Source organism: Bubalus bubalis, chromosome 12 (genome assembly GCF_019923935.1).
Source record: "Bubalus bubalis isolate 160015118507 breed Murrah chromosome 12, NDDB_SH_1, whole genome shotgun sequence".
NCBI classification, from domain to species: Eukaryota; Metazoa; Chordata; class Mammalia; order Artiodactyla; family Bovidae; genus Bubalus; species Bubalus bubalis.
In genome coordinates this window covers 27048863-27120951 of record NC_059168.1, presented here as the reverse complement: position 1 = coordinate 27120951, position 72089 = coordinate 27048863, and the positions used below count along the sequence as shown (strand labels likewise).

Below are 72089 nucleotides of genomic sequence, written 5' to 3'. Positions count from 1 at the left end.
AGTACATGGAGTCTCAAAAGAGTGCAATACAACTTAGCAACTAAACAACAGCAACAATAATGTTAGTTATTGACTAGGACTTTTGTTCCAGGCACTGTCCTGACTGCCTTATGTGCTTCGTCCCATTTGGTTCTCTTCCATATTCAGAGGTAGACATTACTATTATTTCTGAATGCCAAAAAACTAGTGCTTTCAAACTGTTGTGCTGGAGAAGACTCTTTAGAGTCCTTTGGACAGCAAGGAGATCAAATCAGTCAATCCTAAAGGAAATGAACCCTGAAGATTCATTGAAAGTACTGGTGCTGAAGCCGAAGCTTCAGTACTTTGGGCACCTGATGCAAAGAGCGGACTCATTGGAAAAGACCCTGATGCTGGGAAAGATTGAGGGCAAAAGGAAAAAGGGCCGCAGAGGATGAGACGGCTCAAGAGCATCACCAACTCAGTAAATATGAATTTGAGCAAATTCCAGAAGATAGTGGAGGACAGAGAAGCCTGACATGCTGCAGTCCACAGGATTGCAAAGAGTTAGACACAACTTAGCAACTGAACAATAAAAACAACAGTTTATAAAGAAGGAAAATTTAGCCACAACTGGCTCAAGATCATCCATCTGGTTAGTGGCAGAGTCGGGATTTAGGCTCTGGAAGTTTGACATCAACATCCACTCTGTTACGCCCTACACTCTCCTGAGAGCATGAGAGCCTATGTTTTCAATCTGCCTGCTGACAGGGGTCACTCTTCCTGGACATGATTAAAAGGGAATTTGGGAAGGCTCATCTGCTTAAAAATCTTTCCCCATACTGTGCCTGAGGTCTGGAATCCCATGGATCTCACTTCCTGGGTCAGGCTTGGTTGGTCAGGATCCGCCGAGAGGAATTCCAGATTCTCAGTGAACATCTTCTGGGGATTTATAGCCACCAACCGGTTGGGCACAGGGCCTAGGGGAGCAGAATGCCAGGAAAATGTCTGAGGGGATGCAGGCTAGAGAAAAGTTGTATGACACACACAACCCCCTCCCCTAACCCCAACAGTCACAACTTTTGGAATCTGGTGCTTTTGCTTGAGCTCCCATATGAGGAGTTTCTAAGGTTGCTTTGTGCCTCCATGTAAACTTCTTGGTTAGGCTGAGGCCTCTGGAGGCTACAACCAGACAGGAGCATGGTAGCCTGGATCTAGTTGTGCTTGGCTTTCCTGGTGACCTAAATGCAGAATGCCATGTGCCTATTGTTGGTTATTTACAAGGCAAAGGAAACCTGTGGCCCCGACTGGGATAAACTTGTAACCTACCAAGGCCTGGCATCCCATGAAGCTGCCTGCACAAGCTTGTCTGAGGTTCTTCTGCAGATAGTCATCAGCCAGCTGCTCCTGACCCCAGCAGAACTCCCCATGGGGGTATGGGAGCTGCTTGCTCAGGGGTTACCTTTAGCAGAAATCTGGGCCCCTGTCTTGCTCAGCACAGAATAAACCTTGATGAGCTCTGAGCCACCCACCTCCCCTCCCCTAAATCCAACAGGCTGTGCTACTGTGCTCGGAGCAGGGGGGTGTCCTGGGCAGACATAGGCAGAGGTGGTGGCTTCTGTGGAGGGGCAAGGCAGGAGGGCATTGGTTGGCTATAAAACGTGGGGGAAAACACAACAAATGCAGAGAGAGATGTGAGAAAAACCAAACGTGAGTTTTGTGGAACCTGGCCAACACAGGAGGGATTGAGCGGCCTCATACCCTGGTTCATCTCAACTTGTTCCTAGCCTGCTCAGGTTTCTCTCTATCTTCTCTGAGCTTACTGTCAGCATTACCTGGGTTTACATATCAGCTCTACTTACTACTTGTGAGTCCTTGAGGAATTTATTCTCTGAGCCTTGGCATCCTAGCCTATAAATTAGGTGAAATGGCACCTTAGCCTAGCTCACAGGGTTGTTGTAAGGCTGAACGAGGCAATGCATAAGGCACCTACTGCCATAGGGGCATAGTAGGTGCTCAGCAAGTGATGTCTATTCTGCAATAGATATTTTTAAAATTTATTTGTGACATAGAATATTCACCATCTTAAACATTTTAAGCATAAAATTTGATGGCATTAAGTACATTTATAATGTTTTGCAACAATCGTAACTATCAATTTCTAGATCTTTCCATCATCCCAAACAGAAACCCTGTACCAATTAAGCAATAACTCCCCAAACTCCCCTTCCCTTAACCCCTGGTAATCTTTAATCTATTCTCTGTTTCTATGAATTTGTCTAGTCCAGATAATTCAGGTAAACGGGATCACACAATATTTGTCTTTTGGTAACTGGCTTACTTTACTCAGCATGTTTTCAAGGTTCATCCACGTTGTACCACATATCAGAATTTTATTCCTCTTTAACACAGAATAATATCCCATTGTACTAATACACCACATTTTGTTTATCCATTCATCTGTGGATGGACATGTGTGTTGTTTCCGCCTTTTGGCTATTGTGCCTGTGGTATATATTATAGTCATGCATTATGAAGAAGTCATTTAGGGAATCAGAGCATGGACCCTGGAGCCACACTGCCTGAAGGCCATCCTTTTATTATCACCCACGAGTCTTAGCCTCCTTGTGCACGAATTTTCTCTCTGTGAAATGGGGAGACTAAGCCTGTCTCAGGGATCCTGTGAGAAGGAAATGAGTCAGCACATGCAAAGTAGATGCGATTGTTTCCAGCATCTGGTCATCATTCAGGAAGTTTAGCTGTTGGGAGTGGAAACCCCATGTTTGAGACCCATCTAGGTGGATTGATGTGTTCTCACCTCTGGAAACTGGTGGTTGATATTGGAAAACTGCAAAATTCCCAAGTGCTTGAAGTGAGTAGGTGACTTTGGAGATCACCTACTCAAACTTCCTCATTCTACCAATGGGGAAACTAAGGCCCAGAAAAGATGGGGACAAGGCCAGAGTGACAAAGACTCCCAGGAACCTTGGCCTTGACTTCACGCCTAGCTTCACCAGCGTCTGTCCCCATGCTAGGTCCCTGTCTATGGATATCTCCCTTCTCCTAGTTCACACCAAGGGACCAAGAAACTAAGGGACCACCTCCCCTTCTGTCTTAGCTCAGATACAAAGCCGGGGGTTTGCTGCATTCCAAGTACCACCTGCCCTTTCTTTTATCCATTTCTGCTTGGTCAGGAGGTGGAGACAAGGGGAGGGAGAGAGAGCATCAGAAATGTTTTACTTGAGAGGGTCTTTTTCAGTGGGAGATGGAGTGGGCAGGGAGGAACCCAGGCCTGTCTGGCCCAGGGATGATAATACTTTGGTTGTTTTTGGATTAGGTACCTGCACTCAGTCAGCGCATCTTTTCTTCAGCTGTTTGTGTGTTCTTTGTTCATTTTGTTGATTTTCTTAGGGGCTATTTTCAGAGGATTCCAGCCTGCCTGAATCCTGCAAAGGGGGACAGTGGAGGTACAGCCCACACCTGGGTAGAACAAGTCAGACCAGGTGACTTGGTGGCAATGAGAACAAAAGAGCATTGCCAGTGAGGACAAAAACCCAGGAGGGAAAGGGGCCAGCTGCTAACCAGTTCCCTCCGCTGGATGGGCTTCTCTTGGAGCAATTTGATGAAAGAATTCTCTTTGTTTATTCTAAGGTAAAATCCCCCTTCTTTGAGGAATTAATCTAACATAAGGAAGCTGTGCCAACCAGAGTATGGTGGGGAGAGCTCATAGTTTCTGCTTGCAGTCTATTCGGGAAGGAATGACCAGGAAGGAAGGACTCTGACAGCTGATGTCCTAGGGCAGCTTCAGGGGGAGGGGTAAGGGCACAGTAGGAGGGGCCACTTCCCGAGTGAAGATGTAGGAGGGGGTGTGGAGGGGGTATGGCAGATTTTGTAAACCTGGTGTTCATGACTCCAGGGTAATTCTTTGCCTCTTCCCTCTCTACAATTTTTTCCTCCTCCCCTCTTAGTTTTCCTAGTGTGCTAGTCATCACTGCAGAAAAGATTTCTTCAAATGCAGGTGGCATGAACTGGACAATTATTTCCCTGCCTCCTCCTTATCTCCCATAGCCTACTCAAGATAGATTCACTTGAGTTTGGGTCTTGGAGGCACGAGTGAGTTCTGAGGTGATGTGGTTGAGTTTGAGCATTGGGCTGGAAGAAGCCTTGCAGGACAAGAGGTGGCTCAGCTCTGTAACCCAGGCTGCCAGTGAAAACAAATACCCAGTGATGGGGCAAAAGGAGGAAGGGAAGGATCCTGCCCCTGGGGCAGCAGCTGAAAATGAGAAGCTGATAATAGTGAGGAGGCCTGAAATGCACCCCATGGTAATAGAGCCATCTGGCACAAACCTGATGGAAAAGGAGGCCACATCCGGACACATTGTGCAGACATGGGGTGCAGCCTTCCAAATCAATAGTACAGTCCTAGTGGCTCCCTCGGAGAAGGCGATGGCCCCTCACTCCAGTGCTCCTGCCTGGAGAATCCCAGGGACGGGGGAGCCCGGTAGGCTGCAGTCCATGGGGTGGCGAAGAGTCAGACACGACTGAGCGACTTCACTTTCACTTTTCACTTTCATGCATTGGAGAAGGAAATGGCAACCCACTCCAGTGTTCTTGCCTGGAGAATCCCAGGGACGGGGGAGCCTGGTGGGCTGCCGTCTCTGGGGTCGCACAGAGTCGGCCGTGACTGAAGCAACTTAGCAGCAGCAGCAGCAGCAGCAGGGGCTCCCTTGACCTGGAGGCTGGAAGGGCCTCTGATCTGCAGACCAGAGTGAGGAGGAGAACATCCAAGGGCATCTCTTTTTGGCCCTGGTGTGAGAGATGCTCAGCTTTCCCCCAAAGTCCTGGGGAGCTGCACTCTAGACTTTATTAGCTCAGATGGCAGGTTTGAGAGCTTTGTGGGCTCCTGAATGCATGGTAGTACCAGCCAACCTTATAGTACTTATTGCTGGGCACTGTTCTGAGAGATTTTGTCTAAATCACTTCACTGAGTATTCATAACCCCTACAAAATAGGAGTTAGCTCCATTTTACAGATGGGGAAACTGAGGCATAGAAAGTGGGACAGAGCTGGGATTCAAACCCAGCAGTTCTCCAGAGTACCCTTCACTGCTGGGCAGCACTGCTCTGTCGCTCCACAGCTCAAGCCAGAATAGAGATTTGGCTTTGATTGTCCACTGAGAAATCAAATATTTTAGAGATGTGGCATGTGGGTGTTTAGTTGGTGCAGGCGATGACATGCCATCAGAATTGACTGTCATCTAGTATAGAGCAGCGTGATAGTTTTCTGGAGTTATCTGGAGATTTCCTGTGGGGCAGATGACTGTGTTGGCCTGATCACTGGTTCTTGCCATGGTACTGGCATCTAGGGAGCCCCCACCACTTATTAAAGAGGATTGAGGAGAACTGGAGAGCCTTTTCAGTCCCATGCCTCCCCAGACCTCCTCCTCCTTGCCAAGCACTAGTTGGTGTCCCTGGGGGCCCTTTGACCTAGGAATCAGGTTAAGCAATGCTCTCTGTGAGCCTTGCCCAGTGCTCAGCTTGTATTGCATTGGCATCAAGTCCCTGGCCAGGTCCCAGGGAGATATCTTGGGCCTGGGACAAAGTTACCTCTGGATATACAGGAGCTTACACTGGAGGTAATGGCAAAAGCTTTGGATGAAATGTCTAAACTAGCTTACCACCCTTTTGGTATTTCTCTTATTTTATGGATTTACTTCCTTCACCTGTTAAGGATATAGTCTGCCTTAATCCCTGGTCCCTGAGGAGTGAAAAGCCAGATAAGTTTTTTGTTTTGTTTGTTTAAAGTTTGTACTCCTGTCTCCTGTGCTGGGCTTAACTGCTCTTGTCACTGGGTCTCTAGCCAACAGGCCCAGGCAGGCAGAATGGAGCTTCTAGTGATGCTTAGATCAAGATGCAATCACATTCTGATTTCAAAATATATTACAGAGCTACAGTAATCAAAACAGTATGGCACTTGCCTAAAGGTAGATATATGGACCAATGGAAGAGAACAGAAAGCTCAGAAATAAATCCATGCATGTACAGTCAATTGATCTTCAGCAAAGGTGCCAAGAATATGCACTGGGGAAAGTATTATTATTATTATTTTACTTTACAATATTGTATTGGTTTTGCCATACAGCAACATGCATCCACCACGGGTGTACACGTGTTCCCCATCCTGAACCCTCCTCCCTCCTCCCTCCCCATACCATCCCTCTGGGTCATCCCAGTGCACCAGCCCCAAGCTTCCTGTATCCTGCATCAAACCTGGACTGGCAATTCGTTTCACATACGATATTATACATGTTTTAATGCCATTCTCCCAAATCATCCTCCCCTCCCTCTCCCACAGAGTCCAAAAGACTGTTCTACACATCTGTGTCTCTTTTGCTGTCTCGCATACAGGGTTGTCATTACCATATTTCTAAATTCCATATATATAAATTAGTATACTGTATTGGTGTTTTTCTTTCTGGCTTACTTCACGCTGTATAATAGGCTCCAGTTTCATCCATCTCATTAGAACTGATTCAAATGCATTCTTTTTAATGACTGAGTAATACTCCATTGTGTACATGTACCACAGCTTTCTCATCCATTCATCTGCTGATGGACATCTAGGTTGCTTCCATGTCCTGGCTATTATAAACAGTGCTGCGATGAACATTGGGGTACACGTGTCTCTTTCAATTCTGGTTTCCTCAGTGTGTATGCCCAGCAGTGGGATTGCTGGGTCGTATGGCAGTTCTATTTCCAGTTTTTTTAAGGAATCTCCACATTGTTCTCCATAGTGGCTGTACTAGTTTGCATTCCCACCAACAGTGTAAGAGGGTTCCCTTTTCTCCACACCCTCTCCAGCATTTATTACTTGTAGACTTTTGGATCGCAGCCATTCTGACTGGTGTGAAATGGTACCTCACTGCAGGCTTGATTTGCATTTCTCTGATAATGAGTGATGTTGAACATCTTTTCATGTGTTTGTTAGCCATCTGTATGTCTTCTTTGGAGAAATGTCTAGTTCTTTGGCCCACTTTTTGATTGGGTCGTTTATTTTTCTGGAATTGAGCTGCAGGAGTTGCTTGTATATTTTTGAGATTAGTTGTTTATCAGTTGCTTCATTTGCTTTTATTTTCTCCCATTCTGAAGGCTGTCTTTTCACCTTGCTTGTAGTTTCTTTTGTTGTGCAGAAGCTTTTAATTTTAATTAGATCCCATTTGTTTATTTTTGCTTTTATTTCCAATATTCTGGGAGGTGGGTCATAGAGGATCCTGCTGTGATGTATGTCAGAGTGTGTTTTGCCTATGTTCTCCTCTAAGATTTTTATAAAAAATATGGAACGCTTCACGAATTTGCATGTCATCCTTGTGCAGGGGCCATGCTAATCTTCTCTGTATTGTTCCAATTTTAGTATATGTGCTGCCAAAGCGAGCATGAAGGTATTATTATTAATAGCACCTACTAGACATTTGACCAATGAAAGGTACAAGAGAAGAAATGTCATTCAATTCTTGATCAATCAACATCTATTAAACAATTATATAGAAAGAAGTATCCTTGGAGGCTTCCCTGGTGGCTCAGTGGTAAAGAATCCTCTTGCCAATGCAGGAAATGCAGGTTCTACCACTGGTCCAGGAGGATCCCACATGCTGTGGAGCAATTAAGGTTGTATGCCACAACTACTGAGCCTGTGCTCTAGAGCCTGGAAACCACAACTACTGTGCCCTTGTGCCACAGCTACTGAAGCCTGCACGCTCTAGAGCCTGTACTGTGCAACAGGAGAAGCCACCACAATGGAAGCCTGCACACAGCAACTGGAGAGTAGCACCCACCTGCCAGAATGAGAGAAAAGCCTTCACAGCAACAGACACAGCACAGCCAAAAATAAATAAATAATTAAAAAAAAAAATTTAATAAAGAAAGAAGTATCCTCATTTCCTTCCCTGTGGAAGTTAAGGAGCTCTGAAAGGAAGACATACTTACATGGGAAGTTCAACATCAGTAATAGAAATGTAACAGTGCAGTACAAGAAGGCAGTATCAGATGAAGGACCTGGGAACAGTTTGCACATCAAGCAGTTCGTAGCATAGCTGATATAGCAAAATGTATTCCTAACAAAGGGATCACATCAAAATACATTGCCAGCAAGACCGGCACTATGAAGAATCAGGTCAGGAGTTCAGAGAAGAGAACTAGCTTCAGTTGTTGGGAATGGGTTTTGGAAGAGATGTGTCTGTAGTGGATATTTGCAGGGATTTGACTCCCCCTGTGCCCATTCTCCTTTATTTTTGAAACGACTCTGATTTCTTTCTGAGAAGCACTCCTCCCCCTCCATCAGCCCAGGAACTGTAGGTAGGGTTACAGGTGGGAGCATCTAATTTCTTACTCTTTCCCCCAATAATAAGATTGGTCCAGGATGAATCTGTGATGCCAGCCAAGGAACACATGCAGTGTCTGCTGGGGCTATTAAGAGAGAGGAAATTTCTCTTTCTCACTGGACTTGAACCTGGAGTTCACTTTGCAATGCAAACCTCTTGCCACCACAAATGTAGAGTTGGTCTAAGAGTGATGCCAATAAGGAGGCAGCAAAATCAAGAGATGACACCAGGTACTACTGACTTCATACAAGGTCCTAAATCAAGCCATGCTTAAAGACACACCTATCCCCTGGACTTTTCCTCTGTACAGTCAATACATTTTCTTTCTACTTATATGAACTTACAATGAAGACCTTAAACTAGATTTGAGTGAATGGAGATGAATGAAGAGGGCAACACAGACAGTTGTTGCCATATGAACCAGGGTTGATGAGAGTAAGGGAGTAGTATCCGTGGACCTGTGTGGAAACCTATTGGGAAAGAGGGTCTTGGTGGACAGCATACAAAATACCCTGCAAGAGAACATGAGTTTTCACTTCTCTGGGTACATTTATCTACATGGACAAATCCAGTGGGATTACTGGAAAGCATGGTGTGTAATGGAAGGACAGAGATAAAGAGAGAGGAAGCTCTAAAAATAATGGAATAACAACCCACATGTTCACTGAACACTTTACTACATGCTAGGTGCTATGCTAAGCATTTTCCCCCATTTAATCCTTTCAACAGCCAAGAGTATTATTATTATTTCTCCATTATATAGATGAGGAAGCTGAAGCACAAAGAATTTGCCCCAATTGACCCACTCAACAAGTGTCAGAGGTGGAATTTCAACCTGCAAACCCAAGGTGACCAGATCCTCCATACTTTACCTGCCCTCTTCTGCTTCAACAGATGTGGCCTCTGCCTTGGGGCAGGCATGGGACAGCATGGTGTTGAGGGAAGGAAAGGCTGCAGCTATTGCCAAAAGGGGCCATGAGAGAATACAGAATTCAAATCGTTTTTTCCCAGAGCTGCTCCTGATTTGACAGTTTGTTCATAGGCCCTCGGTTTTTAAAACATCTGTGGCTGAACAAATGCTGGAACTCTGGCTCCCCTGCCCTCAATTAGCAGCAGTCCTTGGGACCAGTGGGTGACTCCAGGTGACTGCTCCCGCTCAGGTCTGACAAGATCTTGGACCTGCTGGAGACATGTAGAGGGGAACAATCTCCTGAACAAGCCCCCTCACTGGCCCCATCTCTCCTCCTCCCTGTCTCTTTCCGGCTCTGTATCTCCTTCCCTTCAATTGCCTCAGGAAAAGGAAAGAAGAAATGTTTTCTAAAAAGAAGTTTAATGAAACCAAACGCTTATATTTCCATCTATTGACATTGGATTTCTGCTTCTCTGGCCCAGCCATTTGGGACAAGTCTTTAACCACCTCTCTTCACCCGACGGTCTAATGTAAACAGACCATAGAAAAATAAACTTTCCCCCCAAATATTATCTTAGGCCTCATTTTATCTTGCTTCCTTGAAAAGGAATGTGGGTTTTAGTTTGGGCAGGGCTGGAGAGGGCTCCACACCCCCATTATCCCCAACATGGTCTGTTTCCCAGAGCACTTACTATCCATCCCATTCCCATGAGGCCTCACCAGGTCCATCTCTTCTCCAGTTCTTGTTCACTCACCTGTGATATGGACTCCTAACACCTGTCTATAAGATTGCTGTAAGACAGGGGTCCCCGAACTGCAGGATCTAATGCCTGATGATCTGAGGTGGAGCTGATGTAATGATAATAGAAATAAAGTGCATAATAAATGTAATGCACTTGAATTATCCAAAACCACCCACACCCCCTAGTACCCTGTCCATGGAAAAACTGTCTTCCACAAAACCAGTCTTTGGTGCCAAAACATTTGGGGACCACTGCTTTAAGATAAGAGGTGGCAAACACAAGTACCTTTGGGACTCATAAAACAGGGAAAGTATAAAACAAGGGGGAGGAGATGATGGGTTCTGCTCTAACTAGAAAGAAAGTGCCCCTTACCCAAATGGTCTCATTCAGCTTAAAAAAAAACAAACCATAAATCCTAAAAAGCAAAAACACGCAAGCCAAAACAAAACATGGTCTGGGTTTGGGCTTGGGGCTACCTATTTTCAATTCCTCAAGGACTGTGGCAGAATATTTAAAAGATGTGGCTTAAAATCCATATACCTCTAGGATGGGTGATGGTAATGATTTATCGTCTAAGTGGGAGAAAAGGAGGACCTTTCCTCCTTGCAAGTGGGCTTTGATGGGGTAGAGAGATTGGGAGAAAGACTATGGACATGCAAAGCTGGGGAGAATTCTTAGGGGACCAAAAGCATAGTGAGAGAAAGCTGAGCCGATGGAGGCCATCTTGACCTTTATGATACATTTGTGAGGTTTAGACCTTAGCAAATTATCTGGATGTGACAGAGCTTTGATCTCTGGGGGAAAAAACCAAGCATTTACTGGCTTTCCTGTTTGAAGTATACCAGGAATAACCACACAGTAGGAGAAGGAAATTTCTGGATTAGACTTTCACCATTCTGAAAACCCAGATAAATGAATCAGTTTAGGCTGAATCTTGGAATCGAACATCAGTGGCTGTTCATAATACAAAAAAATATTTTGTAGATGACTACATACATTTTGGTGAACAAATGCACCACCACCAATGAAGTCATCTTGCCAAAAATAATCAAACCCAAATTTGACTGATATATAGATCCAACTAGCAATTAGAAGAACTACAAGGGTCAGAGAAACACATAAGATAGCACCAAGGGGAAACAAGTCGAAAATCTGCATTGTGGGAAAGTAGGCAAATGATCCCTCTTTTTCACTTTCACATTTTACTTTATTTGGAAACAGTACACATTCCTTATTTTAATATTTAAATATTGTGGTACTGTAGTGCATGCTAAGTCACTTCAGTCATGCCCGACTCTGTGACCCTATGGACTGTAGTCTGCCAGGCTCCTGTGTCCATGGGATTCTCCAGGCAAGAATACTGGAGTGGGTTCCCATACCCTCCTCCAGGGGATCTTCCCAACCCATGGATTGAACCCGCATCTCTTAGGTCTCCTGCATTGGCAGGCTGGTTCTTTACCACTGGCACCACCTGGGAAGCCCTGTGGTACTGTAGTAGAGACACATAACTATAACAAACATTTAGAAGTTAAATATAATAAAATCAACAAAGCACTATGTAGAAACTCATATGCACACTTCAAATGAGTCTGAGGTCTGGACATTTGCACTTATCAGATTTATCACCCCCTGAAAACAGGTGAACCTTGTCCAGAGTTCATCCACAGGGGCAATGATAGGACTAGTTCTCATTATAGAATAACCACCATGGTGTGACCCAGATAACCACCATGGTATGATCACTCAACTAGAGTCAGACGCCTTTGGAGTGTGAAGTCAGGTGGGCCTTAGGAAGCATCACTACAAACGAAGATAGTGGAGGTGATGGAATTTCAGTTGAGCTATTTCAAATCCTGAAAGATGATGCTGTGAAAGTGCTGCATTCAATATGCCAGCAAATTTGGAAAACTCAGCAGTGGCCACAGGACTGGAAAATGTCAGTGTTCATTCCAGTCACAAAGAAAGGCAATGACAAAGAATGTTCAAACTACCACACATTTGCACTCATCTCACATGCTAGCAAAATTATGCTCAAAATTCTCCAAGTTAGGATTCAACTGAGAAGTGAACTAGTGAAGTACGTGAACTGAGAACTTCCAAATGTTCAAGCTGGAATTAGAAAAGGCAGAGGAACCAGAGATCAAATTGCCAACATCCTCTGGATCATCAAAAAAGCAAGAGAGTTCCAGAAAAACATCTATTTCTGCTTCATTGAACACTCTAAAGCCTTTGACTGTGGGATCACAACAAACTGTAGAAAATTCTTAAAGAGATGTGAATACCAGACCACCTTACCTGCCTCCTGAGAAATCTGCATGCAGGTCAAGAAGCAACACTTAGAACTGGACATGGAACAAAGGACTGGTTCCAAATAGGAATATGTCAAGGCTATATGTTGTCACCCTGCTTATTTATATGCAGAGCACATCATGCAAAATGCCAGACTAGATAAAGCACAAGCTGGAATCAAGACTGCTAGGAGAAATATCAATAACCTCATATATGCAGATGATACCACTCTTATGGCAGAGAGCAAAGAGGAACCAAAGGACCTCTTGATAAAGGTGAAAGAAGAGAGTGAAAAAGCTGGCTTAAAACTCAAAAAATGAAGATCATCCAGCCCCATAACTTCATGGCAAATAGATGGGGAAACAAAACAGTGACAGACTTTATTTTCTTGGGCTCCAAAATCACTTCAGAGAGTGGCCATGAAATTAAAAGATGCTTGCTCCTTGGAATAAAAGCTATGACAAACCTAGACAGCATATTAAAAGCCAGAGACATTACTATGCCGACAAAGGTCCATCTAGTAAAAATTATGGTTTTTCCAGTAGTCACGTATGGATGTGAGAGTTGGACCATAAAGAAGGTTGAGTGCCAAAGAATTGATGCTTTTGAACTGTGGTGTTGGAGAAGACTCTTGAGAGTCCGTTGGACTGCAAGGAGATCCAACCAGTCCATCCTAAAGGAAATCAGTCCTGAATATTCACTGACTGACGCTGAAGCTGAAACTCCAATACTTTGGCCACCTGATGCGAAGAGTTGACTCATTAGAAAAGACCCTGATGCTGGGAAAGATTGAAGGCAGGAGGAGAAGGGGACGACAGAGGATGAGATGGTTGGATGGTATCACCAACTCAGTGGACATGAGTTTGAGCAGCTCCAGGAGATGGTGAAGGACAGGAAGCCTGGCATGATTCAGTCCTTTGGGTCACAGAGTTGGACCCAACTGAGTGACTGAACAAAAACATAGTTTTCACTATAAGTGATCCATTTAGAAGTCATCAGTCACTGTGCCTTGCCAGCTCCACTGTAAATATTAAGAAGGATTTTTGCATACTCTTTCCCTTCATAGCTCCTAAGATCTCTGCCAAATGGAGTAAAGCTAAATCTGCACGTATCTTCTGGGTTAGGCAGCATAAATTAGTGAGGATTAAATTCCCTCCTGTTGCTAAAGATAGATGCTACATCATGATATCACAGATACTGTAGACAACAAATAAATTCATCATCAGATGAATTCACAGGGGGAAAAGGATGTACAGCAAATTTGTACATTAAGAGATAAAAATTATTTTTAAAATAAGACTTAACCACAGGGTTGAGGGATGCATGTATGGTGATAATGCTATGAAGAATGGAAGGAGGTCATTATCGTAAAAGGCAGTTAATCCGTAATTGATAGGGGACAGGATGGGGTCTGTGGGGGGATGGGGCACCCCAGTCAGGAGCTTCTGGGGTAGCTGATAGACTTCTGTTTCTTGATTTAAGTAGAAGTTGTAAGAGTGTTCATCTTTCAGTAATTTACTAAACATCTATTTTCTGTATTTGTATATTTTTCACCATATAAAGATTTTTGTTTTCAGTACATGCCCCTGATTCTTTTTCTACCCCCAATCCCACATCAATTTGGAGCCTTTTTGACTATTAGATGTCAATTTCTGGGTTCTGAATTCTGCCCAGTTCCCCATCCTCCTTTTCCTAGGTTCTGTCTGAATTTTATACTGTATCAGTCAGAACGGGCTATTATGCTGCAGAAATGAACAACCCTAAGATCTTTATGGCTTGAAACAAAAGTTTACATCTTGCTTATGTTATTGTCTATGACATCTTATCAGGGGCCTCAGGCTAACAGAGCAGCCACCTTCTCAGATCGCCTCAAGGGCTGTGCCAGTACCGACTGGTAATCAAATGCTTTGGCATGAAAGTGATACATGTAATTTCTGCTCACAATTCATTAGCGAGAAATAATCATATGCAGTCACCCAAGCACAGGGTGGGTGAAATTTGTTGCTAGAAATGTGCTCAGAGATAGTTTGTAAACAACATTCATAAAATGATCCTTCCTTTTCATAGTTCTGATACATACACATTTCAGTTATCATGATTTAGCTAAATAATACCAGTCCCCAACAAAATGTTTCAGATTTGCGTCATCACAGTGTAAGACTATAATTGCATAAAATACAAATTACACTGCCCACTCAAAGACACAGCTCACTTTGTAAAAAATAGATGTTCATCGTGATGTGATCACTAGCATCACTTCTTTCAAAGTCTGTCTGTGATTGGTCACATGCATGAAGCAACCCAGCCCGTGTGCCACAACTACTGAGCCAGTGCTCTGGAGCCCACGAGCCACAACTGCTGAAGTCCACATATCCTAGAGTCTATGCTCCGCAACAAGGGAAGCCTCTGCAATGAGAAGCCCACACAGCAATGAAGACCCAGGACAGCCAGAAATAAGTAAATTAATCATGGGAAAAAAAAGAAGAACGTTTTGCTGTCAATAAAGGCTTGTCTCATTATTTTAGAATCAGCATGAGTTGACAGATGTTAAGCAACCGGGAAAGTTGCTAGCTCAGATAAGAGTGCTGCAGTGAAATTTGCATCCAAATTCTAAGAAAATGAATGTGTTCCAGAAGAAGTGACACAAAACTTCACCTTAAAGGAATGCTCAAAGGCATTTCATAGCACTGCAAGAAATACTGCAAGTTGATCCAAATTTAGAAACAAGTGTGAAAATGCACCAAGGCATAGGCAAGATGCTCGCTCCACAGCATCAGTTACACAATGAGAAAGAGAAGGCAAGAACTGTTCAAACTACTTTTGGTAAGTTTTTTATAAAGAAATAAATCACAGTAATTTTCAATGTTTCTAATGTTTTAAATTACAGTGCAGTAAAAATAGCAAGGAGAGATAAGAAAGACTTCCTCAGTGATCAATGCAAAGAAATAGAGGAAAATAATAGAGTGGGAAAGACTATAGATCTCTCCAAGAAAATTAGAGATACCAAGGGAACATTTCATGCAAAGATGGGCTCAATAAAGGACAGAAAATGTATGGACCTAACAGAAGCATAAGATATTAAGAAGAGGTGGTAAGAATACACAGAAGAACTGTACAAAAAAGATCTTCACGACCCAGATAATCACGATGGTGTGATCACTTACCTAGAGTCAGACATCCTGGAATGTGAAGTGAAGTGGGCCTTAGGAAGCATCACTACGAACAAAGCTAGTGGAGGTGATGGAATTCCTGTTGAGCTATTTCAAATCCTGAAAGATGATGTTGTGAAAGTGCTGCACTCAATATGCCAGCAAATTTGGAAAACTCAGCGGTGACCACGGGACTGGAAAAGGTCGGTTTTCATCCCAATCCCAGAGAAAGGCAATGCCAAAGAATGCTCAAACTACCACACAATTGCACTCATCTCACATGCTAGTAAAGTAATGCTTAAAATTCTCCAAGCCAGGCTTCAGCAATAAGTGAACCGTGAACTTCCAGATGTTCAAGCTGGTTTTAGAAAAGGCAGAGGAACCAGAGATCAAATTGCCAACATCTGCTGGATCATCAAAAAACCAACAGAATTCCAGAAAAACATCTATTTCTGCTTGATTGACTATGCCAAAGCCTTTGACTGTGTGGATCACAAGAAACTGTGGAAAATTCTGAAAGAGATGGAAATACCAGACCACCTGACCTGCCTCTTGAGAAACCTATATGCAGGTCAGGAAGCAACAGTTAGAACTGGACATGGAACAACAGTCAGTCAGTCAGTCCAGTTGCTCAGTCGTGTCCAACTCTTTGCGACCCCATGAATCCAAACAACAGACTGGTTCCAAATAGGAAAAGGAGTACATCAAGGCTGTATATTGTCACTCTGCTTATTTAACTTAAATGCAGAGTACATCATGAGAAACGCTGGGATGGATGAAGCATAAGCTGGAATCAAGATTGATGGGAGAAATATCAATAACCTCATATATGCAGATGACACCACCCTTATGGCAGAAAGAGAAGAGGAACTAAAGAGTTTATTGATCAAAGTGAAAGAGGAGAGTGAAAAAGTTGGCTTAAAGCTCAACATTCAGAAAACTAAGATCATGGCATCTGGTCCCATCACTTCATGGCAAATAAAAGTGGAAGCAGTGACTGACTTTATTTTGGGGGGCTCCAAAATCACTGCAGATGGTGACTGCAGCCATGAAATTAAAAGATGCTTACTCCTTGGAAGGAAAGTTATGACCAACCTAGACAGCATATTAAAAAGCAGAGACATTACTTTGTCAACAAAGGTCCATCTAGTCAAGGCTATGGTTTTTCCAGGAGTCATCTATGGATGTGAGAGTTGGACTATAAAGAAAGCTGAGTGCCTAAGAATTGATGCTTTTGAACTGTAGTGTTGGAGAAGACTCTTGAGAGTCCCTTGGACTGCAAGGAGATCCAACCAGTCCATCCTAAAGGAGATCAGTCTTGAGTGTTTATTGGAAGGACTGCTGTTGAAGCTGAAACTCCAATACTTTGGCCACCTGATGTGAAGAGCTGACTCATTTGAAAAGACCCTGATGCTGGGAAAGATTGAAGGCAGGAGGAGAAGGGGATGACAGAGGATGAGATGATTTGATGGCATCACCGACTCAATGGACATGGGTTTGGGTAAACTCCAGAAGTTGGTGATGGATAGGGAGGCCTCAGAGAAGGCAATGGCACCCCACTCCAGTACTCTTGCCTGGAAAATCCCATGGACGGAGGAGCCTGGTGGGCTACAGTCCATGGGGTCGCTAAGAGTCGGACATGACTGAGCGACTTCACTTTCACTTCTCACTTTCATGCATCGGAGAAGGAAATGGCAACCCACTCCAGTGTTCTTGCCTGGAGAATCCCAGGGACGGGGGAGCCTGGTGGGCTACTGTCTATGGGGTCGCACAGAGTCGGACACGACTGAAGCAACTCAGCAGCAGCCGCAGCCGGGAGGCCTGGCGTGCTGCAGTCCATGGGGTCACAAAGAGTCAGACACAACTGAACAACTGAACTGAACTGAAGTAAATATTAGTTTTACTAATTTTTCATTTCCCAATGCATTTGAACCAACAGTAAGAGTTTTTCATGCTTTGACAAAATTTTCTAAAGATCACAGAACAATTGTCATGTTTCCCATTGATTATGGAGATCACTTTGCAGAGTTTCAAGTTACACGATTGTGTTTATCATCCTGCACTATTGTGTAAAGCAAGGACTGCCTGTATACGTACCTGGTTTGTGTGAAATTAGATTATAATTCCTCCACATCAGCTTGTACTCAGTTATCTGGAGTGTAAGGAAACTTCTGGAAAAAGAACTCGAGCCACTAGAGGTAGGTAGGTATAGGTGTTCCAGGTATAGTTTGGAGGTTGTTTTTCGATCCCAACCTGATCCAGCCACCTTGATGGCCTGTGTAGACTCAGAGTGGGAAAGAGCATGCTGGACAATATGAGATGAACTGCACCCACTCAGGGCCCATGCCATCCTGCTGTGGGATCCAGCTAATACAGATATATACCAGACAAAGGGAATGTGTTTCTTATTTCATGGGAAGGTAGATATATGAGATGCAACTGAAACAGAGGCTCAAAACCTGGTCAGGGCTGAGTATCCATGGGGCTTCCTTGGGCTATCTGGGCCTTGTGGCAATGCTGAAACACTCAGAGGCTGTCTGATGCCCAGAAGCAGCAGTATCTGTGGGAATCACTGCTCCAGGGAAGAGTGGAGAGGGCTGTCAGCACTGGGTGTGAAGAGGGTTGAAGGCAGGAGTGAAACAACAGTGAGAGCTGTTGAGAGTGTGTTAGCTCCGGAGAGTGGCTCAGATGTGCTGGGAAGGCAGAGAGGAAGCTCAGTGGAAAGAGCGTCACAAGGGCACTGAGGTTAAAAGTGACATTTAACAGGAGCTCCACACGAGGGGAATTCAGACTATGTTAATAAAAGCTCATTTTCCACACTAGTAGTGAGGCCTGGGGACATTGAGGTTATGTGCAGATAGCATGGCTGCATAATTTATTACTCAAACTGGGAATATATTTTAAGGAAAAGAGACTGCAGTTAACAGTTAAACCTTTTAATAATTAAAGGTACAAACGGATTTCCCAGACAAACCACACTCACCTGTGTTACCAATGGAATCCAGGTCATCGTAAATTACAGATCACATCAGAATTACTGAAAACAAACAAATCTGCCCTAACTGGTTACTTCAGGCTGGGTTCCCTGGAGGTGAACTTTGAGATGGAGATGAGTGGGCAGGGCATTGCTTAGGGAGAGCGCCTAGGATCAACACCTAAGGAAGGGAGGAAGGAAAGTAGAACTGGGCGAAGAAAACTTAGACTATCAAGCGGCTTCATCAATGGCCTCAGCTGACCCCATGGGGAGCTCTTGGGCTGGGATGACCTTCAGAGTTATTGCAAGTTGGAGTGAGGAGAACTGGCCTCTCCAGCAGTCCCCAACCTATTTAGCACCAGGGACCAGTTTTGTGGAAGACAATTTTTCCATGGACCAAGGTGGTCCATGGAAATGAGATGATTCAAGCACATTAGAAATGTTTATGTAAGTCAAGAAGCAACAGTTAGAACGGGCCATGAAACAACAGACTGGTTCCAAATCGGGAAAGGAGTACATCAAGGCTGTATATTGTCACCCTGCTTATTTAACTTAAATGCAAAGTACATCATGAGAAATGCTGGATTGAATAAAGCACAAGCTGGAATCAAGATTGCTGGGAGAAATATCAATAACCTCAGATATGCAGATGACACCACCCTTATGGCAGAAAATGAAGAGGAACTAAAAAGCCTCTTGATCAAAGTGAAAGAGGAGATTGAAAAAGTTGGCTTCAAGCACAACATTCAGAAAACTAAGATCATGGCGTCTGGTCCCATCACTTGATGGCAAATAGATGGGGAAATAATGGAAACAGTGACAGACTTTTTTGGGGGCTCCAAAATTACTGCAGATGATGACTGCAGCCATGAAATTAAAGGACACTTGCTCCTTGGAAGAAAAGTTGTGACCAACCTAGACAGCATATTGAAAAAGAGACATTACTTTGCCAAGAAAGGTCTGTCTAGTCAAAGCTTTGATTTTTCCAGGAGTCATGTATGGATGTGAGAGTTGGACTGTGAAGAAAGCTGAGCTGTGAAGAATTGATGCTTTTGAACTGTGGTGTTGGAGAAGACTCTTGAGAGTCCCTTGGACTGCAAGGAGATCCAACCAGTCCATCCTAAAGGAGATCAATCCTGAATATTCATTGGAAGGACTGATGCTGACGCTGAAACTCCAATACTTGGGCCACCTGATGAGAAGCACTGACTCATTTGAAAAGACCTGATGCTGGGAAAGATTGAAGGCAGGAGGAGAAGGGGACGATAGAGAATAAGATGGTTGGATGGCATCACCAACTCAATGGACATGAGTTTGAGTAAGCTCCAGGAGTTGGTGATGGACAGGGAGGCCTGGTGTGCTGCGATCCACAAGGCTGCAAAGAGTCAGACACGACTGAGTGAATGAACTGAACTGAACCGAGGCACATTATGTTTATTGTGCGCTTTATTTCTATTATTATTACATCAGCTCCATCTCAGATCATCAAGCATTAGATCTCAGAGGCTGGGGACCCCTGTTCCACACCAACCCAGTCCTTGGAGGTGGCTGTCCCTGAAGCTTCTCCTGGGTTAAGGGTAGGTTTCTGGAGAAGGGCTGATAGCTGGCCGCACTCTTGGCGGTACTGAGGAAGGATTAGGCGAAGTATCATAGCATCTGCCTACCGTAGGGAGAAGAGAACTTGAATAAAAATATTATAAAGATATATACTTTAATTATTAGTCACAGCCTGCCAAGGAAAGGTTTTATTGCATCTGCTTTGAAGAAGAGTGGGGAATTAATGTAAGTAGCATACCAAATGCTTATCTGAAAAAAAGAGGAACTATTCTCTCAAAGTAATTTTTTTTATTTATTTATTTTTTCAAATTAATTTTTAAAAGCACTCATTTTCTTGGTACTTCTTAGAAAACTTTTTCTCTACAGTGAATGTCTATGGGTAATATTCGTATTTCAGATAGTTACATAGGACTTACTGATGTTCCAGGCATAGTGTGATGCACTGTTGAAATGTTAACCCATTAAATTCTTTTAATAAATCTATAACATAGGCATTACAGACAAGGAAACAGAGACCTAAGATCCAGCAGATGGTGGTACCAGGATTTGGACCCAAGTATCATATCTCTAGGCTTCCCAGATGATGGTAGTGGTAAAGAACACACTGCCAATGCTGGAGACCTAAGAGACAGGGGTTCAATCCCTGGGTTAGGAAGATGTCCTGGAAGAGGGCATGGCAACCCACTCCAGTATTCTTGCCTGAAGAATCCCTTGGACAGAGGAGACTGGCAGACCAAAGTCCATAGGGTTGCAAAGTCCATAGGGTTGGACAAGATTGAAGCGACTTAGCACACACACATACACATCATATCTCCGGAGGCTGTGCTTGTAGTCATTATGTTATGCTTGCTCTTGAATCCATTTTTAAAAACATTTATTTATCTGTCTGGCTGCTCTGGGTCTTAGTTGCAACTCACAGGATCTTTGATCTTCATTGTGACATGCAAGATCTTTTAGTTGTGGCATTCAAACTCTTAGTTGCGGCATGTGGGATCTAGTTCCCTGACCAGGGATGGAAAACAGTGCCCCTGCATTGGGAGCATAAAGTCTTAGCCACTGGACCACCAGGGAAGTTCCCATTGTTTAATTTAGTAGACACTATATCACTGCAAATTAATTTAACAACTATTTATTGAGCTCCTACTGATTGCCCATGTCCAATCTTTGAAGAAAATAAAAATCTCTTCTTTAGGGTGATACAAAGAAGTAAAACAATAGCAACAGTAATATTTAACATGCACTGAATTTTTACTGTATGCCAAGTACTGTCCTAACAGCTTTCCAAGCATCACATTCTGTAACCATGCTGAATATTTAGTGCCTGCCCAGAAGGAGATTCTGATTAATAAGAAGGTGAGATAGAAAACAGTTACATAACTATATGTAAGACATGAATGATTAGAAACCCTAACATGCAGGACAGGCTGTCACTGGTTAAAGTGGTCAGAGAGGGACCAGCAGGGTTCGGGTCTAGGGGACTTAAATCCTGGAAAGATTATAGGGCGTCCCCCTGAATGAGTGACAGTTGCTCAGTCATGTCTGACTCTTTTCAACCCCCTAAACTGTAGCCCGCCAGGCTTCTCTGTCCATGGACTTCTCCAGGCAAGAATACTGGAGTGGGTTGCCATCTCCTTCTCCAAGGGTGTCTCCCTGAAGGTAATTAAATATAAGTACAACAATAAACAACAAAATAAGAGTAAAGAAATACAAGAAAATTTATGTTTTTCCCATGAAGATTATTTCAGTACTTTTGAAAGAAATTTTCTAGTAACAAAGTCTTTACCAACAATGCTTTTAACTGTCTGTGCTTTGCTGGTGCTAAATTTGGTGTGGTCGGCAGTTTGGGCAATCCAGGTCTAGAGAAAGAAGAGCCTAATGTGGATCTGCAGAGTCAGCAATCTTCAAGGATGGGTGCGACTAAGAAAAGGGAGAAAGAAGGAAAGGCTGTGCCTGGCCGGAGGGGCAGAGAATAGGGAGCCCTGGCCTTTCTGGAGAATGTGTTGTATGCAGGGGAACAACTGGGCTGGGAGGATAGTTCAGGTCCATATGTTAAAGACCTTGAAGTCCTGGTCAAGGGTGTGTAATATATCCCATATGTTACGGGACTCTGTGGGAAACAGATGTAATTTTGTCCCTGTCATTGTTTTTCCTCCCCTAGATCTGAATGGCCGAGGAACTCAAAACCCTCTTGAGCAGAAGTCCCAAGTAGTGGGTGCCTAGGATCCGAGGTGATCCCAGTGGCCCTTGCCTATGCTGTTCTTTGACTTTCTGTAGCCCCTTTTTATCACCTGGGCCTTTCTCATTGCCCAGTTACCCCTCTGAAGGGACCTTCCAGCTCAAGGTTCTGGGCAGCTGCCCCGAGTTGGGGCTGACAGGAAGGGGCCGTAGGCCCCCCTCTGTCATGCTACCCCAGAGTTCCCTGCTCTTGTCAAGAGTGGCCCAGCAGGTAGAAACACTCCAGCCATCTTGGTTTCATCTTTCCCTCCTTCCACCAAATGGTTAAAACACTTTATTCCACAAACACACAGCAAAAAAATCCCATCTTGCAACTGTTTTGACCTGAAGCTTGCCACAAGGCAGAAGAATGGCCAGAAAGCATGGGGATGATTTTCAGTTCAGTTCAGTTCAGTTCATTTCATTCGCTCAGTTGTGTCTGACTCTCTGCAACCCCATGAACTGCAGCACACCAAGCTCTCCGTCCAACACCCATCCTGGTGTTTTACTGTGGTGCAGTTGAAGAAAAGGCCCAGGGCCTGGCTGTAGCATCAGATAGTGGAGGCAGCCCCGAATTTTAAAGACCTAAGACAGTAACGTTATTTCACTGGCTCTCTTTCTCCTAGTGACAATGGTATCATAATTGCAGCTCAGGGAAGGTGTCTCGCACAGGTTTCCACTCTGACAAGCAGCTTCAGCTGCCGTCCTAAATGGTTACTCTATTAAGAATTTTCAAATTATTGGTGGTTTCTTCCTTTTTCTGAAAAAAAATCCAAATATTGTTTTTCCACCTTCATTCTATGCATTGAGGTCAAAGTCACTGGCTTCTCTCTATGGTAGAAGAAAATATCCCAACCTGGCTGAACTCAAGATGGAGTGTTTGTGGAACTTTTGTTTGGTGCTTATAAGAAGAACATGGGACTGGAGAAACTCTGAAAGCCCAGAGGAGCTGGGTTCTGACCACCTGCAGGCCTGGTCCTGTTTTGTATTTGTCCAGATGGCAAATTCTGCCCCCGGCCTTGGCTTACCCTCTCTGGATTCACAGTATGTTCCTGTCTCTCAGGCCTTGGCCCAGCCCTTTCCACAAAGCCTTCCACAAGCCCCGCCAGGCCACAGTGACCTGTCCCTGCTTACACAACAGTTAGATTGGGTACAGCATGATCCAGGATTTGGCTACATGATCTTATTGCTTAGCTGTGAGCCTGCTTTCCTTAAGAGGATGGAAAGCGTGATGAAGGCAAAGTCCATGTTTTCTCAGCAGTGGGCTGAGTAGAAAGTGTAGGTGAACGAAATATAATTGTGTGAATTCAAAGACGGCTCAGTCAAGGCCTTTCCTGAGTGCCAAGCTATTATAAGTAAGACGGAAACTTAAATAGCAGAATTCTTCCAGAGAAAGTGTGAAGGCAAGCAGCACATACTTTGATCTGTCTCATGGAAAGAAGGAAAGTTGCGGCTGGAGGAGACACTCCAAGTCATTCAATCGATTCAGCTTTTTTTCTCCAAGAGATTTATAAGTTTGAACCAGACTCAGGCGGCTTGGAAAGACGGAAGGGAGTCTGGGTTATCTCTCCCCAGTCACCAGAGAAAATTAGCATGGCGTCTAAATACGTGTGTCCAAATGTGTTTGAAGGTCACCATCCTATGAGCCTGCCCTGGCACTCACACCTCGTCATCTTGTCTGGTGGCTGTACTACAAACATAGTCTTAATCCATCTTTTTAAAATGAATGAATGTACAAGATGAATTGAAATGAACTAACTGAGCCTTTCCTCCCAGGAAGAAAATGATTTTGTTGAATTCTCTCTTCCCTGAAAGGGAAACAAGAAGCTATTTCTGGTGTTTGTGTTCTCTATTCTTGATCATCTTGATGGTCCATGGACAGTATGAGTATCACTTAGAAGCTTGTTAGGAATGCAGAATTTTGGGCCCTACCCCAGACCTACTAGATTAGAGTCTGAACTTTACAGAGATTTATATGTGCTGCTCTATAGAACACAGAGGAAATAATCTAATGGCCTAAGCCTGGAGTTTGGAACTACAAATAAATCCTAATGTGAATAATGGTATCTAAAAACCATCTCTCGAGCAACATCTTTATTGAAACCTAGGTTTCCCAAGTGGCGCTAGTGGTAAAGAAACTGCCTGCCAATGCAGGAGACAGAAGAAACATGGGTTTGAGCCCTGGATAGGGAAGTTCCCCTGGAGAAGGAAATGGCAATCCACTCCAGTATTCTTGTCTGAAAAATCCCATGGACAGAGGAGCCTGGTGGGCTACAGTCCATGGGATCATAAAGAGTCAGACACAACTGACTGACTGAGTGCGCACACATACCCGTATGCCTAGTCCCGAGTTGGGCACTGCAGGAAAGAAAGAGGTAGGGCAGGTCCAGTGAGTGAGGGCCCACATGGGGATTTCAGCCCCAAACTCTCCCACCCCTCCCTGTAGAAGCCCTGACTGAGGGGTGGACTCTTGCAAAATAGAACTCTCTGCAGCACAGCCTCTAGGGTGACACCAGTCACATGGATGGCCCTTGTCTTTTAAGCAATGACAAGTCATTAAGACTGAGCTACCAAATCTTCAGGGAGGACAGCCTGGCCCTAACCTCCATCATAACATTTTTTTTCTTTTGCAATGAAGCATTGCCAGGTTTGCTGAAAGCTCATTCAATGTTAAATAAAGCTCAAGCACTCAGGCCTCCCCAGGTTCAGGCTAGAGACTGGGTGGCTCGGGGTGCAGTCCTGGCCTATTAGCCAGAGGTTCAGCTGTGCTATTGAAGTCCATGCTCCCTGTGTTGTATCTTGTGGACAGAGCAATTCAGAATGCTACATGGCAAAATGTAGATTCTGGAATCAGACTACCCTGAGTTCATTTCCAGGCTCTGCCATTTGCTAGCTTTGTGACCTGGTGCAAGTCTCAATTTTCCAGCTATTAATAAAGTGATACTTTATTTCTTGATTAATTTGGATGAAGTCTAATTTCTTTTTTTGTGATTTTTTTGATGTCGTATCTAATAAATCTTTCCCAAGGTCATAAAAATTTTCTTCTGTTTCCTTCTAGATGTTGTAGAATCTAAGGTTTTATATTTAGATCTTTTATCCATTTTTAGTTCTGAATACTCTACAAGGTATGGAGAGTACAGAAAGTTTCTTTCTTCTTTCACCTTTCTTTTTCTTCATGACATATGGATATGTAATTGTAGTATCAAAAAGATCGTCTTTCTCCTTTGAATCGCCTTTGCGCATTTGTGAAAAATCAGACAATATATTTCTGAGTCTATTTTTGAACTCTCTGTTCTAGTCTATTGATCTCTATGTCTGTCCTTTAGCCAATGCCACACTGTCTTGATTTCAGTAGCTTTATGGCAAGCCTTGAAACCAGGTAGTAGACGAAAGACTTTGTTATTCTTTGTAAAAATATCTTGGCAATTCTAGGTCAGTTCTAGTTCCACATAAAATTTTATAATTGGCTTATTAATTACTACAAAAAGGGATGCTGGAATCTTGCATTAACTCTATAGATACATTTGGAAAGAACTGACTTTTTAAAAATTAATTAATTATTTTTAAATTGAAGGATAATTGCTTTATAGAATTTTGTTGTTTTCTGTCAAACCTCAACATGAATCAGCCATAGGTATGCGTATATCCCCTCCATTTTGAACCTCCCTCCCATCTCACTCCCCATCCCAACCCTCTAGGTTGATACAGAGGCCCTGCTTGAGCTTTCTGAGCCATACAGCACATTCCCTTTGGCTATCTATTTTACATATGGTAATGTAAGTTTCCGTGTTACTCTTTTCATGCATCTCATCCTCTCCTCCCCTCTCCCCATGTCCATAAGTCTATTCTCTATGTCTGTTTCTCCATTGCTGCCCTATAAGTAAATTCTTCAGAACCATTTTTCTAGATTCTGTATATATGCATTAGAATATGATATTTATCTTTCTCTTTCTGACTCCCTTCACTCTGTATAACAGGTTCTAAGTTCATCCACCTCATCAGAACTGACTCAAAGATGTTCCTTTTTATAGCTGAGTAATATTCCATCGTGTATATGTACCACAACTTCTTTATCCATTCATCTGTCAATGGGCATCTAGGTTGCGTCTGTGTTCTAGCTATTGTAAATAGTGCTTCAATGAACAATGGCATGCATGTGTCTCTTTCAATCTCAGTTTCCTCACAGTATATGCCTAGGAGTGGGATTGCTGGGTCATATGGTGGTTTTATTTCTAGTTTTTTAAGGAAGCTCCATACTGTCTTCATAGTGGCTGTATCAATTTACATTCCCACCAACAGTGCAAGAGCGTTCCCTTTTCTCTACACCCTTTCCAGCATTTATTGTTTGTAGACTTTTTGATGATGGCCACTCTGACCGGTGTGAGGTGATATCTCATTGTCATTTTGATTTGCATTTCTGTAATAATGAGTAATGTTGAGCATCTTTTTATGTGTTTGTTAGCCAGCTGTATGTCTTCTTTGGAGAAATGTCTCTTCCAGTCTTTTTCCCACTTCTTGATTGGGTTGTTTGTTTTCCTGGTATTGACTTGTATGAGCTGCTGTATATTTTGGAAATTAATCCTTTGTCAGTTGTTTCATTTGCTATTATATTCTCCCATTCCAAGGGTTGTCTTTTCACCTGCTTTATAGTTTCCTTTGCTGTGCAAAAGCTTTTAAGTTTAATCAGGTCCCACATGTTTACTTTTGTTTTTATTTCCATTATTCTAGGAGGTGGGTCATAGAGGATCTTGCTTTGATTTATGTTATCTAGTGTTCTGCCTATGTCCTCTAAGAGATTTATCGTTTCTGGTCTTACATCTAGGTCTTTAATCCATTTTGAGTTTATCTTTGTGTATGGTGCTAGGAACTGTTCTAATTTCATTCTTTTACATGTAATAAAATTCTTTTACATTTCATTCTTTTACATCTAGTTTTCCCAGCACCATTTATTGAAGAGGATGTCTTTGCCCTATTGTATATTCTTGCTTCCTTTGCCAAAAATAAGGTACCCATAGGTGCATGGGTTTATTTCCAGGCTCTCTATCTTGTTCCCAGAAAAGGCAATGGCAACCCACTCCAGTACTCTTGCCTGGGAAATCCCATGGACAGAGGAGCCTGGTAGGCTACAGTCCATGGGGTGGCGAAGAGTCGGACGCAACTGAGCAATTTCACTTTCACTTTTCACTTTCATGCACTGGAGAAGGAAATGGCAACCCACTCCAGTATTCTTGCCTGGAGAATCCCAGGGATGGGAGACCAGTGGGCTGCCATCTATGGGGTCGCACAGAGTCAGACATGACTGACGTGACTTAGCAGCAGCAGCAGTATCTTGTTCCATTGGTCTATATTTCTGTTGTTGTGCCAGTCCCATACTGTCTTGATGACTATAGCTTTGTAGTATAATCTGAAGTCAGGAAGGATGATTCCTCCAGCTCCATTCTTCTTTCTCAAGACTACTTTAGATATTTGGGGTCTTTTGTGTTTCCATATGAATTGTGAAATTTTTTCTTCTAGTTCTGTGAAAAAATGTCATTGGTAATTTGATAGGGATAGAATTGAATCTTTAGATTGTGTTTGGTAGTATAGTCATTTTCACAATATTGATTCTTCCTACCCAGAAACATGGAATATCTCTCCATCTGTTTATGTCATCTTTGATTTCTTTCATTAGTGTCTTATAATTTTCTGTGTATAGTTCTTTTGTCTCCTTAGGTAAGTTTATTCCTAGATATTTAATTCTTTTTGTTGCAATCTGGTGAATGGGATTGATTCCTCACAATGATGAATGGGATTGATTACTTAATTTCTTGTTCTGATTTTTCACTGTTAGTATATAAAAATGCAAATGATTTCTGTATATTGATCTTATATCCTACAACTTTGCTAAATTCACTGATTAGCTCTAGTAATTTTCTGATACTATCTTTAGGGTTTTCTATGTACAGTATCATCTGCAAACAGTGAGAGCTTTACTTCTTTTCTGATCTGGATTCCTTTTATTTCTTTTTCTTTTCTGATTGCTGTAGCGAGGACTTCCAGAACTATGTTAAATAATAGTGGGGAAAGTAGACACCCTTGTCTTGTTCCTGATCTTAGGGTGAATGCTTTCAGTTTCTCACCATTGAGAATAATGTTTGCTGTAGGCTTATCATATATGGCCTTTACTATGCCCATTTTGTGAAGAGTTTTAATCATAAATGGGTGCTGAATTTTGTCAAAGGCTTTTTTTGCATCTATTGAAATTATCATATGATTTTTATCTTTCAGTGTGTTAATATGGTGTATCACATTGATTGATTTGTGTATATTGAAGAATCCTTGCATCCCTGGATTAATCCCAACTTGATCGTGGTGTATAACTTTTTGATGTGTTGCTGAATTCTGTTTGCTAAAATGTTGTTGAGGATTTTTGCATCTATGTTCATCAGTGATATTGGCTTGTAGTTTTCTTTTTTGTGTTGTCTTTGTCTGGTTTTGGTATCAGGGTGATGGTGGCCTCATAGAATGAGATTGGGAGTGTTCCTTCCCCTGCAATTTTTTTTAAAGAGTTTTAGAAGGATAGACATTAGGTCTTCTCTAAATGTTTGATAAAATTCTCCTGTGAAGCCATCTGGTCCTGAGCTTTTGTTTTTTGGGAGATTTTTGATCACAGTTTCAATTTCAGTGCTTGTAATTGAGTTGTTCATAATTTCTATTTCTTCCAGGTTCAGTCTTGGAAGATTGAATAAGAATCTGTCGATTTCTTCCAGGTTATCCATTTTATTGTCATATAGTTGTTCATAATAGTCTCTTATTAGCATTTGTATTTCTGCATTGTCTGTTGTAACCTCTCCTTTTTCATTTCTATTTTTGTTGATTTGATTCTTTGTTTTTTCTTGATGAGTCTGGCTAAAGGTTTGTCAATTTTGTTTATCTTCTCAAAGAACCAGCTTTTAGTTTTATTAATCTTTACTATTATTTCTTTCATTTCTTTTTCATTTATTTCTGCTCAGATCTTTATGATTTCTTTCCTTCTACTAATTTTGGGGGTTTTTTGTTCTTCTTTTCCCCATTGTTTTAGGTGTAAAGCTACGTTGTTTATTTGATGTTTTTCTTGTTTCTTGAGGTAGGATTGTATTGCTATAAACTTACTTCTTAGAACTGCTTTTGCTGCATCTCATAGGTTTTGAGTTGTCATGTTTTCATTGTCATTTGTTTCTAGAAATTTTTTTATTTCCTTTTTTATTTCTACAGTAACCTGTTGGTTATTTAGAAAAGAATTGTTTAATCTCCATGTGTTTGTGTTTCTTACACTCTTTTTCCTTGTAATTGATATCTAGTCTCATAGTGTTGGGGCTACGCTTTGCTGGAGCAGCCGTGAAGAGATACCCTACGTCCAAGGTAAGAGAAACCCAAGTAAGACAGTAGGTGTTGCAAGAGGGCATCAGAGGGCAGACACACTGAAACCATAATCACAGAAAACTAGTCAATCTCATCACACTAGGACCACAGCCTTGTCTAACTCAATGAAACTAAGCCATGCCCTGTGGGGCCACCCAAGACAGGCAGGCATGGTGGAGAGGTCTGACACAATGTGGTCCACTGGAGAAGGGAATGGCAAACCACTTCAGTATTCTTGCCTTGAGAACCCCATGAACAGTATGAAAAGGCAAAATGATAGGATACTGAAAGAGGAACTCCCCAGGTCAGTAGGTGCCCAATATGCTACTGGAGATCAGTGGAGAAATAACTCCAGAAAGAATGAAGGGGTAGAGCCAAAGCAAAAACAATACCCAGTTGTGGATGTGACTGGTGATAGAAGCAAGGTCCGATGCTGTAAAGAGCAATATTGCATAGGAACCTGGAATGTCAGGTCCATGAATCAAGGCAAATTGGAAGTGGTCAAACAGGAGATGGCAAAAGTGAATGTCGACATTCTAGGAATCAGCGAACTAAAATGGACTGGAATGGGTGAATTTAACTCAGATGACCATTATATCTACTACTGCGGGCAGGAATCCCTTAGAAGATATGGAGTAGCCATCATGGTCAACAAAAGAGTCCGAAATGCAGTACTTGGATGCAATCTCCAAGGCAAACCATTCAATATCACAGTAATCCAAGTCTATGCCCCAACCAGTAACACTGAAGAAGCTGAAGTTAAACAGTTCTATGAAGACCTACAAGACCTTTTAGAACTAACACCGAAAAAAGATGTCCTTTTCATTATAGGGGACTCGAATGCAAAAGTAGGAAGTCAAGAAACACCCGGAGTAACAGGCAAATTTGGCCTTGGAATACAGAATGAAGCAGGGCAAAGACTAATAAGAGTTTTGCCAAGAAAATGCACTGGTCATAGCAAACACCCTCCTCCAACAACACAAGAGAAGACTCTACACATGGACATCACCAGATGGTCAACCCCAAAATCAGATTGATTTTATTCTTTGCAGTCAAAGATGGAGAAGCTCTATACAGTCAACAAAAACAAGACCGGGAGCTGACTGTGGTTCAGATCATGAACTCCTTATTGCCAAATTCAGACGGAAATTGAAGAAAGTAGGGAAAACCACTAGACCATTCAGGTATGACCTAAATCAAACCCCTTATGATTATACAGTGGAAGTGAGAAATAGATTTAAAGGACTAGATCTGATAGAGTGCCTGATGAACTATGGAATGAGGTTCGTGACATTGTACAGGAGACAGGGATCAAGACCATCTCCATGGAAAAGAAATGCAAAAAAGCAAAATGGCAGTCTGGGGAGGCCTTACAAATAGCTGTGAAAAGAAGAGAAGCGAAAAGCAAAGGAGAAAAGGAAAGATATAAGCATCTGAATACAGAGTTCCAAAGAATAGCAAGAAGAGATAAGAAAGCCTTCCTCAGCAATCAATGCAAAGAAATAGAGGAAAACAACAGAATGGGAAAGACTAGAGATCTCTTCAAGAAAATTAGAGATACCAAGGGAACATTTCATGCAAAGATGGGCTCAATAAAGGACAGAAATGGTAGGGACCTAACAGAAGCAGAAGATATTAAGAAGAGGTGGCAAGAATACACAGAAGAACTGTACAAAAAAGATCTTCACGACCCAGATAATCACGATGGTGTGATCACTCACCTAGAGCCAGACATCCTGGAATGTGAAGTCAAGTGGGCCTTAGAAAGCATCACTACGAACAAAGCTAGTGGAGGTGATGGAATTCCAGTTGAGCTATTCCAAACCCTGAAAGATGATGCTGTGAAAGTGCTGCACTCAATATGCCAGCAAATTTGGAAAACTCAGCAGTGGCCACAGGACTGGAAAAGGTCAGTTTTCATTCCAATCCCAAAGAAAGGCAATGCCAAAGAATGCTCAAACTACCTCACAAATGCACTCATCTCACACGCTAGTAAAGTAATGCTCAAAATTCTCCAAGCCAGGCTTCAGCGATATGTGAACCGTGAACTTCCAGATGTTCAAGCTGGATTTAGAAAAGGCAGAGGAACCAGAGATCAAATTGCCAACATCCGCTTGATCATGGAAAAAGCAAGAGAGTTCCAGAAAAAACATCTATTTCTGCTTTATTGACTATGCCAAAGCCTTTGACTGTGTGGATCACAACAAACTGTGGAAAATTCTGAAAGAGATGGGAATACCAGACCACCTGACCTGCCTCCTGAGAAATTTGTATGCAGGTCAGGAAGCAACAGTTAGAACTGGACGTGAAACAACAGACTGGTTCCAAATAGGAAAAGGAGTATGTCAAGGCTGTATATCGTCACCCTGATTATTTAACATATATGCAGAGTACATCATGAGAAACACTGGGCTGGAAGAAGCACAAGCTGGAATCAAGATTGCTGGGAGAAATATCCATAACCTCAGATAGGCAGATGACACCACCCTTATGGCAGAAAGTGAAGAGGAACTCAAAAGCCTCTTGATGAAAGTGAAAGAGGAGAGTGAAAAAGTTGGATTAAAGCTCAACATTCAGAAAACTAAGATCATGGCATGCGGTCCCATCACTTCATGGCAAATAGATGGGGAAACAGTGGAAACAGTGTCAGACTTTATTTTTTTGGGCTCCAAAATCACTGCAGATGGTGATTGCAGCCATGAAATTAAAAGACGCTTACTCCTTGGAAGAAAAGTTATGACCAACTTAGATAGCATATTCAAAAGCAGAGACATTACTTTGCCAACAAAGGTTCATCTAGTCAAGGCTATGGTTTTTCTAGTGGTCATGTATGGATGTGAGAGTTGGACTATAAAGAAAGCTGAGCGCCGAAGAATTGGTGCTTTTGAACTGTGGTGTTGGAGAAGACTCTTGAGAGTCCCTTGGACTGCAAGGACATCCAACCAGTCCATTCTGAAGGAGATCAGCCCTGGGATTTCTTTGGAGGGAATGATGCTGAAGCTGAAACTCCAGTACTTTGGCCACCTCATGAGAAGAGTTGACTCATTGGAAAAGACTCTGATGCTGGGAGGGATTGAGGGCAGGAGGAGAAGGGGATGACAGAGGATGAGATGGCTGGATGGCATCATTGACTCGATGGACGTGAGTCTGAGTGAACTCCGGGAATTGGTGATGGACAGGGAGGCCTGGAGTGCTGCAATTCATGGGGTCGCAAAGAGTCGGACACGACTGAGCGACTGAACTGAACTGAACTCATAGTGTTGTGGTCGGAGAAGATGCTTGATACGATTTCAATTTTCTTAAATTTACTGAGGTTTGATTTGTGACCTAAGATGTGGTCTATCCTGGAGAATGTTCCATCTGCACTTGAGAAGGTGTATTCTTCTGCATTTGGATGGAATGTCCTGAAGATATCAATGAGATCCATCTCATCTAATGTATCATTTAAAGACCTGTTTCCTTATCAATTTTGTTTTGATGATCTGTCCATCGGTGTGAATGGGGTGTTAAAGTCTCCTACTATTATTGTGCTACTATCAGTTTCTCCTTTTATGTCTGTCAGTGTTTGTCTTATGTATTGAGGTGCATAGATACTTACAATTGCTATGTCTTCCTCTTGGATTGATCCCTTGATCATTATGTAATGTCCTTCCTTATCTCTTGTAATCTTCTTTATTTTAAGGTCTATTTTGTCTGATATGTGGATTGCTACTCCAGCTTTCTTTTGCTTCCCATTTGCATGGAATATATTTTTCCACCCTCTCACTTTCAGTCTATATGTATCTTTAGGTCTGAAGTGGGTTTCTTGTAGACAGCATATATATGGGTCTTGCTTTTGTATCCATTCAGCCAGTCTGTGTCTTTTGGTTGCGGCATTTAATCCATTTACATTTAAAGTAATTATATATTATATTATATATTATATATATATATTATATATATAATATATTATATATTAGTATATATGTTCCTATTGCCATTTTCTTAATTGTTTGGGGTTGATTTTGTACATCTTTTTTTCTTCTCTTGTATTTCTTGACTGTATAAGTCCCTTTAACATTTATTGTAAAGCTGATTTGGTGGTACTGAATTCTCTTAACTTTTGCTTGTCTGAAAAGCTTTTTATTTCTCCATCAATTTTGAATGAGATCCTTGCCAGGTACAGTAGTCTTGACTGTAGATTTTTCCCTTTCAGTACTTTAAAAATATCATGCCATTCCCTTCTGGCCTGCAGAGTTTCTGCTGAAAGATCAGCTATGTGTATGGGGTTTCCCTTGTATGTTACTTGTTACTTTTCCCTTGCTGCTTTTAATATTCTTTCTTTGTATTTAGTTTTTGTTAGTTTTATTAGTATGTGTCTTGGCATGTTTCTTCTTGGGTATATCCTGTATGGGACTTTTTGCACCTCTTGGACATTATTGACCTTTTCATTTTTCATGTTGGGAAAATTTTCAACTATAATCTCTTACTTTCTAAAAACTTTCTCATACCCTTTCTTTTCCTCTTCTTCTTCTAGGACCCCTATAATTTTAATGTTAGTGTGTTTGATATTGTCCCAGAGGTCTCTGAGACTATCCTCAGTTCTTTTCATTCTTTTTACTTTATTCTGCTCTTCAGAAGTTATTTCCACCATTTTATCTTCCGGCTCACTGATTTGTTCTTCTCCTTCAGATATTCTGCTATTGATTCCTTCCAGAGTATTTTTAATTTCCATAATTGTGTTGTTTGTCTCTGTATGTTTATTCTTTAATTCTTCTAGGTCTTTGTTAATTGATTCTTGCATTTTCTCCATTTTGTTTTCAAGGTTTTTGATCATCTTTACTATCATTATTCTGAATTATTTTTCAGGTAGTGTGCCTATTTTCTCTTCATTTATTTGGACTTATGTGTTTCTAATTTGTTCCTTCACTTCTGTAGTATTTCTCTGCCTTTTCATTATTTTTTTTTAACCTTATTGTGTTTGAGGTCTCCTTTTCCCAGGCTTCAAGGTTGAATTCTTTCTTCCTTTTGGTTTCTGTCCCCCTAAGATTGGTCCAGTGATTTGTGTAAGCTTCATATAGGGTGAGATTTGTGCTGAGCTTTTTGTTTGTTTTTCCTCTGATGAGCAAGGCTGAGTGATGTGGTAATCCTGTCTGGTGATGACTGGGTTTGTGTTTTTATTTTCCTTATTGTTTAGATGAGGCATCCTGCACAGGGTGCTACTGGTGGTTGGGTGATGCCGGGTCTTGTATTCAGGTGGTTTCCTTTGTGTGAGTTCTCACTATTTGATACTCCCTAGGGTTACTGTGAAGAAGGCTGAGCACCAAAGAATTGATGCTTTTGAACTGTGGTGTTGGAGAAGACTCTTGAGAGTCCCTTGGACTGCAAGGAGATCCAACCAGTCCATTCTGAAGGAGATCAGCCCTGGGATTTCTTTGGAAGGAATGATGCTAAAGCTGAAACTCCAGTACTTTGGCCACCTCATGCGAAGAGTTGACTCATTGGAAAAGACTCTGATGCTGGGAGGGATTGGGGGCAAGAGGAGAAGGGGACGACAGAGGATGAGATGGCTGGATGGCATCACTGACTCGAAGGATGTGAGTCTGAGTGAACTCTGGGAGTTGGTGATGGACAGGGAGGCCTGGCGTGCTGCGATTCATGGGGTCGCAAAGAGTCAGACATGACTGAGAGACTGATCTGATCTGAGGGTTAGTTCTCTGGTAGTCTAGGGTCTTGGAGTCAGTGTTCCCACTCCAAAGGCTCAGGGCTTGACCTCTCCCTAGGATGCTCTCCACACTGTGCTGATCTCTGGACCTGTTATGGGGGCAGTCATATTCTAATCTGGTCCTACCTCTGTGTGTTCTTGCCTCCAATGTCCACAGCTATCTGAACTAGTGGTTTTCTTTTGTGGGAGGTCACAATGTCCTTTTATATATTCCATAGACACAGAGTCTGCCTGGATTTAATCTGCAGCTTGTACAGCTGGTGGGAAGGTTTTGGGTCTTCTTCCTAAGCCACACTGCCCCTGGGTTTCAATTGTGGTTTTATTTCCACCTCTGCATGTGGGTCATCCACTGGGGTTGCTCCTGAGTCTGCCCTGGAGGACCTGGGTTGGCCCCTGTGAGGGCCAGGTGTGGAGGTGGTGCAGCTGGTTGGGTTGCAGGGATTCTGGCAGCACCAGGTACTCAGGGGAGTTGGCGGCTAGGGCAGCATGAAATATAGAGCTCTAGAAGGGTAGGGCAACCAGTAATGGCCAATATGCTCCAGTATTCTTGACTGGAGAACCCCCCTGACAGAGAAGCCTGGCAGGCCACAGTCTACAGGGTCACAAAGAGTCAGACATGACCGAAGTGACCCTGTGCACATAGATGCAAGACTTGTTTTTGCCTGTGGCAGCTCTGCCCCAGTAAGAGTTGAGTGTGAAGGTGGTGCAGCTGCTTGGCTTGCAGGGACCCTGGCGGTGCCAAATGTGCAGGGACATGGACTGCCTCCACCATAGAAGTTATGGCTCTGTCAGAGGTTTCCTTGAGCCTCTTGTAGCTGGTGATCAGAAGGCATCTTTGGCAGTCTTTCTCCATAGCTCCGCCCATTCAGGCACTTAGAGGGTTCCCTTGCCTGGGGTCCTTCTCTGTTGTTTGGCACATTGGGCACATAGAGCCCCCCCACCCGCCCACCCGCCGTCTGGGCTCCTACTCTGTAGATCTGCGCATCAGGCACTTAAAGGGGGACCCTGGGTGGATTCCGATTCTGTAGCTCAGTGGCAGGCATTTGATGGCCAGGCTCTCTGTTGTTCAGCTGCTGCTGATGGCATGTGGGGTGAGAGAGGCTATGGTGATGGCTCCACCCCCTTCATGTGACTCAGCGGTATCGCCTTGCTTCCGTGGCTGCCCAGCTTTTCTCCACAGGCGTTTTCCACTACAGTCCCCTCCCTCACATCCTCTCGATCTGACTCTCCTCAATCAATAGCAGCCCTCACTCTGGGATTGCTCCACAATTCCTAAACTCCAGCTCCCAGAAACTGCACCTTCCAGGGAACCTGTGTCCCTATCTGGGGTATGTATGCCTGTGGCAAGGACTAACTGATTCTCATTCCATTTAGGCTGCCACAGATCAGCTGTTTCATTCTCAGCCTTAAATGTTTCTCCTCTGACTCAGACAATTGCCCTGATGTGGGGATCAGACCCCTGTTTCAGTTCCCCTACCCACTGAGGACAGGTCCAAGCCTACTAACACTCCTGTTTTTTCCCCCTAGTTCCTTTGTCCTACCAAGTTTTGTGTGGTTCTATATATTCTTTTCCACTGGTCAGGTACTCCTGTCCTCTCTCAGCTGGTGTTCTGCATGCACTTCTGTGTCTGAAGGTGTATTCCTAACGTATCCGTGGAGAAAGATGTACTCCACGTCCACTTACTCCTCTGCCATCTTGTTCTAGAACTGACTTTTTTATAACAAGGAATGGATTCTTCTAATTCATGAACAAAATATGTTTCTCCATATATTTATGTTTTAATTTTCTCAGAAATATTCTATAGTTTTCAGTGTATAGGCCTTGCATATCTTTTGTTAAATTTATTTCTAAGCATTTTGGTCACTCTTGTAAATTAATTTTTTTCTATTTCATTTTCTAATTACTGTAAGTATATAAAAATAAAATTAATTTTTTCATATTAACTTTATAACATGCAACATTGTTATATTCATTTATAGTTCTATTAATAGTTTTGTAGATTCTTTATAACTTCCTACCTAAGAAATCACATCATCTACAAATAGAAGCAGCTTTTTCTTGCTTTCTGATCTTTAAACATTTTACTTCTTTTTCTTGGCTTCTTGCAATGGCTAATACTACTAGTATGATGTTGAACAGAAGTCATGAAAGTGGACATCCTTGCCTTGTTCTCAGACTTACTGGGAAAGTGTTCAGTATTTCATCTTTATACCCTTGATCATACTGAAGAACTTCCTTTCCTCTCCTAGATTGATGAGAATTTTTATAATAAATGCATGCTAAATTTTGTCAACTGCTTTCTGTGCATGTATCAAAGAGGTCATATGATTTTTCTCATCTGTTAATGTGGTAAATTATACTGATTAATTTTTGAATATTAAATCAACTTTGCCTTCATGGGATAAACCCTCATGAAAGTGAAAGTCGCTCAGTCATGTCCAACTCTTTGCAACCCCCTGGACCATATAGTCCATGGAATTCTCCAACCAAAATACTGGAGTGGGTAGCCTTTCCCTTCTCCAGAGGATCATCCCGACCTAGGGATTGAACTCAGGTCTACCTGCATTGCAGGCAGATTCTTTACCAGCTGAGCCACAAGGGAAACTCAAGAATACTGGAGTGGATAGCCTATCTCTTCTCCAGTGGATCTTTCCAACCTAGGAATCAGTGTCTCCTGCATTGCAGGCAGATTCTTTACCAACTGAGCTATCAGGAAAGCCCAAAACTCTCATGGTCATATATTATTCTTTTTTAGGTGTTGTTGGATTTAATCTGCTAAGATTTCATTAAGAATTTTTACAGTTAGTCCATAAGGGATATTAGCCCCTTTATATATGTATTTGACAGGTTTTAGTATTAATATTTTGCAGGCATCATGAAACAAGTTGAGAAGTGTACCGCATTCTTCTCTATTTTCTGAAAGAGTTTGTGTAAGTTTGATGTTTTTTCTTTTTTGAATGTTTGATAGAAATTACCAGTGAAATCACCTGTGCCGAGAATTTAGATTTTCTGTTTCAGGTAGTGTAAATGTTAGAGATTTACAGTTTTAAAGAATTTTTCTATTTCATCTATTTTGTATAAATTATTGATATAAAGTCCTTTATAACAAACATTCCCATATTCTCTTTTGGGCTTCCCTTGTGGCTCAGATGGTAAAGAATCCACCTTCAATGTGGGAGACCTGGGTAAGAGTTGGACACGACTGAGTGAATTTCACTTATATTCTCTTTTTATTATTTTCATGTCAGTAAGATCTGTCTTGATAATCCCTTTTCATTTATATTGATAATTCGTGCTCTCTTTTTCTTGAGTAGTCTAATAAAATACCAAAATTTATTGTTCTTTAGAAAGAAACAAATTTGGGGGTTATTAATTATTTTTATTGTGTGTCTGATTCTTACCACATTCATTTCTGCTCTCATCTTTATTGTTTGTTCTACAGTCCTCCCTTGGTATCCACAGAGTATCAGCTGCAGGACACCCTCAGATACCAAAATTCACTGATGCTCAAGTCCCTTATAGTAAAATGGCCTAGTATATTTGGCTCACCATATCCTTGGGTTCCATATCCATGGATTTGGACTTTGGTTTACTTTGGGTTCGACTGGAATCTTAAGTCACTGATTTTAGATCATTTTTCTTTTCTAATATAAGCATTTAAAGCCATAAAACTCCCTCTAAGCACTCTTTTAGTAACTGCTATAATTGTAAATTTTAAAATTTTTTCTTCTGCCATATACATAATAATATAATGTTATATATTTTATTTATATAATGTATAATAATTATATTTTAATATATTATGTATTATAATATAATAAATATTCTGTTATATAGTATACTATTATATATAATAGTTTATAATATCTATTACATAAATAATGTGTACTTAGTCACTCAGTCATATCTGACTCTTTTTGACCCCATGGACTGTAACCTGCCAGGCTCCTCTGTCCTTGGGATTTTCCTAACAAGAATACTGGAATGGGTTGCCATTTTCTCCTCCAGGGGATCTTCCTGACCCAGGGATTGAACATGCATCTCTTGTGTCTCTTGCAAATATATATATATATATATATATATAAAATAATCTCTCTCTATATAGACTGATTATCAAGATCAAGGCAATTAACATACATATCATCTCACATAGTTAACATGAGTTTTTTGTGGTGAGAACGCTTAAGACCTATTCTAAGAAACTTTCAAGTACTTAATACCATATTATTAACTATAGTCACCATGCTGTAAATCAGCTCCTTAGATTTATTCTTCCTATAGCTGAAAATTTGTACCCTTTGACTTACATTATCCCATTTCTCCCTTTTCCCCCAGATCCTAGAAATCAGGATTCTGTTCTCTGTTTCTATGAAATCAGCTTTTCTTTTTTGTAAGATTCCACATATAAGTGATACTATACAGTATTTGTCTTTGTCTGGCTTATTTCACTTAGCATAAGCCCTCCAGACTCATCCATGTGTAGCAAATGGCAGAATGTCCTTCCTTTTTATGACTGAATAATATTCCATTGCATGTGTGTGTATATGTATATACATATGTGTATATGTATATTTTCTTTATCCATTCACACTGCTCAGAAGGCTACTGTGAAGGCAAGCTCATTTAACTTTCCCTAATTCTTGCTTCTAAGCTACAGGATGGTTTTGAAGAAATTGTTTGCTCCATCAGCTTTGCCAAGTCAACACCTAGGAGAGGAAACTTCTTCTGTTTCCTAGGAATTTACTTCTTACTCCCAAAGACAACAAGAATAAAATAAATCATTCTTGACTAATCCACTGAGTTGCTTTCATTTTTAAAACCATCGCTGTTTCTAAAGCTAGGATACAGTTTTGGAACTCTCCTGCCTGCAGCCCAGGCCAGGAAACATCACTTAATTAGAAATTGCACCTTTAACAAGAGCTGAAAGCCAGCTGAAACACCTCCATCCATCCCAAGCACTGAAGAGGGAGAGACATAAGCAGAAGAATGTGGTGTTGGCATGAGCTTTTACTGAGTGAAATGAAATGTTCATAAATGAAATGTTCATAAAGCACGTATTCCTAATGGCCGTTCTTTCAGTAACAATGCATTAGCCAATCAGCCCTCTCTTCCCATCATCCCCCTTTTCCTCCTGTTCTTTCTTACACACAGTCATGGAATACCGGCATCTCCTTGGCTGGGTCAGAATGGGCCATCACCTTCTTGACCCCACCAGTGAATGTTTGTAGTGTTTTGCTATTTTCTCTGCTGGGTGCACATGTGATAACAGGATGGAGGTCCACTCTATTCTGGGGCTTCCTTGATTTACAGGCCTCAAGTTAGATTCCAATTCTCTTAGAATAGTAAAATAGGACACAAACACCTGCCCCTCCCAACTTCCTTATCCTGTATCCTTTTCCTCCCTCCCAAACAAGTGAATATCTAAATCTATTGGTAAAAGTGGTGAGTTTCTCTATTTCTGAATGTTTTTCTTGCCTCAGGCTCCCTGGGTCTTTGGCATGGAGAGCGCATGTCAGGAGCAGAGCAGACCATCCTGGTCGCAGCCTGAGACCCAGATATTGCCCATCGAGCCAATTTCCAAGACGCCAGGACAGTGTAGCTGCTCAGGTTTTGCTCCTGGCAGGTTTCAGCACAGTTTGGACAATCACAGCCCATTCCCCCACCCTCCACCCCCGCCCAGAGAGTGTCACAGTGGTTGTGCAAGAGGCAAAGGAGGCGTGGAGGCCCTTCTGAAAAGGGCCATGATGTCCTCCTTAGGTCTCACCCTGCAAAACAATGACACATGTAAACCCTTTGCTATCTCAGTGTCACAGGTCCACTACTGTGGGTAAGTTTGGTTCCAAGAGCTCAAACTGAAATTTCAGTCCCAGAGCCCCTCTGTGGGATCTACATCCTGCTTCCCACTTCCTGCCAGACAAATGATGCCTCCCTGAAATTTTAGATTCACATTCTCACTAGAGAAAGTTAAAAAAAAAAAAAAAGCAAAAAACCTTTGCGTTCCAGATTCCTCCTTTGAGTGGACTGCAGGAGATGTCTGTAAGAAATTGTGGGTAGATATCTCAGACAGGGGGAGGAAAAAAAAAAAGCACTTTAAATTGACAAATCAGTCCAAACCGCTAGGGTTATAACTCGTTTTTCCCCTTTCCAGCAGAATAGTAAAACAGGCGCGTTATTGGCAGCTCATTAGTGCTAAGAGAAGCCGTCTCCAGCATGACATCAGCCTACGGCTTGACCCAAATCTATTATTTCACCAGAGAGCCTTACGCTGCCGGCTTTCCAACCGCCCAGAAGACGCACATGGGGGAGAGGGGAAGAAGACATAAATAAGACACAGATTGGAGACTTTTTGATGTGTTTAGCACATTTTTGTGACTTCCTTTAATACCACAGACCGCGCGTTCTTCCACCATTAGGAGAACAAAAGACAAGCCTGAGATGGGGCGGGGGGGGGGAAGGAGGGAGACCCCATTCAATAAAAAGTCTTGTTCGCCTAATTAACATTTTTAATTCAAACGCCCGAAAGGGGAGGCAAAAATGGGAAGAGAAGAATGCATACCACAGCTGAGTAACTTCAGATATAAAAAGTCCCTTCATTAAATCAGTTGTTTTTTAATTCATAATTGAACTTAAATAAAGAGCGACCTATAGGCAGCTGTTTCTAATATCGAGTCCCCACCGCACATGAAAGACGCATTTATTCCTGCAGCAGCCTCCCTACCCTTGGGTGTTATCAGCTGAACATGTTTTGAACCTACCTAATGCATTTGAGGTAGCTTGGGTTTATTTTTCTTTCAATAAAATAAATGGTTTTGTAATTAAATTTCTGCACTGCCTGTGCTTAATGGTTACATTGACAAGTGCTAATGTATGGCAAGAGAATGAGTTTGAAATGAAACATGCTGTTTTCAAATCTGCAAGCAATTTTGCAGTGGGGCAATCAAACCCCTCGTGCCAGCGAAACATTTTCATTAATCGGCTCCCGCGCCCCTGCCCACTCGGCCGGCCGCGGGAGGACACTTTTTCGCTCCTTCTCTGCCCACCCCTGCTCCCACCCTCGCCTTTTTCTCAAACACATGCGCACTCACATACACACGCACACACACACACACAAATATCATGAAGCGAGCCGTTGTTTGAAACCATTTTGCGGTCTCTGGCAGGCAGGCCGGTGGAAATTCGCTGACTTTACACCGTGAAATGTTACAGCTGTCTCCTCCGAAGGGACTGGCTGCCTCAACGTTTCAATCCCTGGCAGCCGGTCAACAAGAAAATCTGTCCCTCTGTTTTCCTTTTTTTTTTTTTTTTAACTTTTTCCCCTTAGCTAAATGTATTTTTGAATAAATCTTCTCATAGAAAATAGAGAACGGTTATTACATCTCTGGACTCAGTCGGTGCAAACCACTTCAAGCCACGGCAAAGGAGGCGGCCTTCCAACCTTGGCTCTTGCAGGGAAACCGGGCGGCAGTGGTGGCCTTGGCTGGCTCCATTTCCACCCGCTGCATGGGGACAGAAGGCTTCAGCACAGTCAGTTCCAGGCAGGGACAGGCGTGGACTCACGACCTGAGTGAGGCGCTGCCTCTTCCCTGGACGGCCTGGGTCTCATCTGACCACTAGAGGGATGGCTTCCCAGGGCAGTAGCTGCCCTGGAGCCTCCCAGGCCCCTTCATCCAATGCCAGCAAGGATGTATGAGGCCCACCGCCATGTGGAACATGCGCAGATGCGGGGGTGGGGGTTGGGGAGGCAGTGTCTTTGGCTCAGCCGCTGCCCACAAGGTGTGCAGTTCGGCATCTTCCCTCCAGACTGGGTGAGAGGAGCCAGGGACTGCCTGTAGGGAGGCTGACTCACCTTTGGGGCTGGCCAGAATTACAAGCTGTCCTACCCCAGCCTGGCTTCCTCTGGCCACGTGCTAGGACATCTGTGTTCAGGACATCTGTGTGGTCCCTGCCTCCCTGAGTTTACTGAGGTGGGAAATAGAGGAGATGGCTGCTTAAAGATTTCAGGAGCAGGAGGATGGATCTCAGCGTCTCAGAACTCCCCTGCCCTTTTCCGAATGTGCCAATTCGCACCTTTAAAGGGGGTGAACCTTTCACAGAAGGGGCTTGACTATAGAGGTTTTGGAGGGAGGGAAACATAGGGACTCAGATCTCCACTACAATGTCAGTGATGGGCAAGGCAAAGCCCATCCTGCGAGGGTGAAAGAAAAAGCACCCAAGTTCACCAGAATCTGAATAGCAGGAGGGGAACTCTTGGAAGGAGTGAGGGCGAAAAAGTGGGGTGACTGATGTCATAGCCAGAAGACACCTTCATGGTGGCCCTGTGAAGAAGTAAACAGTCCCTTGATTTTTTTTAATATAAATTTATTTATTTTAATTGGAGGCTAATTACTTTACAATATTGTATTGGCTTTGCCATACATCAACATGAATCCGCCACGGGTGTACATGTGTTCCCCCTCCTGAATCTCCCTTTCACCTCCCTCCCCATCCCATCCCTCTGGGTCATCCCAGTGCACCAGCCCCAAGCATCCTGTATCATGCATCGAACCTGGACTGGCAATTCGTTTCACATATGATATTATACATGTTTCAATGCCATTCTCCCAAATCATCCCACCCTTGCCCTCTCCCACAGAGTCCAAAAGACTGTTCTGTACATCTGTGTCTCTTTTGCTGTCTCTCATACACAGGGTTATCATTACCATCTTTCTAAATTCCATATATATGCGTTATTATACTGTATTGGTGTTTTTCTTTCTGGCTTACTTCATTCTGTATAATAGGCTCCAGTTTCATCCACCTCATTAGAACTGATTCAAATGTATTCTTTTTAATGGCTGAGTAATACTCCATTGTGTATATGTACCACAGCTTTCTTATCCATTCATCTGCTGATGGACATTTAGGTTACTTCCATGTCCTGGCTATTATAAACAGTGCTGTGATGAACATTGGGGTACATGTGTCTCTTTCAATTCTGGTTTCCTTGGTGTGTATGCCCAGCAGTGGGATTGCTGGGTCGTATGGCAGTTCTATTAACAGTCCCTTGATTAAACAACTGCTATTTGGAAAAGGCAATGGCACCCCACTCCAGTACTCTTGCCTGGAATATCCCATGGACGGAGGAGCCTGGTAGGATGAAGTCCATGGGGTCGCTAAGAGTCAGGCACGACTGAGCAACTTCACTTTCACTTTTCACTTTCATGCATTAGAGAAGGAAATGGCAACCCACTCCAGTATTCTTGCCTGGAGAATCCCAGGGACAGAAGAGCCTGATGGGCTGCTGTCTATGGGGTTGCACAGAGTCAGATATGACTGAAGCGACTTAGCAGCAGCAGCAGCAGACTTAAGAAGGCTGAGTGCCGAAGAATTGATGCTTTCAAACTGTGGTGCTGGAGAAGACTCTTGAGAGTCCCTTGGACAGCAAGGAGATCAAACCAGTCAATCCTAAAGGAAATCAACCCTGAATATTCTTTGGGAGGACTGATGCTGAAGCTGAATCTCTAATACTTTGGCCACATGATGCAAAGAACCAACTCACTGGAAAAGACCCTGATGCTGGGAAAGATTGAGGGCAAGAGGAGAAGGTGGCAACAGAGGATGAGATGGTTGGATGGCATCAGACTCAATGGACATGAGTTTGAGCAAACTCAGGGCGATGGTGAAGGACAGGGAAGCCTGGCATGCTGCAGTTCATGGATCACAGAGTCGGATATGACTTAGTAACTAAAGAGATTTAAGGTAACCCAGGGTAAAGGGGCAGAGGAGAGGCCCATGCCCCAGATGGAAGAATGGAGACACAGTGAGGAAGTGAAGCTGGAGGGCTGCTCCCTCGGGCCTTGACTGAGTCTGAGCTGAGATTCTGGTGAACCCAAGGTATAAATACTGTGAGAGCGCTGTCATCTATCACTCAAGTGATTATACTTGTTTCCCCGCACAACAGTGGGACACTTGACTCATGCCTTCACTTGTTCATTCAGCAAAGATTAAGTTCTCACCATGTCTTAGCTATGTTGCTAGGCCTGCCAAGTGCTGTAATGGAAATACAAAACAAAATGCTACATGACTTCAGGGGAGGAAGCAGTGAGCTATGCCAAGAGGAAGAAGAGAAAGCCTCATGGAGGTGACTAGGCTGAAAAGGTGGGTAGGACTTCAAAAGGAGAGAATGATAGTCCAGGGCAAGGAACCAGCATAAGCATGAAAGATTAAATGCATAACATGGAGGTATGAAAGTAAAAGTTGTATCTAGAGAATGACAGGTGGTCTCAAATGAAAGGAAAATAAGCTAAGTGTCTGTGGGATGTGTGGAGGGGAGTGTTGGTGGTGTGGGGGAATTGAAGTTGAGCTGGGGCCATGGCCATATTGAGAGCCCTGATCAGCAGGCTACAGAAGCCATGCTTTATTTTGCAAACTACAGGCACTCTTAAATATGTTGGAGCCTTGCAGGGGTGAGTGGGTGAGGCAGTGGTGATATGGCCCCACTGTGTGTTGGTTATAGACCTTGTGAGCCCTAAAAGGGAGCAGGCTGAGCAGGGAAGACAGTGGAGGCAAGGGGACCAGAAAGTGAAAGTGAAGTCATTCAGTCATGTCCAACTCTTTGGGCCCCATGGACTATAGCCTATCAGGCTCCTCTATCCATGGGATTTTCCAGGCAAGAGCACTGGAGTGGGTTGCCATTTCTTTCTCCAGGGGATCTTCCAGACCCAGGGATTGAACCCGGGTCTCCCAAATTGTAGGCAGTTGCTTCACCGTCTGAGCCACCAGAGAAATCCAAATGAAGATGTGTCAGAAATGGGACCAGAGGCTATTTCCATAGCCCAGGTCAGAGGGGAGGAGGGCTGCAAGGCGCTAGGAATGTTCCTGGAGAGAGGAATGGGTGCTTGGGACCGGGCAGAGGTCAACCAATGAGACATGGTGGAAACAAGGGAGGCACCAGCAAGTAGTTTGCTGTTTTCAGGGTGCCTGGAAAGATGTTCATGGCCATGACAGCGACAGGGAACTCTGAGAGAAGTGATTTGGGGAGGGGGGAAGGCAGAGAGGGGAAAAAAAAGGTATATGTTCCAACTGGATATGCGGAGTTGGAATTCTTGGCAGTGTCTTTCATGAGACAATATCCAAGGGACAGCAGAGGAGAGGAACTTCCACACTGAGAGGAGCCAATGCAACAGACCAGAGGGGACAGCAGGGGGAGTAGGAGTTGAGCCAAGAGGAAAAGGGAGGAGAGTTTTCAGAGGAGCTGGAACACTTTTCTGATGCTTCAAGGAGGCCCCAGAAAAGGAGATGCTGAGCTGGTTGGGTTCAGCAATAAAGAAGACAAGCATTAGTTACCTCTGGGAGGACAGTCTTAAGTAAAAGAGCGGTGGGAAGCAGAGGCAGCAAGAGTGGAGGAAAAGAGATTTCACGGTGATGATGTGAAAGGAAAGCTCTTTTGGAGGGTGACAGGCGCTTGAACAATATTTAATGGGGAATTAGTAAGGAGGGAGAGATTGAAAAGATATCAGAGAGGGGACTCTTATAGAGCATGATTGGGGGAAGCAGAAAGGGCTGGAGGGATTGACCTTGGAAAGCAGCAAGAAGGAGGCGTGATGGGCCAGAGACAAAGGCAAGGGTGGGGGTGAGAGTACTGGCAGCCTCTCAAGGAAGGAACAAATGACAGACATTCATGTGCTGAGAGTGAGGCTAGGGATGGAGGTGACGTAAGAGTGAGATAACTTGGAAATTGGAGGCAGGCAGGAGTGGGGTAGAACTTCAAGCTTTTTGGTTGACATGGGTGAGCTTCACCTCCAGGACCGGTATAGCCTTGTTTCGGGCTGCAGTCTAAAGAGCAAATTTGGAAAAATGTTAAGTCAAAAATGCATACCACTGCCAGAGAGAATTGTAAACCAGAGGTCTGGAAAACTAAATTCAGTGCAGCCTCTCCTTCCCCTTGGCTCACCTGTGTGGTGTGATCCAAGCGGACCACTGCAGCTTTTTATGTGGTTGATCCTCCACACCTACCTCTGGGACACATTCTGTTTATTTACTAGCTTCCTGGGAAAAAAAGGTATGATCTAAATAAAGGAAACTTCACAAAAAACAAGGTTTGATCTACAAAATTCTGTAGTTTTTTTCCTCTTGTTGAAACAATAAAACAAAAACAAACAGGCAAAACCTGTTTTGCAGAAACATCACTGGTCTTCTGACTTGTTCCTGACGTTCAGTGGTGTTGTCTAAGCTAAACAGATACTGAACAAATTCTATCCAGTTCAGTCTGGGAACACAAACCCTGTTGGAGCTGTGGCCAGGTCATCACCCCCATGTGGAAGGAGGATCCTGCCTCTGTCAGGGAAGCATCTGGCCTTGACCAAAGTGGAGAAAGCATCGGAAGAGCTGAGGCTTGCTGTCCAGGATCAGAAGGCCACAAGCAGGGGACAAGTCCAGAGGAGGGGACACAAGGCACTTTGGTGCCATCTGTCATGACTAACTGACAAAGTGCAGTGACTCTATGGGGTCTGCTCTGCTTTCTATCTTTCAGGCATCTCCAAGTCCCCTCCCAAAGCTGTAAGGAGACTTTTGAAGCCACTCTTGGCCACGTGTTGACTTAAAGCTTGGGCACTGACTGTCACATTAGCAGGCCAGAGGAAGACAAAGTCAGAGCCCAAGAAAGACCTCCCAGTATCAGGACCCAGGTTCTGTCTGACCTAGAATCTCATGACTGCTGAAACACCCAGGCATGGTTTGCTGTGGGGACTATCAGGAGGCTGCTTCATAGCCTCGAAAGGCAGAGCATCCAGTGTTCATGATATATCCCAGTTCTCCAGTGCACTCTCTGTATTTTCCATTGGAGCCACACCTAGAAAGAAGGAATTTCAGAAGCTGACTTCCACTGTCTAAAGTGTGCACGTCTTTCTCTTCCAAAGGATCCACCTTACCATCTTGAATTTGATGATCAAAGAATAAGTAAATGATCATGGTTGGAATGTATGATGTATTAAACCCTTTGCCAAGTGTCCATTTTGGCTAAATTGTTTCACAGCCTACTGGTTACTTGGGGCTTCCCAGGCGGCACTGGTGGAAAAGAACCTGCCTGCCAATGCAGGAGACGTAAGAGATGCTGGTTTGATCCCTGGGTTGTAAAGATCCCCTGGAGGAGGGCATGGCAACCCCCTGCAGTATTCTTGCCTGGAAAATCCCATGGACAGAGGAGTCTGGTGAGCTACAGTCCATAGGGTCGTAAAGAGTCAGACACGATGGAAGCAACTTAGCACGCACGCATACCAGTTACTTAGGCAGCTTCATGCCCGTTTTACAGCTGAGGAGTGGGGTTGGAATCATATCTGTATTAAAAAACCTAAGCTTGTTCTCCATATTTCCTCTTTCTGCCGAGTCCCTTATACCACTGTGTGCTGCCTCACAGCAACCTCTGTCTCCCCAAATTAAAGAGTCCTCCTATGCCGATGTTCCCCACATTGGTTTCTGTGTGGAAAGGACTAGATGTCTAAACATGATGGCTGGAAACCAACGAATCTTTCATCCAGTTATTCACTGATACCTGTGATATACTCAACAAGTAAAGAGGCAGAGCCCATCTGCAGAAACCCAGCTACCTGCTTTGGATGAGGAAAAAGAGGTCCACTCACCTCATCTTCCTTACAGCCAGGCCCCAGGGGCACAAACTGTCATTTCAAGATGCAGAACAAACTTCATGAAATAATTCTTAGGACCTGGTCAGCTCCAAGGGGTACCATCCTGTATCAGCCTTCTTTGGACCTTCTTCCAAGGTGCCGAATGTGCCAGTGGGAGGGGGCACTGTTCAATCCCCCCATTGACTGTACCTTGATCTGCTTCCATGATGCCTCTGCTTGAACCTGGAGGAAACCGGCTGGCATTGGAGGAGAAAAATGGGAGTGTTCTGATGATAAAAAGCAAGTTAGGTCGGCGTGCTGGGGCAGCTCATGCTTTATGTAGCAGAACTGATTGAGCTTCATGATTCACCCTCCCCTTGGCCTTCAGCCCTTGTTAACACTTCCAGGAAGGAAGCTGTCCAGAGAAAGGAGGGGAGAGAGGGAGGGAATCCAGGACGATTCCCACCATGAGAAGGTGCCGGCCTGGGACGGGGGAGGGCGGAACCCGCAGGCTGGCTGTGAGAGGGGCAGGGAAGGCTGGGTGCTTTGAGGCCAAAGTGCTCATTATGAGAACTTTCTTAATGACTGTAAGTCCTGAGGGAGGCATGTGAGCAAAGCCTGGCGCCAGCCATGATTGCACGGGGCCTCCCGTCCAGATGGCAAATGTGTAGGGAGCGAGGGAGGAGAGTGAGAAGAGACCGCGTGGCTGCTGAAGGTGACTGATGGCCTTGGGACGGCTGATCTGGCTCCTGTGGGGTCAGGTTTTACTGGAACGAGACACAAAGATTAGTGACTTTCATTTAAGAAAGAACCCTGGTCCCCAGTTTCGGGAACAAAGTTTCTTTGTGGTTCTTTGAGAGTTTCATTTGTATTCTCCAGACCTTGCTCATTTACCTTCTTCCCTCTTTCCTCATGTCCAAGTCTTGCTTGGCCAGCTCCAGTCTCCATGAAAGCCTCTTCATGAAGCCATCCCTGATGGTCTGACCTGGGCCTCCCTCTCTTGATCTGCTAACGTGCTCAGAGGCAGAAATCATGTTGGCTTGAGATTCTCCGTGTGTTCAAGGTTGCTCGCTTGTCTTCTCGGAGCCTCGGCATTACTTCAAGATAATGTGGGAACAAATGTATAAGACAGTCTATGAAAACATTTCATGAAGTAAAATATAAAATTGGCCAAAATGTTTCAGTCAAAGCTGAGACGTGAAAGGAACTTCACAAAAGTGGAGGGCCACTTTGAGCCATACCCAGCTGGAAACCTGCCCGCCTTCCTTTCCACCGGGAGACTTGGGCAGGCAAGTTGGAGAAGCAGCTGGTGACGTATCGGGAGATGTGGAAAGGTTCCTTTCTCTTCATAGAGGCTGGAGGCAATGGGGAGGGGAAACCTTGCTGAATAACAGCAAATGAAAATGGTCTCATCGAACAGCAATTAAAAAATAACAACAGAAAATGCTGTGTACCACACATCACCTACATGTCAGGCACTGTCCTGATAGCATCACACATGTCATTTCAATCAACCCTCACACCAGTCAATGAGGTAGATACGACTCACTTTACAGCTGCTGAAAGCAAGCTACTATAAGGTAAAGTAACTTACCCCAAGTCAGAAAGTTAAGTGAGATGAAGGCTGAGAATACAATCTAGGTCTGCTGAACTCTTACTTCCTAGGCTATGCCACCGTGGGTGCATTAAGGAAGAGACCTGCAGCCTGTGGGCTTCCCAGGTGGTGCAGTGGTAAAAGAACCCATCTGCCAATGCAGGGGATGCAAGAGATGCAGGTTCGATCCCTGGAGAAAGGAAATAGCAACCCACTCCAGTATTTCTTGCCTGGGAAATCCCATGGACAGAAGAGCCTGGTGGGTTTCAGTCCATGGGGTCAAAAGGATTGGATCCAACTGAGCAACTGAGTATGCACAGATGCAGCCTGTGTCTCCACAACTCATCATGAGCCCTCCTTAATGTTTTGTGATTCTCATGTTGGCCCCGAGTATTGACCTTCCCTGCTGCAGGTACAGACCCTGGCCTCCAGTGGGGAGCTGAGTTTGTCCTACTGATGCCTCCCCATCCTGGGGCTCCCAGCCCAGGTGTTAGGGAACCCTACTCCCTGTACCAACATCTGGAAGGTCTCACACAGCCCCAGCTTGACTCATCTAACCAGAGATAAAGTGGCTGATTTGGTCCAGACTTACCAAGTTTGGAAGTCACCACATCAAATGTAAGAGGCCATAAGCAAGAGATACAGATCAGTTAAGAGGGCAGCCAGGGGACGGCTGATGGGTCATCTCTGCACATGGAGAGATTTCTCAGGGTGAGAAATCAAGCCCCTTTACTGGTACAGCTCATCTCCAAGACCTTTTCCATCCAGTAAATGTCCAGTTTGATAGTTTCCATTGTAGTTGCAGTGACAAATCCTGGTTATTTTTAGTAACACTCATACAGCCATCACATTAATTTATTCCTACAGCATTTGATGATGTGTGTGACCCAGGAAAATGTATGGCTGCTGGGGGAGGGTCTTCACTGTCTCCCCTCTTTCAGCCTTCCCTTTTCTTGGCTCATTCCTACAGCGGAAGTGGGTTTTAACATCTCGTCTGTCCAGATGCACCCCATCTACCAAAAGGCCCTTTTGACTTTAATATTCGAGGGAATTGCCAGATCTGTCAAGTTCTTACGTTTTCCTTGGCAGGGACCACACCATTCCATTCATCAGGCCTCAGTGCCACTTCTCCAGGCGGTACCAGCGTAGCCACTGGGACTTTCCTGACACCCTTCCCAGGCACTGGGGCTCTGGAGCACTCCATGCCCCACCTCTTCCAAGCCCACAGGCTTCCTGCAGCATCAGCAGACTTGAGCATCTCCCAGACCGGGGGCCCAGGAACCTCATTATCTTTTAAGCTTTATCTTCATCATTTCTATCCATCTCCCCTGGCACCTCTTGCCCTCACTGTGCACTCCCAGCTGCCCCTTCTGGTGGTCTTTCAGATCAGAGGAGAAAGTTCATTCACCCACTCAACCAGAATTTGTTCAGAGCATCTCTAAAACTGAGTTCATTGTCATAAGCTCTTAATGAACTGAGCAATGAACAAAACAGATGAAAAACTCCTTGCCTTCATGGTACTGACATCCTAACTCATCTTATTAATTGGTTAAATGAAGTTGTTAGGAATTTAATATGCTCCTCCTCACAAGATACCTGCCTCTAAAAAGAAGAATCTGTAGAGGTATAGTTTAACCCCCGAAGAAACAAAGTACCGATGATGGGATATGCAGTTCATGTGGGGGCAATGGTTATGACTGACAAGCCTCTTCGATCCTCTGGAACAGGGCTTGGCAAGTTACAGCCCTTCAATGCCCACCAGCTAGTTTATGTGGTTCACAAGCTAAGAATGGTGTGTACCTTTCTAAATGGTTGCAAAAAAAATTATTGAAGAGCATATTTTGTGATATGGGAACATTCTATAACGTTCACCTTTCAGAGTCCAAAAGTTCTCCTGGAGCATACTGTTCATTCACACATTGTCCATGGCTGCTGCAGGAGCAGTCTAAGTAGTTTCCAAGTGGCCCGCTGAGCCTAAAACATATACTACCCAGCCCTTTCCAGGAAATGTACTGAGCACTGCTCTAGAATCATATGATGGGGACAGCTGTGTGTCTCCCATGTGCCCATATGGAGCTGGCCAGGTTAGGCCAGCAGGAATGTCTCTTTCTCAATGTGTCTATGGAAGAGACTCGCAGAGTGGACTTAATGTTGGAAGCTAAGAACCTATGGCTGACATTTGTTTCTTTTCAGCACACAGGGAGACAAGGCCCTCCCAAGAAGTGTCCAGCAAATGCAAGATTCCTTCTTGGCAGAATCTTCAATGCTATTTGCCAAGCTCAGGAGCAGACCTTCACCTTGGGAGGTTCTGGGCTCCTTTTATGGGGTGGAGGAGGGGAGGTTCATCCATGCTCTCAACTCTGCAAGGTCAAATAATATTTATGCCTGTGGAAGGAATAACAGTCAGAGGGAATGGGTTCAAATCCCTGCTGTTCCACAGATTGATCATGTGGTTCAGGGCAGAGTGTTTTACCTACAGAAAGTCTTCCTTGTCTCACCTGTGACAGGGCCAGTTTTCCCAGTTCTAAAGGCTGTTAACAGAAATAAGTGCACCCACCCACATATGTGAAGGAGCTTGGTAAACCAGATGTGTGTTAGTTGCTCAGTTGTGTCCAACCCAGGGATTGAACCCTGGTCTCCTGTATTGTCGGCAGATTATCTAACAGCTGAGCTATGAGGGAAACCTCATAAACTGGATGGCAGCATGTAATCCATCATCTTTCCTCTTTCCTGGGTGGGGAGCAGTACTAGCCAAAATCTCACCATTCTTGTTTGTCAGTGGAGATCTACTCAGAGTCAAGGTGAGATAGACCTAGATCGATGTTCCCTTTGATCTCAGTCAGGGTCCGCCTGTCCTGAGGCCTCACCTCTTCTCTCACTTTCCACCTAATCTCTGCACTCGGTGTTGGGGATTCTTGACCTCATAGGCTTCACACAGCCAAATAAGGACAATAACAACACACCTGTGGTCCTTCCTGCCAGATCACATCTCTGAGTTTGAAGGATACCACAGCTGCCCTCCATCCAACCCAACCCTGTACAATGTACGATGTGACCATCGGTCCCCTGGGCCAATTTGCTTATTTCTCCCCCAGTCTGTAGCCCTCTCAAAAGCAAGTGTATTTCCCACTATGTATTCCTGATTATCCTAAGATTGACAACTATCTATTTCAGGTAGTTGAGGGTTAGGGAAAGGGTGAAGTGTGCAGAAAGGCATGGTTTTTAAAAATGAAAATCTTTCTCCTTCACTGGACTATAAACAGCCAGGGGGCAGGCAGAGGCTATTTCTATCCTGAGGCTCTCACTGGTGTCATCAGCATCTACTTGGTGCCTGGCACATGGTAGAGGCTCAATAAAGCTTCTTTGCATGGATGAATGAATGAGTGAATTAATAAATGGTATCTTAGGATTTAGTCACCAGGCTCCATGGCTCAGAGGTAAAGAATCTGCCTGCCAAGCAGGAGTCGTGGGTTCAATCCCTGTGTCAGGTAGAGCCCCTGGAGAAGGAAATGGCAACCCATTCCACTATTCTTGCCTGTGAAATCCCTATGGACAGAAGAATGGGAAGAATGCAAATTTAATATCAGGGCTTGTCAGCTGGTAAAGAATCCGCCTGCACTGCAGGAGACCCTGGTTCAATTCCTGGGTAGGGAAGATCTGCTGAAAGAAGAGGCTACCCACTCCACTGTTCTTGGGCTTCCCTGGTAGCTCAGCTGGTAAAGAATCCACCTGCAATGAGGGAGACCTGGGTTCGATCCCTGGGTTAGAAAGATTCCCTGGAGAAAGGAAAGGCTACCCACTCCAGTATTCTGGCCTGGAGAATTCCATGGACTATGTAGGCCATGGGGTTGCAAAGAGTTGGACACGACTGAGCAATTTGAATTCCTTCCTTGGATTTAGCAACCTCATGCCATTCTGCTGATAACTTTTATGAAAAAAAAAAAAAATCTCTTCTATAAGAAATGCAGCATTTACACATAGTAGGCACCAAATACATGTCAGTAGATCGTGACAACAATGAACATGAGGTTGAAAAAAAGTGAGCCTCCCAAATCTCAGAGCCAAATGAACAGAATAAATGTGAATAAGGTTGAAAATACTACTTAAAAAAAAAAAAACTATTTCATTTGCCAGAGGGCTAGATCTTCCACTTTATATTTTGTTCAAGGATTTAGCTGCCCTAAGATAATCATAACTTGGAACTTGGACATGTGACCTGGGAAGTTTGGGGTGGCTGTTTCATTGGTTACATCTCCTGAGAAAAATTCTCAGGCTAGGAAAAAATACTCTGACAGTGACATGCAAAGGCTGGTACTTATAACTACCATCCTCAATGTTTAGGGGAAAGGAGTTTTAATGACGGGCCAAAGAACAGATGTCAAATCCCCAGCCATCCTTCTGCCATTTGCTGTTTGTTATGAGTCACCCTGGAGCCCATCCATCCCGGCACCAATTTTCATGGGAAGCATTGATGTGTGACCAGAAGTGTGTGCTGATGGATGGATTCACGTGAGGATAGCCGGAAGACTGGGCCTCAGGCTTCCGTCGGCTCTGGCCTTCCTTGCTTCTTTGGTCATTTTGCTCCCCTTCCCCCACATCCCTCCTCCATCCCCTTTGTTCTTCCCTCCAAGTTGGATTTTCACAGTGAATGTGATCTCTCATTTCAGTTCCTGCAACCCTGGCTCATCAAATACAGAAGGGCTGCAGAAACACCTCTGCTTAGGACACTTGTGTGTGTGGTCCATGCCAGCCATCGGTGGCAAGAGTTCTAAGAAGGGAGAGGGCCATCTCCTGGACAGCAGTGGGAAGAGGTGAGTGGCTTTCTTGGTCTTTTCACTTGGCACCCTTGGAGAGAACCCTGTAGCCATCCTGACTTGCCCACTCACTTCAAAGTTTTCTAGGGCTCTTTCCAGGTTTTCTGACTGGTTTAGCCATTTCTCTTAGCAGACCCGACCTGTCACCTCCATTACTATTCTGAACTAAGCATGGACAATTCCCCTTCCCCTTTATTTAAACCTATACAACGCTGGGATTTTGCATAAGGAACTTTGCTAGAATCAAAGGAAAACCCAGATATTTGGTATGGGGTCTTCCCTGGTGGCTCAGAGGATAAAGCATCTGCCTGCAATGCAGGAGACCCGGGTTCAATCCCTGGGTTGGGAAGATCCCCTGGAGAAGGAAATGGCAACCCACACCAGTATTCTTGCTTGGAGAATCCCATGGACAGAGGAGCCTGGCAGGCTACAGTTCACAGGGTCGCAAAGAGTCGGACACAACTTAGCGACTTCATTTCACTTTTCTAAGCCTGGTGGACTTCATTAGCCAAAATCCCTGGTGCTTCCCCTGTTCTTATTTAACTTGGTTCCTAGACTAGCCACACAGAGCCCTAACTTGCTGGGCACATTAAGCTTTAGTAGATACAGCCAGTTTGCAAAGTGGCTATCCCATTTTGCACTCCCACCAGCAGTGTAGGAGACTTCTATTGCTCAAGATACCATCCATCTTGGTTGTCTCCAGTCTTTTTAATCTCAGTCATTTGGGTGGATGTATATTAGTATCAAATTGTGGTTTTAATTTGAATTTCCCTGAAGAATAACCTTTCCTTTTACTTCTTGGCCATTCAGTTATTTTTTTCCCTAGACTGCATCTTCTGTACATTTTTAACTGTATACAAGCCTTTTGTCAGATGTAGCTACTGTAAAAATCTTGTGCCAGTCTGTCGCTGGCCTCTGCACTCTCTTCATGCTCATCTGGCCCAGTGAAATCTTCTTGTAACATAAAACCACAGTCAGAGGGACTGAATCCACAGCATAGCCAGCTGCTTTTACTTGACTGCATTTCCAAATCACTTTTCAGAAAGTCAATAATATTTATAATTCAGCACCACAGAAGGTGCCCTTGTGCCCCCTCTCAATCAATACCCCCTGCAAAAGTAAATTCTATCCCAACCTCTAGCTCCATAGATGTGTTTTGCCCGTGCTTTTCCTTCATGTAAATGGAATCACACAGTGTGTACTCTTTGGTGTCTGGCTTCTTTCACTGTACGTTATGCCTGTGAGATTTATCCACTTTGTGGATCACAAGAGTTTCATCTTTTTCATTGCTATATGATATTCCATTGCATAAACAGACTGCAATTTGGGTTGTGTCCACATTAGTGCTATAATGAATAATGTTATATATATCTATATAACTTTATATAATATTTCTAAACATGGGAAATATGTAAAGCTATATTCTTGTACATCAATTGCTGAGCAAATGCAATCTTGGGCCTCTACCTAGGAATTGCTGGGCCTTAGGGTATGAACTGATGCTTTGTTTCAGTAGCTATTGCCAGTTTTCTAAACTGGTCATACCACTTTTTACCAGTTCCCACCTACAGTGTAAGAATTTTAGTCGCTCCACATCCTCTCCATTGCTTGATATTGTCAATGTTTTGTTTTTAAATTTGGGCCCTTCTGTAATGTGTGTGTCTCACTGAAGTTTTAATTTGCTTTTTCCTGATGACTAAATAACCTTGAGCACCTTATCATATGCTTGTTGGTCGTTGGCCATTTGGATATCCTCTTTAATGAAGTGCCTATTGAGTCTTTTGTTCATTCATAAACTTTGGTTTGTATTTTTCTTATTGATTCATAAGAATTCTTTACATATTCTCAGATATGAATCCTTTTGCAGATATACACATTGTGAATATTTTTTCTCACAGTCTGTGGTCTGCCTTTTCATTCTCTTAATGATGTCTTTTGATGAATGGAAGTTCTTGAGTGGCATTCATGATATCAATCTCTTTACTTAACTTCAGGAAGACCCTCTGCTTTGGGTCTCTGTGCTCTCAGTTCCTAGGCTGCAGGCTGTCCTGTCCTGACCTGTAGATCCATCCCTTCTGCTCCCCTGGCTTGCTGCAGAGTCCCTAGGTGGAGGCTATAGCATTTCTGACTCATGCCTGGACTTGTCTCCTCTGTGGCCACAAGTCTTAGAGGCTGAAACTGTCATCCTCCTGGGGGACTCCCTGCCTGCCATCAGCATCCAGCAATCCTTCCCTGAGTCCCTCTGTTTCACATTCTAGCCTGAGCCTCACCCTAGGCTCATTCCCCAAGCAGAGGTGACTCGCTCACCTTATCAAATCCTTCCTGGCTCTTGTTATGCCTTCCCTCCCCACCCCACTTTGACAGGTGATCTCTGACACTCCCCTCTGTGACTTTTTGGGAAGGGAACACTTCTCAAGATCTCCCTTCTACTGGATTAGAATATAAAGTTACTTTTCACCTCAGGACCAAGTCTAATATCACAGGCTCAGTGTTTAAACTCTAAAGTTGGGCCCAGCATAATCCAATCAAAATAGATTCAAATGGCTATGGCCACTGTATATGTCCAAAGTACTGTACTATTAGAACCATTCCTCGTCCTCCTTCACGGGGCCCTTCACTTGGAAGAGGAGTGATAGGAAATGCAATCAAATAAAAGCAGAAGTTAATAGGATGTGAAAAAAACTACATCTTCATTTCTACAAACTAGCATTTCTTTTCATTATGCACATAGGCAATAAACTACAGCATTGGCTGTCCCTGTGACTTGGTCAGCAATAAAAACCACAGATCCCTTCATATCACATTATAACTGTGGATAAGTTTGAACTATTATTCACACTTATCCCTATTTCAATATTATATAATGTATTAGACCCACCACGAGATTTTGCATTTAATGGGTTAAATAAGAAAGCAAATCTAATAACTACCTCATAAATTTGTTTCTTTAAAATATTCTGATAATTTGATTTCAATATCATTTGGGCATTTTAAGAACATTTTTTCTGAGGAGCCAATAGGTTTTTACAAAACTGCCCAAAAGGTCCCAGGGACAAAAGAGATTTAAATACTCCAGTTGATAAGAGACGCTCTTAAATCCATAGCAACTTAAAGTCACACGATGACCTCTGCTGATGAACCAGCAGCTGTGCTTCTGGGTCAAGCACTGCAAGTCTGCTGCATTTCTGTCAGCATGTTCCTTTGGCATGCAGCAGGGATGGGAGGATCTCAAGGGGCCCAGGCATGTGGCTCCAGTTTTCTTCGGATTCTGGCATTCCAGTGATTCTGAAAGAACAGGGCATCTCTTCTGCAGGTCAGAGGAAATGGGTAGCTCTCCAGCTAAATAGATTTCATGCTTGACTTCAGGGGAATAGCCCAAATGATGATCTGTTTGGGAGAGTAAATTAAAGAGGTAAGCGGGCATGCTGGTTTTATTTGGTTTAACTTTGGCTGGTATAGTTGCTCCCCTAAGCATTTCAAAGAAAGAATATAGGTTGTCAGACCTCACTTCCCAGCATCACTACCTCCGTCATCCCCCAGTTCAAATTCTGGCCAGATCCTGCATCGCAGAAGGCACTGACCTTGGATTAGCTTGAAGAGAAGAACTTAACAGGATTTCCTTTCTCTCCAGGACAATGAAGACATAACTGTCTCTTTTCTCACAGCTCCAAATACTGAGTCTTGATTTCACTCACTTCACCCATCTCTATTTCTCCTAATCACTATCCTTACTTGCATTTCTTCGACCAAAATGCTCATGATGAAGAGTTGTCTGCCTTTCATTAGAAGTAATGCTTCTGAGTTCTCATTTTGATGTTTAGTAAAACATAAAACAGAAGATAATATCAGGTATGAGTCCTGATAACAGCAGGTATGAGACCAAGTCCTTGGCTCATGCCATCCATGAAAGCTAGAGAGGTCCTAGGTCTTCAAGACTGGGGACATATACATCATGTTAGCATATTTCTCTTTGATTCTCCCACCCATGTCCTTCCCTTCCACCTACCCAATGCATCCTAATCTTCCATTTCATCATATAAGCCACTGGAACAGGGAGCTAAGACAGCTGTGAGTCAGGTGGGACACTTTGTCTTCTTCTGTAAAGAATGGGGTTGACATGACTACAATCACCTCCTCCTCCCCATCTAAGTCACTTATTTTGAATGTTTGAATATGTTATTTTCCAAATAAAAGAGACTGTAGCAGTTTGTGTGCATGGCATTCTTCCAAGGTGCTTCAAGTTCTCTATAAAAAGCTCAGCTGTCATTTGTTGTTATCAGGCCCACCAGCCAAATTGTTGACATGCCCAAGTTTTATTAGCTCTGTTTTGCAATAGTCCCTCTTACTATGGAGACAAATGGGGGAACTGCCTTCATGCTGGCTTTGTTTTATAGTTCTTAGATGTGTAACATGACTGAATGGTTTTGAGCTGTCTCCAGCTTGTAGTGATGGGTGTCAGTTTTTTGAACACTACTCAGAAATCTGTGACTCTGAGTGGTAATGTTCTGAAGGCAAGCTGCTGTGGAATGAGCTTCGGACTCTGTGAGTCACCACAGGAACTCAGCAATTCCGGTTCTGACTTTACTACTAATCAATGTGTGACCTTGGGTAGGTCCTTTAATGTTTTTGCTCCCCAATTTACTCATCCGTAAAAGGAGAGAAGAGGCCTGGATGAGCTCTAAGTTCCTTCCAGCTCTTTCATTTTATTATTCTAATAAATGCATCACAAAAAAGGTCATGAAAACACCCCAATTATAGCAATCAAGAAAAATAACTGTGATTCTGTTTTATATAGTGTTAAAGATTCCTTTTTGACTTCTGAGGCTCTTGATGACTCAATATGTATACCCCTGAAACTCTACTAGATCCCTGTAAACTATTTTTAAAAATTGATTTGGGGCCAGTATTGAAATTGTGGGTCTTATTATCTGAATCTCAGATTCTGAGTTACAAGAAGGTCTATTCAAAATGGTATGTTTTTCTTGCAGCAATTGTTATGTGGTCAAATTTTATGATGTTTTAACATTCACTGCCATTCATTGTCTAAACACTCTTCTATAACCCAGTGAGTGTGTGAGGTTAATAAGTAGAATGGAATTCATTCTGGGTTGATTTCATCTGCTGATTCTAGTGGAAGGCCTCTCATATCTGTCCTTCTTTCTCAACATGGTTAAGCCCAAGACACTTGGAAAAGCTCAGACTCTGCTCATGACTAAATCTCTGTAACTTTCAGGAAGGAAGAAATGTTACTCTTGCTTCATCTCCAAGTGGATGTGTGAAGACACTTCACATGAAGAGAAATCTATTCATTGGCAATATATTTTTTGACCAATTAAAATATTCACCATATTGCTTTCTTACTTTTCAAACACAGAATTTGCCTACCTGTGTAATGCTCATAAGTAACCATGTTTTAAGGTTATGTTACATTTACTTGTTTTATAATGTTTCAAGAATGAATAAAGGGGAAAGAGGGCTTCAGAGGACACAACGATATTTCACACTTCAAGTGCACCTCAGGCAAAAGGCAGGCCTGTCTAGGCTAGTGCTAAATGCTACCTTTAGCGCAAGTCAGATTATAGAATGCCACAAATGGAGTCTTGGAAGGCTATGTCCTTTTAGTCAAGTCATTCCCCTATTGAACAAGGCTCTCTCTTTCCTAGCTCCCCATTTCTGGCTTCTCCACCACCACTCCCTTCCAAGTACACATGAACACTTGTACTTGGACTCCTGTAGTGAAGTCGCTCAGTCGTGTCCAACTCTTTGTGACCCCGTGGACTGTAGCCCACCAGGCTCCTCCATCCATGGGATTTTCTAGGCAAGAGTACTGGAGTGGGTTGCCATTTTAGAGCTTCATTTACAGATTGCTTTGCTGCACTCCAAATGGCCCGGCATTTTGTCGATGAAAGAGCGTAAATCATGCCTTAACGTGAGATACAGTAGGATGTGATGTTTAGAGAAAGGAAAATATGCTTCCTTATAGAAGCACCAGGCACTAAACCATCTGGCTTGGAGAGAAAAATTTCAGTCACTCATCCTGATGTTTTGTCTACATAGTACCAAACATCTGGAACCTGGGTGACAGACTAAATTTTTCATTTCATATCCAGATGTTTTTGCATTATGCCAAAACAACCTTAAAAACTCAGCTATGTCTTTAAGAATTCAAATAGTACAAGCATAAAAGTTGTACTAATTTCATTTAGGTTTTGAGATAGAAAAGATGAATGAAAAAAAAGCCAACTTTTGGCTGGTTTTTTATGCAATATGCTAGTTTAAGAAAAAAGCCACACATTTTGCAACTATACGATTAACAGAATTATGAAGAAATATTCCCAGAAATACTGTCGCTAAAAATACAATGATCTGGAATGTTGTTCCAAAGTTGAAATGCTCCGGTTTTGCAAATTCGGATAAGACTTCTACAGTTAAAAAATAAGAAATCATTCTCCAAACTAGTTGCTTAGCAGCTTAAGAAGTGAGTTTCCTTCCGAGTAACTCGCTGTGAAAACATTTATTCCTTGCACTCAAGGGGGAAAGCAGGACCGATGGGTTCCTGCCTTTTCCAAGGTTCCAACAGGATTTGCAAGGAGACTTGAATCATTTAAAGATGCTTTTTTGAGAAATGCTTTTCATGATTCAAAATGAAAAATCAGATTGTATCCACTGGAGCCACCTTGAACATCTGTCACAAGAACATAAGCAGAAAGGAATGTTTAAACATTCTGCAACAAAACTGTTTGAAAATATATATATATATACTGGGTTGTTTGGAGAATTGCATTTGTCTTGTCCTCTTGTATTCAATGGAGTTGGGTCTCATGCTTGTTAAAAAACATGATCAGAACAGATTTCTTGTATTAGAAGACACAGCATTTAATCTGGCTTTCAACTGCCAACAGGCTTTGTGGGCATTTCTATGCCATGAAAATTCCAATATATTTTTCATTATCTCCACAAGGCCTAGAGAGTGTGTGTGTAACACACAGCAGTGTTACTGAACTGGCTTGGTGCAGGGTCTTTGCTGACTCAGCACATGGTTTCTCATTTCCAGATTACTAAAACAACTTTCCTCTGGGGTAGAGCTTCACAGAAAGCAAGGGGAATAGAAATACAGAGGGGCCTTATTTTCACCCGTAATTATACCAAGTCCAGAGGCAAATGCAAAATCAGACTGAACTCTCCCAGGTTTACAGAATAAAAACGGCTTCTCTCTGACCCTGTGCCTGTGAGAGTCACAGTAAGTTGCAACACGTCTTATTTTTAACCAACCAATTTGCCCCAGGCCTCTTACCCTTAGGGTGTGGACTCCAGGGCAAGGTTGCCTGTGCCTTTTTAAAGCTTGTGTACAGTATTTTAACTGAGGGAGGTCAATCTCTTTTTATGGACTTGCACCAACAAACATTTCTTGAGAGTTGTGCATTGAGTAAACTGCAAATTTCAGACACTGCCACACTTGCAGGGTCTGGAGTGAAGTGGGGTCGCAGCACTTGCCCACCCTCTCTGCCTGATTCAGTGGTTGCAGCCTTCAGAGATTTATCATAGTGTGTGCCCGTGGGCCATAACCTATATGCTAAATGGCAATGGCCAGTTTCCATACAAATTGAACAGTCTCGAAGTTCAGTTCTCTGTTCCCTGACACACTCAGCTATCAGGTTGGTGGGAATCGCTGGGCTTTAAGTTGGCTCTCAGAACGGGATCAAGAAGAATATTGTGAACATCAAGTCTCCCCAAAACGCCCCTCCCCCCGCCTGCCTTCGGCCTCCCGCAAGACTGGCCTGCTAATCAATGCAAATGTCGTAGGCGGCCAGGCCCGCAATTGGCATTCCAGAGAGCGAGGACCACCAGCCGAGCTTTAAATAAGTGCAGATGTGACAGGCAAGAGACTCAAGGATGGCCGCCTCTCCACCCCGCACAGGCCGGTGCACACGGCTTCAGCCGTGTGCGCTGCTAGGAATGTGTCCGGAGGAAGGGTGTGCCCCGCAAACAACCGCAAAGGGAATGGAGCCCCCGAGTTTAAGGGCATCGCTGGGATGGTGTGTGCCCCGTAGCCCGTTATTTCCTTGGCCTCACTGCTTCTTCCCTAAAGTAGCTAGAGGACAACCCACCCTCGCAAAAGCCGTTCAAGGGCCCAAATGCCCGGCCTTGCTCGGGAAACCGCGATCCTGGGTGGCCGGGGAGGCCTCGCTCTTCCACCGCAGAGCGGGGGCGCGAAGGATGCACTCAGGGCTTGACCCGTTGGCGACACCCGGGAGCCGGGATCTTGGCCCTTGCTTACCCCCACCCACCCGTCCAATCCTGAGCAATACATAGCCCTGGTCCCGACCCCAGCGCGATGCAGGCGACGTCCCGAGACTGCAGGCGGAGCAGAGGCAGAAGTCAAGCTCAGATCGGTCCCCAAGCTGGGGTCAGGATTGAGCGGCGCTTCCCTAGGACGGGATGCGGCGTGGGAGTTCGGAGCGCGTGCAAACCGGAGGCGCCGGGGCAGCCGGGTTTCCGCAAACCTCTCGGGTCTAAAGGGTTTCGGGGAAAACGGAGTGTGGGGGGGGGGGGGGGAACCCGGAGCGTTGCTCCTTCTTTGGTGTTTCGTCCGCCCTGAGCCCGATTTCGTATTTATTCACAACCATGCCCCCACTGTCTGGGTGGCTCCACTAGAGCCGTCCGGTCTCCGGGCTTCCAGCCCGCGCGGCCATCCTCGCCCTAGGGTCTTGCTCTCAGATCCAAGCCCTGCGGCTCCGAACAAATCCCCGTTCGCCTTTCCCTGCCCGTCTCCGTGGGTTTAATCCTGTGGCCGAGGAGGTGGCAGGGTCGGTGCTGCAGACCATTTGGTGGCAGCCCACCTCCGCCACCCGACGAGGCGCCCAAGCCGGGCTCCCACCAACCCCCGCCCCAAAGTCACCTAGACCCGTGCCTTCCCTTCTCTCCCGGCCCTAAGAGGGACAGCCCCCGCGCCCCGCCGCTGAGGCTGCGGCTCTCCTCGGAAACCTGCGGGTCCGGAGGGGCGGGCCGCCGGGTGCAGGGCCTCCACCGAGCGGCCTTGCTGCCTAGCCAGCCGCCCAGGCCCTCCCAGCGGCCTCCAGCTGATCCGAGATGTTTCGGCGCCTACTCTCCGCCCCGCGCCTTGGCGCCTCTGGATAGCCCTCGGCCGCCGGGCGTGCTCGGCGGGACTCCACACAGACACCGCCTTCCGAGCCCCGGGGCAGCAAGCGTTACCCGCGCCGCCCGCCCGCCCCGGCGTCCAGCCCTCCCGGCTGGGCGCAGCTCGTAGGGCTCCAGGGGAAAACCGCAATTACCCGCGGACACACCACCCTCTGCGTTCCGCTTGCACAGCGCCGAGCGCCACGTGCGCCGAACGGACGCCGCCCCGGGCCTGGGTCCCTGCTGCCCCCGGCGCCGGAAAGAGCCTCAGTGCCTCCGCCCCGGGCGCGCGCAGCCGCCGCCTCCAGCCCGCCGCGCCCCTGCCGCCGCCCGCCGGCACCTGCACCAGCCTCCCCCGCTTGCCTTCCATCCGTGCGTAGAAATACCACCAACTTAAAAAAAAAAAAATTTTTTTTTTCAGAGATGTGCACGAAAAAGACGAGGGAGATTCGACCATCCGAGGGTCAAGACACAGAAATTCGAACTGGCCCAGAGCGACCTTACTTGGCGCAGAGAATCATTTACCGAACGAGCGAGGGTGTGCGGATACGGGAGCTATTCTTAAAAGACAGAGTGATGAACAGCTGAACCTGAAGTCGAAAAACGATCCAAACTTTGATTCCTTTCTGTGGACTTGTTCGAATTGAAAGGCCGATTGTAAGCAAAAAACAACTTGAATTTGCTGATGGAGGTCTTGTTAAAAGAGGCCAACAGGAGTACAAGACACATGGCGATTAAATCGCTACGTGATGCGACTATTTTTCGGAGACGTTCTAAAGAACTTTCCTATTACTTTTTTAAGGTGCGGAATTTAGTTAAACAACTACTACAGCTAACATTCTAAGATAACGTGGTTACTTTCCTAATATAAAAATTCATAGGTTCCGATTGTGTAACATAAACAACAGAACAAAATCAGGCTAGACAACTAAGTCCCCTTATGTAAATGCCTAACTCCATCATTCAAATATAGTTGGTTTGTATAGTAAATCTAAATCACAGGGCCAAGCTTAGCTGCCCTTTCGTGAAGAATATCTCAACTTTCCTGAAGCCTCAAAGAAGACATACTGCAATGTCAGTATTTTGTTCTTTAGAGGGAATAAATTGCCCTTTGCAGCCACCTCAGTTGCTCAGGAATGAGATGTGCTAAGCATTCATATGAGAAGATTTTGGAAGATGGTGCAGGTGTGGGCTGACTTAAATTACTTGCTTTTGTGCTTTTCTAAAAGGTCAAAAAGGATCTGGTTTAGGGAAGACAGAGAGAATAAGACTTTTCAACATGAGTTAAAATGCCCATGTGCCCAGCTTCAGATGGAGGAAATAATACAAACCTGATAAAGCATTTAGCTGATGCATCCTGAAAAATGATATACCTATCAGCATGCATGTCATCAATCAAAAATTATTTAATATTTGCATTCAATTAACCAAATGACTCCACCAGTTTGACACTTTTCACAAATCAGCAATTAGTAAAATGATTGGTAAAATCTTCCACACCCTGTCACTCATTTAATGGTAAATTATTGAGCAGTATTTTAACTTCTAAGAATATTTAGTAGCTTGAGACTTTGTGATGTGGTTGTGGAGTGCAAGAATTCACACATTTTCTAAACTATAGAAAATACTAACAGAATTACTTGAGTTTTTTTTTTTTTTTTAATCATTTTGGAACAAAGACTAAATGGAGGAAACGAATCGGAACAGTTCCAATATCTAAAGACATAAATGAGTTGAGTATATGGTACCTTGAACAATTTTCTCTATAAAATAGGTTTAAAAAACTCTCTGCTTAATTAAACATGAAATTGGCTATATTAAGATATATTATTTTTGTCTTATGTAACTAGAATTCCTTGCACACCAACATAAGAAACTAACAGCTATGTTGGCTATATTCCCTAAGTATCAGTAATTTAAATTCCCTGAATATAATTGACCTCATTAAATTGACTCATAGGACATAAGAGCTCCTGGGGAATCTCTTTATATACAATTATGCAGATCAGTAGTAGTTTTTAAGTCACTAATAACTAGACACATAAATTTTCTGGGTTGAAGGAAAGACTGTAAATCTATCTTATATAATTTTCTAGCCATCTTTTAATATGAGATAAATTATAGCATATAAACATCCTTGGGATCTATTTTATTTTAAGGAAATAATTTTCTTTGCTGTCAGAGATGCCCATGAGGGCAAATTTTGATTATATATTTGAGAGCTGTCAAATTTGATGATTCAACACATAACTTCAAACCATTTCTCAGAAGGGTTCTCAGACTATTAATAGTATTTTACTTCAGAGAAATGCATTTAAAAATACAAAATTCGTGGCATTAATATTGAATTTTTGTATCTGTACACAGATATAGAAATATGTGCAAATAAAACCTAAAGACTAAGGTCGAGGGGAAGAAGGACATTAAAAAATCACATTTGGCAGAAAAATAATCTATTTTACCAAGAATTCTTGCAGTATTTTCTGTCTCAAGGTTTGCCCTCTACAATGTCAAAACTGCTCAGAGATTTGTTCACCAACCTCACACAATTGCAGCTGTGCACATGTGTTTTACGTGTGTGCATTTCAACCTCCACTCTCTTTTGCAGGGCAAAGAAATAAGGGAAGAATGAAAATCTTGAGCTACTCTGACACACAATAAGGACTTATAGTTTATTAATCGGAGAATTTAGCTTAGCTCCTCCACTATTCATCTGAAATTAATTAAGTGTGTAGAATTACAAGGTGGGTGTATCTGAGACAGCAGGCCCTGCTCGGACTAATCAAAAGGGCACATGTTGAATGAGCACAATTTAGTTAAGGTTAATCCAGTGAAGATGATACCTCCCTGGTCTTAATTACTCTAGGTGATAGATTGTGGAATGGCAAAGTAGGAAGGAAGGGAAATTTGGTCCTACTGAATACCAGGATTTTCTAATTTAATTTAGCTTGCTCTGTTTTCACAGAAGCAGACAGTTGCTATTCAGACAGCAGGACCACACTCTCTGGATTAAGTTGGGTAAAAGAAAATAATTGCCGATTTTTAAGAAAAAAGTGGAAAACAAATATGAATGTTTCAAAGGTGTTGATCGTAATGTGCCTTTCATTACCAACAACTCAATTCAGAATTTTATCAGTAGATTCTTTGTGATTTCTGCTAGGAGTTGTTCACTCTTTTGAACTTTCTTCTCAGTACTGAGGCTAGTCAATGTGCTGAAATAGAGACGTGTCTGTACCTACAAGACTACATTAATGAAATGAATGTATGTGTATTATTAAAAATAATGTAGTTTAAAATAGAAGTAAGCATACAACAAACCACAATGGATGAATTGCACAAACATTGAGTAAAAAAGCAGACGTAGGAATACATCCAAGAATCCATTTATATAAAGCTCAAAAACAGATAACACAAATCTAGTATGACAAGTCAGAATGGCGATTTCTGTTTGCAACAGGAAAACAAGAGGTGCCTCTAGGGGTCCTGGTGATATTCTGTTTCTTATGCTGGGTGCTAGTTATACAGGTGTGTCCACTTTATGATAATTTATCAAATGAATTTGTGAACTTAAGATTGGTGCATTTTTCTGTACATGTTTTATTTCAATAAAACATTGTCTTCACAAAATGAAAATAAGAGGAAAAAAGACTAAGAAATAAGGGAATGGGATTGTGAGACAATACATTTTTAAAAGACAGAAGGGTGAGGGCTACAGATATAATTCTGGAAGAGAAAAAATACATTAAAATATCTAGCAAAATATTAGCAGTAAGATTTCAATGTGTTCACTTTGCCATCTTAATATCTGCACACCCATATAAACACTTAAATCATGCCTCAGGATCCAGACTTCACCCAAATCAGGATCTTCCTTGTTTCTTTTGCATGTGTTCAAAGTCTGATTATGGTGTTTAAGAATCTTATTCTTTGTTGCTGCTTAAGATGCTGCCCCCAAAAGCTCATTTTCTCCTTGCACATGCATTTTAAAAAATCATCGGATGATTTCCTTGTTTTCAGTTTTGTGATATATTTTCTGCTCGAGAAGGGGTATCTGTTTCTGATTTATTAGCATTTGATCCCCTAGTTTCCTGCCATTGATCAAGCCTAATACTTAGCTCAGCTGATGAGTTTTATATGAAAACTGATATTTCAGGAAGACAGAAGGTTGAACTCATTTTTAATATTTTCCCCGTCATCTCTTTCAGAGTGTGACATACACGAGAGACACCTAGCAAAGCCCCAAACCATATTTATTTTTCATTACATCTCCTTGGTATAAAACCTTCTGGAAATAAAACACAGATTTATTGAGAGAAGAGATGTTTGTCCAGTGTCATCCACATCCTGTCGATTGTATATACATTTACACCCTCTCGCCAAAACATGCCTTCACCCCACTGCTGACCGGCTGTCCGCCATTCAATCTCCAGTGAAGTCACGGTGAATAAGGTCAACTCCTTGGAAACATCTGCATTTGATCAGTTTGCACAAAACAGGGGTCTTGCTAATGCTGGACTTCCCTGAAGTCCGATACAACAATAGCTGATTCACCACTGCTGCCCAAGCCTCCCTCAGGAAACCTTTTTTTTTTTTCCCCCTCTCTGAGACTATTCAATGTTCAGACTAAATCCTACTCACATGAGCCCAGGGGCATCCACAGTTCCTCGCCTTCCGAGGTGGCATCTCCCTGAAGGAGACTTTCTCTTCTCCAGCTGGGAAGATATTCTAGTTATCACTAAAGCAAGGGCGATATATGGCCCTTTCTCCTGAATCCTGGGAACGAGGAACAAATGGAATCAGATCAGAAAGTCATCGACATGTTGACAGTCTGTCAACCATTCTAGACCCTGATCAGGTCGGCTCCGTGCTCCCAAGTGCACAGTAGTGGATTAGCATTAACCTGTGTGTGTGTGCGTCTTTTCTTTTTTTCTTCCTGATCATTTTTTCAGCATTGTATCATCAATATGCTATTCCAACAAAAAAATCTAAAGGACACTCTAGAGCCTCTTTTTCTTTAAAGCAAAAAACAACTTTGAGGATAGTCTGATAGTCCCAAGATGGAATTTTAATAGCCAGAATATACACTTTGTTCACCTTAATAGAATGACAATTTAAATGCAAAAGGAACATTGACAAAAAGTCTAGAGTAAACTTTTAAACATCAACCTCAAGACAGCATGAAGGGAATTTCATTAAAATTAGGGGCAGCGTTAAATTCATTCTACTGAGGGAGAATTTTAGAGAATCCCCATTCAAGTATTTACAAAATTTGCTCACCACATTTTTAAAATACATGGGTCTGACTGTCGTTCATTTCCAAAGCGGGTAGAGTAAGAAGCTGATAAGGGTAATTAGTCAGTTATGTTTTCACTGATGGGCTTCTGAGCATACCATACAGGGGGCAAGAGACTCACTAGATAGTCCCCTTCTTTGGGAGTTAAAACACATGAAAATGTAAATAACAGAAAAAGCAAGAAGTCTCAGGTGGCCAATAAGGGATATAGCCACTAACGTGCAGATTTTCCATCCTTTCCTGATGGTAAGCAAATCAAAACTCTTCTTGGTTTAAGGCTTGTTTGTGGTCCCATCTCAGATCTGCATGCCGTTGTCTCTGGCAGCCCATCCTCAGCTGTACTGGGGTCAGGCAGACCTGCATTATCATCCCAGCACTTCTGGGCAAGTTCCTGAACTGCTCCCGGCCTTACTTCCTCACCTGTAAACAGCAGTACTACCTCATGGGACAAGATGTTCACTGAGACAATGTGCTTAAAGCAACGCTTGGGACTCACACTATCCTCAGCGCAGTCAGCTCTTGCTGGCAATCATATTCCTGCCATTTCCCATTCTTCCCACATCAGCCGGTTATGTTGTGTTTAATATCAACTGACTCCATTCGGAGAAAAGGGAATTGTTTTGAAATAATTCAGTAAGCTGCTTTTTAAAATGCTCACTGCTTGCAAGTCTACTGGCTCTTCCAAACACAACCCGATTTAACAGGGATGGAAAAGCAGGGTGATTCACTGCACCATGTTTTCCGCTAATTGCAGAATAACACACTATACAAATAAAGGAACAGCTTTTTCCACCACAGAATGATTAACTTTTTAAAGCTCTTGCAATAGGTATAGAAACACTTCTTGGCACCAAGGCCAACCTAAGGTCCCAAATGTCAGTGTTCCAGAAAACATGACTCTCTAACACAGCTTTCACGGGCTTTATGCAAATGACTCAAATACTTTTTCTCACCTCAGTCTGCTCCCGCAAGTTGGCAGTCTTCTAACTCTGCTTCTGCATCACTTGATGGCCGAAGGACCCTGCCACCTCCTTTCTCCTTCGACCTCCCTTCTCAGGCAGGGTCTCCAACCAGGGCTTCTCTTCTTCCAGATTTTCTGGATCTGCCCCTGGCTCTTCAAGATCCTGTGCACCTTCCGAACTGCCTCTGAATAAACCTATTTTGCAATTACCAGTTCTCAGTGGTCCTGGTTCAGTTCCAATCTAACTCAGGTATTTGGTAAATTTGGATTACTAAAACCGTAGAGCCGCATTGTCAGTGTTACATGTTTCAGTGAACTACAAAACCTTAGGCAAGTCACTTACCCTGAGTTCTAGGTTCCCATCCTGGGCTCCACTTCTGAGGTCCAGTTAGCTCATACCACCGGTAGTGCTTGGATTCTAAACGGCAAAATGCATGTGACATACAACAGGAGCTGTGTGCCTTCGTGGGAGGGTGTGACCAGCTGGAGTTAGAGCAGTCCTGCAATGGAGCTGATGGGCCAGGTGGGATGTTAAAGGATGGTTGGGTTCAACTGGAAGAGAAAAAGGGAAAGAGCAGTCTAAAGAATGGGGAAAACATGAGCAAAGTTCTGGCAGCAAGAATTAGGTAATCCCAATCAAAGTAGAAGAATTGATGCTTTTGAATTGTGATGCTGAAGAAAACTCCTGAGTCCCTTGAACAGCAAGGAGATCAAACCAGTCAATCCTAAAGGAAATCAACCCTGAATAGTCATTGGAAGGATTGATGCTGAAACTGAAGCTCCAATACTTCGGACACTTGATGTGAAGAGCCAACTCTTTGGAAAAGACCCTGATGCTGGGAAAGATTGAAAGCAAAAGGAGAAGGGGGCAGCAGAGGATGTGATGGTTAGATACCATCACTGACTCAATGGACATGAATTGGAACAAACTCCAGGAGACAGAGGAGGACAGAGGAGCCTGGCATGCTGCGGTCCACGGGGTCACAAAGAGTTGGATGAGACATAGAGACTGAAAAACAACAATCGAACTAGAATGCAAAATAAAAATATTCAAGAGAAAACTCCTAATAGTAGCAACTACCCTCAGGAGGGATAATCACATTTACTAATAGTGAACCTTGGACATGTCTATCCTGGCAGCTCTGCTGTTTCCTAAACAGTTTTCCTGCTTGACAATCATTTATGAAATTTCCTTTGAGGATATAAATTCAAATCCAGACACACCTTTGCTAAGGTATGTCTAGTCTCTTTATCTGCTCTGTGCCCAGAGGTTGAAGGGGAAAGGTGCCATCTACCAGACCCAGAGGTTTATGAGCACTGTAACTCTGCCATCTTTCTTCTTCTTGCCCATCCCCTGACCTCCTGGTTCAGTTTTCCATTACTGTGACCAAGCTCTCCAGAACATGATGGTTAAAGATGACAATTTATATTT

The 72089-nt window shown here is 43.4% G+C and overlaps 1 long non-coding RNA gene and 1 other non-coding gene across 2 annotated transcripts; one reads left to right on the top strand and one right to left on the bottom strand.

The window, feature by feature from the left end:
* Nucleotides 1-7285: 7285 nt before the first annotated feature.
* On the bottom strand, nucleotides 7286-7392 carry LOC112578301. The gene has a single exon (XR_003102593.1). It is a non-coding gene; the product is annotated as a U6 spliceosomal RNA (small nuclear RNA).
* A 46903-nt stretch (nucleotides 7393-54295) lies between these two features.
* LOC123464758 lies at nucleotides 54296-65872 on the top strand. Its single transcript, XR_006639784.1, has 2 exons — nucleotides 54296-55262; nucleotides 64825-65872. It is a non-coding gene; the product is annotated as an uncharacterized LOC123464758 (long non-coding RNA).
* Nucleotides 65873-72089: the final 6217 nt, after the last annotated feature.